The sequence below is a fragment of the Cornus florida genome, unplaced genomic scaffold, assembly GCF_030987335.1.
Source record: "Cornus florida cultivar Cherokee Brave unplaced genomic scaffold, ASM3098733v1 CherokeeBrave_3.0.0_Hap2_Chr10, whole genome shotgun sequence".
Lineage (NCBI taxonomy): Eukaryota > Viridiplantae > Streptophyta > Magnoliopsida > Cornales > Cornaceae > Cornus > Cornus florida.
The window spans coordinates 43,408,154-43,480,242 of record NW_026775580.1 but is presented as its reverse complement, the minus strand read 5'-3'; the positions used below and the strand labels follow the sequence as shown (position 1 = coordinate 43,480,242).

The 72,089-nt window shown below is 37.7% G+C and overlaps 1 protein-coding gene across 4 annotated transcripts; it reads left to right on the top strand.

Moving 5' to 3' along the window:
• Nucleotides 1–36,621: 36,621 nt before the first annotated feature.
• LOC132275987 (uncharacterized) lies at nucleotides 36,622–54,012 on the top strand. 4 transcript variants are annotated; one of them, XM_059777226.1, is made up of 10 exons: nucleotides 36,624–37,522; nucleotides 39,039–40,163; nucleotides 40,338–41,519; nucleotides 41,721–41,762; nucleotides 51,321–51,397; nucleotides 51,956–52,040; nucleotides 52,132–52,215; nucleotides 52,340–52,441; nucleotides 52,548–52,646; nucleotides 52,771–53,411. In XM_059777226.1, the coding sequence occupies exons 1-10, from the start codon at nucleotides 36,761–36,763 to the stop codon at nucleotides 52,801–52,803; spliced, it is 3,591 nt and encodes a 1,196-aa protein (XP_059633209.1). In that variant the 5' UTR covers nucleotides 36,624–36,760; the 3' UTR covers nucleotides 52,804–53,411. The 4 variants fall into 4 exon arrangements, 3 of the variants coding, with proteins under 3 accessions (XP_059633210.1, XP_059633209.1, XP_059633207.1); XM_059777224.1 differs by lacking the exon at nucleotides 52,771–53,411 and adding an exon at nucleotides 53,424–54,012 and having other exon boundaries at nucleotides 36,627–37,522; XR_009470816.1 differs by lacking the exons at nucleotides 52,340–52,441; nucleotides 52,548–52,646; nucleotides 52,771–53,411 and having other exon boundaries at nucleotides 36,622–37,522; nucleotides 51,321–51,408.
• The last annotated feature ends 18,077 nt before the right edge of the window (nucleotides 54,013–72,089 follow it).

Below are 72,089 nucleotides of genomic sequence, written 5' to 3'. Positions count from 1 at the left end.
TAATCAAAAGGGTATGGTTGATGCACCTATGGGTGGTTCTTATCTTGATAAGCATGAAAATGATGTGTGGCAATAGTATGAATGTATGAGTGAAAATTCCATGCATAGATCTTTGTCTTCTAAAAATGGTAGAAATCTAGGTGGAAGGAAGAATGTTAGCTTGTATCAGGTTGACAACTCCAATGATATAGCCGCCGAGATGAAATCCATATCTTATAGGTTTGATCAATTTTTGATCAACCAAACTTCGGTGAATCAAATGTCTTCCTCCTCTAATCATGTTCATCATCGTACATCTAATGAATCATGTATGACTTGTTCTAGTATGTTACATTCTACTTCCAATTGTCCCCATGGACATGTGTACAATGACAACCATGAGCAAGCCAATGCCATTTTGCTAACCAAGGGAATAATCCCTATGGCAATCATTATAATCCAAGTTGGAGGAACCATCCAAATTTCTCTTGGAAAAGCCAAGGGGAAGGCTCAAACCCTCCTTAAGGTGGTTTTCAAGGGAAGCATGTTCCACCTCCAATGCAAAGCCAAGGTTCCCAAGGTTTTAGATCATCATCATTCCAATCACATGGAAACCAATTCTCTAATTCTCATTTCCCAAATCAATCTTATTCTCAAGGAAACTTTAGGATTCCCGCTTTTGAAGAGAAAGTTTTGACCGCTTTAGGCACTCTAGAGGCGAACACTTAATTGCTTCATTGTCACTCTCAATCCATTGTTAAGCTAGAAACCCAAGTAGGGCAAATAACTAGTACTCTAAATGCTAAAGAGAAAGGGAAAATGCCTTTGAATGCCCGACCAAAGCAACAATATGTTGTGGAGACTCATTCCTCATCGGAAGGTCCCATAAAGCATGTCAATGCGGTGACAACCTTGAGAAGTGGGGAGATTGTGGACAACTAAGTAGGTATGTCCAATAAAGAGAGTGAACCGATGCAACCAAAAGTTGACACCCGTCCCATTTCACATTTTATTCCTCCTTTATTGTATATGCATGATCATCATGTTGAGAAAGCATTGAAAAATGATTTGAAAGATGAATCAAAGCATGATTTGAAAAAGGACTTGAAGAATTCTTGTGCTGATGATGTTTCCAAGAAAGATTTTGAAAAAGCTTTTGAGCCAAGAGCTCCATTTCCGGATGCCTTGAAAGGATCCATTTATCTTGATAAACAAGTGAAAGGCTTGTTGCATATGCTAAGTGCAATCGTGTTCCCTACGAAAGTGGCATTATCCATTTATTATTTTCTAGATTCATACTTGTATAGTTGTTCATTTCATTCCTTTACTTTCTAGTTCATTGCTAGGGACTAGCAATATTTAAGTTTGGGGGTGTGATGAGCGCTGAAAAGTGCGTATTTAAACCCCTTAAGCTTAGGCATTCTAGTACCTTTATCTATCTTACTCTACCGTTTTAGATTGATTTCGAATTATTTTCATTTTCAGGCACTTATCCCGAAAATAAGCTAACTCAGCCAAATAAGAGCTTAATTGAAACAATTCCGGGATTAAACAAAGAAATGAGCAAAGTGGAGAAATAATGAAGCAAATAAAGCCAAAGGTGGGAAGCAGCAAAGTTCGATCAATCCAACTTCAAGGTTCGATCGATCGAACACTAATCGATCTCAGTACTTCAAGATAGATCCAAGCCTTGACCCAAAGTAGAAAGTCCAAAGTTTGATCGATCTAACACCACCCTTCGATCGATCGAACACTTTTGTCCTTATTTAAATGATTGATCTTATCCACAGCTATACCACCCTACCAACCACTTTTGTCCTTTTCCCAAAAATATCTTCAAAATATCTCAGATTTGTCTTTTCCCAAAAAAAGCTCAACCAGTTGGATCGATCTAGCCTCAATTCGATGGATCTCAGCAAGTTCGATCGATCCAAGTCCAAGGTTCGATCGATTGAACTTCCTCCAGTGCGAAAAAGTTAAAAAGCCAGCGTGCTCAATCCGTCCTCTATCCAATCATTAGAATATATTCTTTGCACGTCCCCAGCTCATTTTGTGTGTCACTTGACCTACCTATAAAAGGAATATGATGCACTTTTTGAGACATAGACAATTCTAGGGTTTATTCTCTTGGAGAGCAAGCTTAGAGAAGGAGGAGGCTAGAGACACCATTGGAGACTCTTCATCAACCAAGGAACAAATCTTTTCCATGGAGTTAGCCCTTGAGGGTTGGACCAACATCACCATGAGTGGCTAGACATCCTCTTGGGGCTAGAGTTAACCCCAAGCATGCTTTCTATATCTTAATCTTGTATATTATTGGGGGATTAGTGTTGTAATTAATGTTTTGACACTTTTATATATGTAGATCTTGTTTATTCAATGATTTATGTGGTATAATGCTTCCAATTGATCATTTCATTCTATCCATATGGCTATGTATGCTAGAATAGATGTTTATGTGTTTGTCTCTAGTTCTTGTGTTATTGATGCATGCCTATGTGTATTAATGCTATAGATTTAGAGATTGTCAAAACATTGTGCTTAAAAGAATGCTCTTGTGATTTTCTAGATGGTCCATGCTCATTTCTTGATGGATTATGCCTCTCCCTTAGCTTAATTAGTTTAATTTTATGTCATTAGCTTAATTGTAGTGTAATGGTAGCATAGTTGTTAAATGAAAGGACAATCCATGCTAGTTGTTTGATGTTCCATACTTTTGAATGCAAGTAGCATATGTCTCTAACCTTGTGGTGTATTTAGCTTATGAGCTTAATGAAATGATTAATGACTTGCTAGTTATGTTGTGTTTTTCACATGCTATTTAGACAATATATACTTAATTGCTAGATATATTGTGTTTTTCACATGTTGATTAGACAATGTATGCTTAATTGGTCATCCTTACTAATTGAATCAACCAAACACACACACACACACACACAAATATTGCAACACACATTACCCTCATTGGTTACTAGTTAGATGTGTAGAAAAGTATTGTTTGGTGGTGACCTCTAAACCCCAAGATCTTTCTCTCTCTTACTTACTCTTTATTGCATTCAATTATTTAGTTTAATTTGCTCTCTAGTTTAATCAACCAATCAACCATTTGTTTGATCACTCGACTTACTAACCCTAATTGCGATTCCACAACCAAGTACGACTCCAATCCCTTGGGATGATCCCTACTCACCCTAACTATATTTTTAATTAAGGTAGTAGTGGTTTTTATAAATGTAAAACTTAGCCCTCACCTTAATGCACAATCTTTAAGCTTGGTGGTAGTGCGGCCTCCGTCCATCAATATGTTTGTGGAACTTTTCATTAGTTGTAAATATAAAATATCAGTATGCTTATGGTTCAAATTATGGTAAGATAATTGCTGTATGAAGTTTTAAATGAATTATAAGTTATTCATGTAATTTAATAATGATAAGCGCTGAAAAGTGTGCATTTAAACCCCTTAAGCTCGAGTACTCTATGACCTTTATCTATCTTATTTTTCCGTTTTAGACTAATTTCATGTTATTGCCCTTTTCAGGCACTTATCTCCAAAACAAGTTAATATAGCTGAATTAGAGCATAAAAGATGCAATCTAGAACTCAATGGAAGAAAGGAGCAAAGTGGAAGCAAATAGGTGGAAAGCAGCATTCTTCGATCGATCATACCAAGCTCAGATCGATCACACAGTGATCGTTCCAACAAGGCTAAGATGGATCGAGCCTTTTGTCCTTTTCCTCACCAAAATACCTTCTTCGATCAATCCAACAATTCTATGATCTATCGAACACCTTTGATCTTATCCCCACCTACCAATTTTGTCTTTTCCCCAAAATATCCCAGATTTGTCTTATTCCAAAAAGGCGCGCCAAGGTTCGATGAATCTGACCATCCTTCGGATCAATCGAACCTCCTCAAGTGCGAAAAAGATAGAGTTCCTGCCAATTAAAAGGTGTGCTCGTGGTGCAATCATTTGGAGGCCCAAGTGCATAAGGTCTGACCATTGGGTGTGACAATTAAGCTACCTATATAAGGATTTTGAGTCATTTTACACATATACAATCTTAGAGAGAGAGGAACACAAGAGAGGTTGGAAGAGTCTAGAGATTAGAGAGACACACACCATTTGGGAGTCCTTCCACTAATCTAGGGTTTCGATCAAGGAGAAAAAGATCAATTCAACCATGGAGATGGCCCTTGAGGGTTGGATGACAACATCAATGAGTGGCTAAACCATTCTTTTAGGGCTAGAGCTAGCCTAAGCATGCCTCCTAGACTTTGATGTTTTGTAATTAATGGGGATTAGTGTTGTAATTCTTTCCTTGATCTTTGATATATATAAATCTTGTTTCTACCGTGATTTATGTAGTTTAATTCTTCCAATTGATTATTTCATTCTATTCATATGTCTATGTATGCTAAAATAGATGTTCATGTGTTTATCTCTAGGTTTTGTGATATTGATGCATGTCTATGTGTGTCGATACTATGAATCTAGTGATGGTCAAGGCACGGTGCTTTCATAGAATACTTTTGTGATTTGTTTGATGGTTCATGCTCATTCTTGATGGATTGTGCCTCTTCTTTAGTTTACTTAGTTTATGTCCCTAGCTTTGTTGTAGTGTAGTTGCTTTACTTTCTTAGATGGGAGGACAATCCATGCTTGTTGTTTGATGTTCCATACTTATGAATGCAAGTAGTATATTTCTCTAATTTTAATGATGTGTATTGATTATGGACTTAAGGAAGGAATAATGGCTTAATTTGATATGTTGTGCTATTCACTAGTTTATTTAGACAATGTATACTTAATTAGTCATCCATGCTTCGTCCATGCTTGTTGATTCAATCAATGACACACACTAGTATTGCAACACATAATTCCCCTCATTCATTACACATCGAGTGTCTAGGAAGGTGATGTTTAGTGGTGACCTCTAGGTCCCAAAATCCCTCTCTTATTCTCTACGCTTACTTAATTTAGTTATTTCAATTGCTTTACCTTGCATCCACTTAGTTAAAATTGTAGTTTAATTTACCAATCAAACCACCTTTTAATCATTTGACCTACTAATCTGACCTTGTTTCCAAGTAAAAATACGCTTCCAATCCCTTGGGAAGATCCCTACTCACCCTAACTATATTTCATAAATTTAAACTTGGCCACACTACACCTTTTGCTTATTGCCTCGATACACACCATGTTTTAGCACCATTGTCAGGGATTAGGTAATGACGTACTTTGGAAACAATTAGGAATTAGTACTCTTTTAATCGTGTCTTTACTTTATTTTTATTTTGGTTACTTATTGTATTTGTTCTTGATTGGCTAGGTGCATTGAGCCAAGAGAAGTGAAACAAAAGGAGACAAAACAAAGGAGAAAGCCAAGTGAAGCTAAGCAAAAGCATTTAAAAAAAAAAAAAAAAAATTGCAAAGCAAAAGCAAAAAAAAAAAAAAAGGTAAAAGAAAAAGAAAAAGGAAAAGGAAAATAATTTGAAGTTGCTTAAGGACCATTTGTAAGCCTTTTCTAACTCAATCTTTAGTTAAATTGTAAGCCCACCTAGAGGCAATTTTTATTTTATTTGCATTTTGTTGAAAGCATGGGAGCATGGGAACATCATATGTGGAGATTTGTTGATTGATTTGTTGTGGAGGCGAAGTGATTGCTACTTGCTTGTTACTTGTTGCTTGTTTTGTTTGTGCATACATGGTCGTAGGTCATTAAATCCTACTCTTATCCCACTTAATTTGAATCTTGAATCCATTGTTCGTAATTCTAAGGGAAGGGGTAGTTCTAGTCATTCCATTTCATCAATGGACGGCATCAATGAGGACCATGTGGAAGACCTTGGTCACATAGACCAACAAGGCATCCTCCACCTTAATGTGCATCATAACAACATTCAAGTCCCATTAGGCATGCCGAGACCCTTCATTCCACCACAACAACAAGACCAAGTTCCATTAGAAATGCCTCAGCCAATTTTTGCTCCACCTCTCATAGTTCAAGTTAATCATAGTGCTCGTTCAGTACCACCGGTTGTGAACCCCCCCCCCCCCCCCATTGCTTTGCACGATCATTGTGTTCCAAATGAATACAATGCACAGACGTACATTCAATTACCCCTATTTAGAGCTCACCATTATGAAATTAAACCGCAAACTATTCAAATGTTTCCTAATTTCCATGGACTTCCAAGTGAAGAACCTTACAAGCATCTTGATGAGTTTCTTGAAGTGTGTTCAACTGTGAAATACACAGACATGCCAGAAGAAATTTTGAGACTCAAACTCTTTCTTTTTACCCTTAAAGATAAAGCAAAATATTAGTTCAACAATCTAAGGCCTTTTTCAATAACCTCTTGGGCAGAAATGCAACAAGAGTTCTTGAAAAAGTACTATCTAGTATTGAAGACCAATGCTATGAGAACTTCCATTCGTGAATTTTCTCAAGGGGATGGGGAATTGTTTCATGAGGCATAGGAAAGATTTAATAATTTGCTTAGGAAGTGTCCACATTATGACATTCCTAAGTGGCAATTAGTCCAATATGTTTTTGAAAGTTTGCTGGATAACCACAAAGGAATGGTAGATGCATCCATGGAAGGTTCTTATCTTGATTAGCATAAAGATAATGTTTGGCAATTGTATGAAAGTATGAGTGAAAATTTCATGCATCGATCTTTGTCATCAAAAAATGGTAGAATTCTAGATGGAAGGAAGAATGTCAGCTTGTATCAAATTGACAATTCCAATGACATAGCCGCCGAAGTCAAGTCTTTATCTCGAAGGTTTGTTTAATGATCAACCAAAATTTGTTGAATCAAGTGTCTTCCTCCCCTAATCATGTTCATCATCCATCAAATGAATCCTACATGACTTGCTCTAGTGTCTTACATACTACTTCCAATTGTCTACATAAACATGTGCAAAGTGAGAACTATAAACAAGTAAATGTTGCATTTGTAAACCAAGGGAATAATCGCTATGGCACACAAACAAGTAAATGTTGCATTTGTAAACCAAGGGAATAATCCCTATGGCACACATTATAATGTCAGATGGAGGAACCATCCAAACTTCTCTTGGAAAAGCCAAGGGAAAGGCTTAAACCCTCCCCAAGGTGGTTTTCACAACAAGTATGTTCCACCTCTAATGCAAAGCCAAGGTTCCCAAGGTTATAGATCATCTTTTCAATCATCACATGGAAACCAATTTTTAAATTCTCATTTTCCTAATCAATCATCTTACTCTCAAGGAAATTCTAGGAATCCCGTTTTTGAGGAAAAAGTGTTGACCGCTTTGGGAACTTTAGAGGCAAATACTCAATTGCTTCATTCCCATTCTTAATCTATTGCTAAGCTAGAAACCCAAGTTGGGCAAATAGCAAGTACTTTGAGTGCTAAAGAAAAAGGAAGATGCCTTTAAATACCCCACCAAAGCAATAATTTGTTGGGGAGACTAACCCCTCATTGGAAGGTCACACAATTGAACATGTCAATGCAGTGACAACCTTGAGAAGTGGAAAGATTGTTGATAATCAAGTTGATATTCAAAATGAAGTGAGTGAACCGGTGCAACCAAAAGTTGACACCTGTCCTGTTTCATATTTTATTCCTTCTTCATTGTGATAAGCGTTAAATATTGCATATTCAAGCGCCCTTATTTGCATTAGTTAAGTCCATTCGTTGATCATATTATACATATTAGCTTCATTTACATGCTTTTGTCTATTTTCAGGTTGGTTCCCCAAAAAGAGTTAAAAGTGATGCTTTGATGAGTTTGTGAAGAATCAAAGCACGCCATTGCCAAGAACCATCATTTTTACCCAAGCTAGTGTCCCATTAAACTCTTAGTTATCCCTGCAAAAAGCGCTAGCCGCAATCAGCGCGTCAACGAACCGAGCCAAAAGCAGCATGGCAGCAGTGAAGTTCAATGTTGTTCTTAATTTTTTACCCACCACACTTGAGAATTGGACTCCCATTAAAACATGACGTACTTAGATCTTTGAGTTAATTTTCCAAATCATCAAATGGTTCATCTTTTGGAGTTTGGAGTAAAGAGTTATGTCATTTTTACCCCAGGTGTGCAATGCTGAAATTTATAGCCTGGCAACAGTGAAGTTCGACTTTATTCTTCATTTTTGACCTACCACACTTGAGAATTGTGGTGTGTCGTCCTACCATAAGCTTAAAAGTGTGCATTAAGGCAAGGGCCAAGTTTTACTTTTATAAAAGCCACTACTACCTTAACTAAAAATATAGTTAGGGTAAATAGGGATCGTCCCAATGGATTGGAGTCGAATTTGGTTGTGAAATCACAATTAAGGTTAGTAGGTCGAGTGATCAAACAAATAGTTGGTTGGTTGATTAAACTAGAGAGCAAATTAAACTAAATAATTGAATGCAATAAAGAGTAAGTAAGAGAGAGAGATCTTGGGGTTTAGAGGTCACCACCAAACAATACTTTTCTACACCCTTAATAAGTGACTAATGAGGGAAATGTGTGTTGCAATATTGATGTGTGTGTGTGTTTGGTTGATTCAATTAGCAAGGATGACCAATTAAGTATATATTGTCTAAGCAACATGTGAAAAACACAATATATCTAACAATTAAGTATATATTGTCTAAGTAGCAAGTGAAAAGCACAATATATCTAGTAAGTCATTAATCCTTTCATTTAGCTCACAAGCCAAATACACCACAAGGTTAGAGATATATGCTACTTGCATTCAAAAGTATGGAACATCAAACAACAAGCATGGATTTACCTCCTATCTAACAACTATACTACTATTACACTACAATTAAGCTAATGACATGAAATTAAACTAATTAAGCTAAGGGAGAGGCACAATCCATCAAGAAATAAGCATGAACCATCAAGAAAATTACAAGAGCATTCCATTAAGCACTATGTTTTGACAATCTCTAGATCTATAGCATTAATACACGTAGACATGCATCAATAACACAAGAAATAGAGACAAACACATGAATATCTATTCTAACATACATAGACATATGGATAGAATGAAATGATCAATTGGAAGCATTAAACCACATAAATCATTGAATAAACAAGATATATATATATATATATATATAAGTGCTAAAACATGTATTACAACACTAATCCCTCAATAATACACAAAATCAAGATGTAGAAAGCATGTTTGGGCCTAACTCTAGCCCCAAGAGGATGTTTAGTCATTCATGGTAATGTTTCTCCAACCCTCAAAGGCAAACTCCATGGAAGAAATCTACTCCTTGGTTGATGAAAAGCTCCCAAGCTTGTGTCTCTAGCCTTCTCCTCCTTTTTTCCTCCCTAAGAATAGCCTCTATTATGATAGATGGATCCTCTTTAAAAAGTGTATCATATTCTATATATAGGTAGGTCAAGTGACACACAAAATGAGTTGGGGTCGTGCACAAAATATTCCCTAATGATTGGATAAGGACAGCTTTCAATGAGCTGGAAATTTAACTTTTTCGCACTGGAGGAAGTTCGATCGATCGAACATTGGACTTGGATCGATCGAACATAGTTAAGATCTATCGAACTGAAGTTGGATCGATCCTCAATGGCGGCACCTTTTTGGATAAAAATAAAACTAAGATATTTCGAAGATATTTTTGGGAAAAGGACAAAAGTGGTTGGTAGGGTGGTACAACTAGATAAGATCAATCATTTGGATAAGGACAAGGTAGTTCAATCAATCGAAGAATGATGTTGGATCGATCGAACTTTTGAGATCTCTGAAAATGTCATCATAACTCAGATCCATCTTGAAGTGCTGAGATCGATCATGTTGGATTGATCGAACTTTGATCTAAGATCGATCGAAGATGTTGAATTCCACCTTTTGCATCATTTTGCTTCCACTTGGTTCCTTTCTTTGATTCATCCCAAAATTGCTTCATTTCTGCTCTTATTTGGCTGAGTTAGCATATTTTCGGGATAAGTGCCTGAAAATTGAAATAACATGAAATCAATCTAAAACAGTAAAGTAAAATAGATAAAGGTACTAGAATGCCTAAGCTTAAGGGGTTTAAATACACACTTTTCAGCGCTCATCACACCCCCAAACTTAAATATTACTAGTCCCTAGCAATGAACTAGAAAGTAAAGAAATGAAATGAACAACTATACAACTATGAAATAGAAAGCAATAAATGGATAACGCCACTTTCGTAGGGAACACGATTACACTTAGTAGATGCAACAAGCCTTTTAAACCCCTAGGTTACCCCTAGTGGACGAGTGAAGTCTCGTAAGGGTTTCCAGAAATGATACCCACAAACATTAAGCTCATTCTTTCAAAAGGGACACTAATATTGCAAATAAGCATTGGGAGTAAACTACCTCAAGTATGCAATTTTTCAAATATTTCTAAGTAATCTATCAAAATCTCAACATCAAGTAAGCAAGTATGGTCCTCCACACATCAAGAAAATGATCATGCAAATCAAAACAACTCTAGAATCCTTTTTGAGTGGACCGGCATCAAATATGCTGCTATCTTAGCCAACTAAAGAAATGATCACATCCTTACCCTCAAACTAGCACACAAATCTAGTAGCAATCATCAAGACAAAAAGTGGACCGTTTATTAAAGCTTTATTGTTCTAGGTGCGCTTATTCTTTTCACTCATATTTTTTTTTTTTTTTTTTTTAATTAAGGATCAAAGATGGAAGTATGGTGTAATGTGTTGATCTATTAAGTTTTCTAGCGATTCATGAGGTCGAGCAGTAGGTCAATGACTCCCAAACCAGACGGCTTTAGGGCATTAGGTGTTCAAACACCCCTACGGACTTACAAGCTCAAATCAACTATGCTACAAATCAAGACAACCTCTATCTAATCATTTTCCACTTCTCACCTTTTGGGAGAAGTCCTCACTTTTTATTACTTTTGCAACTTCTTTTTCTTTTCTTTTTTTTTTTGGTTATTTATTATTATTATTTTTTTTAAGTTCAATTATTAACCTAGAGTTTGGGCCTTCCACCTTTCGGCGCGAGAAATTCAGTGCTTGATGAGGCTAGAATCCCGGCTACTTAGTGAAAAGGGGTTGTTATCCACCTTTATCAAGAATGAAAGCTTTCAATGCACTACTAGCCCAATTGGGATATAACCAATTCAATAGTCAACAAAGCATGTACCCCACAAATGAATGCTAGTGTGCGCCTGTGCTAGTGTAGAATACAAGAGTGAATCTCAAAACAATCACAAAATCAAGATGTTGTGGACCACAAGTGCAAGCAAAATATCAATCTTTTGAAAAATTTACTTCTAAATGGCATCCGCAAGGCATACAAGGAGTATTGGACTCTCAAGTCAAGCAATTTTTAAATTTTAAACAATATAGTCCTCAAAAGATCAAAATCATCGCTAATATGGACCAATCATAGAAAATCTCTCAAATACACAAGTTATGCTCAAAATTTTGAATTTAAAAGCAAACACTGTAACATACACTATTACCCCCAAACTTAAACGGCACAATGTCCTCAATGTGCAAAGAGAACAAAAGGAAAGAGTATACTGGTGCAATTAAGGCAAAGAATGGCTAGGACTAAAGTATCCAAAGTGGGTGGCATAGCCCCCCCAAACTTAGGATTAACTGTGGTCCTGAAATTTGGCACTTGAATAAACTCATTAGATAACAAAAGGGGATAATCAGTGCATAGTGGACATGTAAGTGTAAATGAAATAAAGCAGTGAGAGAGGTATAAGGGTGGTCCTAAAAATTATGTAGCATTCTCTCTCATTGTAGTCATTAGATGCACATCAAAAGATCAAAGCTGACATATCCGGCTGCGAATAATATACAGTGATGAAAGTAACAGATATGAATCAGAGAGATGGAGTATAGAAAGATAGAAGGAGTGAGAATCTCAGGTAGGTGGGGCAGGACTGGCAGGGCGAGCTCCGCGGATATCATGAGATAAGTCTCAGAGTGCAGTCATGACATCCATGCGGAATGTAGCAAAATCAGCTCGGTGGGCCATAGTATCGACTCGAATGGCAGTAGTATCAGCTCTGATAGCAACCACTGCATCCTCCAAAGCCTGAAGATGCTCTCCAAAGCCGGGGGTCTGACTAGGAGCCTCAGGTACGGATGAATCAGAAGAAAGATCTTGAGTCTGCTCCTCTGCATGAATGGGTGATCCAGCTGGAGAGTGCTACTCTACGTTATCTACAGGTCACTCAAAATTAATATCCATACGCTCGACAGCTGGATCAACTGGTGCGTCGTCCGCTGCTGAGTTTGCTGCTGCTGCTGGGGCCTCAACCTCTAAATCGTCCAAATCTAAGTCCTCTGCCGCCTGAGTTACATCCTCCCGTAATCAGGCAATAATAGTATTATAGCTCTTGTCCCAGTCCTTCTTCAAGAAGTGACAGGAACCTCTCTCAGGGTGCTCCCTGGATGGAAAGGATAGCGCTAATCAAGCAGGATTTGGGTGATAAGGTGGCCAAATGGGAGAGACTTAGCCCTTTTGGGCCTCTCCTTGCTGATATGCTTATCGTAGAGCTTCCTCATCATGCTCCAGATGAGCGCGGGGATAGTTTCCCAGTGGCCTGTGTAGAATGCGTAGAGGGCTGTCAGATAGTCTCTTCGCCGCTGAATTTTATGCCCTGCCATATATATGTTCCGAAAGAGAACGGAATCAAAGAACCATAGGTCATATGGAAGATAAGTGCGGGTGGTGAAAATCTCGCCATCAGTATAGTGACCTATCAAGAAAACTACCATGTCGGCATAAGAAGGCCTATATAGCCTGGGATAAAGCTCATGTAGCTTCAAAGGGCATCGGTGTGGACAATGGCATGATCTGGCTAGTGTGTCCACAGTAATAGAAATCTAGTGGCCATCTATGGTAGTGACCAGCTCTACCGTGGTACGCAGGGACGGTCGGAGGTTCTAGAAGAACACCTGAACTAACAGTAGACTGGCTTAGTAACTGGGGCAAGAATAGCTGTAAGGCCCTTCCGGATAATATCATCATAAGCTGATCGGGTCAGTACTGATCTGGAGAAGAAATCTGTGCATATCTAGGCAATGGCCTATTACGCTCTTGAGCTGGCTGAGGTGGCTAGTGTGGTAGAGGAGATAGAGATGGTGTAAACGCAGGCTAAGCCTGAGAAGGAGATGGAGAATGCTCAGCCTCAGCTGCATGAGAAGGTGACTGAGGTGGAGTAGGCTCTAATGGCTCCTTCTGTGTAGGGTCCTGTGCATGAGAAGGACCGGCCTTGGTATCGGAAGTGTGCCAGCCCCGGCGGTGAGAGTGACCGCGGGCTACAGTCTTGCGCTTAGTCATGGCCTGAAAAATAATTTAAAACTTGCAAGGGGAGTCAGTGCCAGAATAAAGAATTGAAAGCACAAAATAGAAACATGCATGTCAAATAAGATAGACAAAACATATATGACATGAATCTATACAAGTGACAGGAGGTGAACATGCTAAGCAGTATGAGTATGAAATGCATCCAATGTGGAATATCACAGGCATTGGGCATATATAAGATAGCATGACACAAGATAAGATGCATGAAATGTGTGTATAAAATCTGTGAAGTTCGATCGATCACAAAAAATGTGAGATCGATCTTAAAACTTCGATCGATCTGAGAAACTAAAAAACAGAGTTCAATCGATCTCTCAAGATCGATCTGAGAAATAAGTTCGATCGATTAAACTATGAGATGTGAAAATTGAAAAGTTATAGATCTGTGACGTGGATGACACGGGGCCTTCACGACATGGTAGTGGGCCCATCAACATAACAATTCCTCAATCCTAGTCACTGGACTAGGCCCATACTTCCACAAATCGAATCAAAACATAAAACATATACACATATATACAAATCTATATACACATATATATATAACATGCTTCAAGCTTCATCAATGGAGGATTTGAGCATTTAAGCAACCTAGATCTAGAATATAAAACATTTATGCATCAATTCAAAGCTTAGATTTAAAGACAGGGTTCGGATCTTACTCCAAACGAAGAGAGAAGTGGAGATGCGAAGGGGGTGATGGAATCCGAGAGAAGAGAGAAGTCAACGCTCACCGGATCTTGCCGGAGGTTTGCCGGAGATGATGATGAAGACGGGTGGATACACAGTGGCGAAGAAAATGAAGGACAAGGTTGAGAATGAGAGAGGGTGAGATCGATCTAATGAATCGATCTTGAGACCCTCTGGTTCTATTTTTAAAAACTGTTCCCGACCAATTCGATCGATCGAACTGAATTCTCAGATTAATCGAACAGTGATGATCTTTCTTCAAAGTATTTTTGGAATTTTTGAAATTTTTTTGAAAAATTAAAAACTAAAATTAAAATTGAAAAATAGAAAATATTTTTGGATTTTTGAAAAATAAGAATAAAAATAAAATAAAATCTTTTTCAATTTTTGAAATAAATAAAGTAAAATATCTCTTCTTCTTCTTCTTTTTTATTTTTTGTTTAATTTGAAAAATTAAGTAAATAAAAGAAAATCTTTTTGGTATTTTTGGAAAATAAAATAAAATAAAATAAAAATATTTTGGATTTTTGAAAATTAAAAAGTCAAATAAAGTCAAAGATGGTGAGATGAATAACAGAGATCGATCTGAACAAAATGTTCGATCGATCTGACAAAGAGAAAAAATATGCAGGTTTTTGGTTCAAAAATTTGGCTAAGTATTGGAACTCAAGATCGATCGAACCTGAGGTTTGGATCGATCGAAAAAGTTATGATTGATCTGAGAACAAGTTCGAACGATGGGACAGAGAGGTGATTTGGATGCAGGTTAATGCAGGTCAAAATTTTTTCTAAGTGTTGGATGCACGTAGAAGTTCGATCAATTGAACTCTCCTTTGAGATCGATCGAACTTATGCAAAATGCTCAACTCCAACATGAAAGCTCATGCAATCATAATCTCAGTTCCTAGCAATGCATATGGACCAAAAATAAGTATCTAAACTTCGTAAGAAATGAAATTAAAGATAGAAATGAGGGAGGAATAGGGTTTTGACACCCTACGAAATGTCGTGCTAGTCTTTAACATCTCTAGCAAGACGTTGGGCTCTTTTAGCCCGGATCAAAGATCTTGTAATGCATCCCCTCCTTGTTGGGGTGATAAATACTCTGAACTCCACCCAACAAATGGTTCTTTAAAGAACTTGTTGAATTTATCTCAAAAGAAACTTCTGATCCCTTGTCAATGCAATCACAATCTTTGGGCTTCCATACCCTTTCAAAGCAAGAATTTGAAACAACACTTTGAGAATACAAGTGAAGATGATCTCTTTGAAGTTTTGGTCTTACACAAAAGCTCACTTCCTTAACATTGAAGATCATAGCATTTATCTACAACATTAACCTCTCCTTCATATTTGTCAAATGAGCTGGTGTGGGATTGAAGATATTCAACTTCACCTTCATGTGGCCAAATGAGATCTTCATTATCCCCATCCTACAATTGATGTTGGCATTAGCAGTTGCCAAGAAAGGATGGCCAAGGATAACAGGAATTTGGCTTTTAGGATTGGGGACCGGTTCCGTGTCAATGACAACGAAATCAACGGGGAAGAAAAATTTGTCAATCTTTATCAAAACATCCTCAATGATACCCCTAGGCTTCTTAATGGATCGGTCGGCAAGTTTTAAAACTACCAATGTCGGTTTCAATTCACCTAGGCCCAATTTGACATAAACCGAGTATGGAAAAAGGTTAACACTTGCTCCTAAGTCAAGAAGCGCCCGATTAATGATATGATCACCAATGATGCATGATGTGGTAGGTGAACCGGGGTCCTTAAACTTTGGTAAAGTGTTATGTTGCAAAATTGAGCTCACTTGCTCGGTAAAACCACTTTTCTTGGTGCTTAGCTCTTGTTCTTCCGCTTTTGGGTGCACAAGTCTTTCAAGAATTTGGCATAAGCCGGAATTTGCTTGATTGCATCCAAAAGTGGAAGATTGACTTTCACTTGCCTAAACATTTCCATGATTTCATTGGTTTTTGCCTTTTGCTTGTCTTTTGAAATGGATCCTTTTAAGGCATCCGGAAATTGAGCTTTTGGCTCAAAAACTTTTTTAGCATTTTCTTTTGAAAACTCTTCAACACAAGAATTTTTCAAATCACTTTGTTTCAAATCATTTTTCATCAAAACCTTTTCAAATTCATTTTTCGGCAAATCTTTCTTCAAATCATTTTCAAAATCATTCTTCAAATCATATTTTGAAGCTTTCTCATTCACAAGATCATGTATATGCAATGAAGGAGAAATATGATAGGAAACGGGATGGGTGTCAACTCGTGGTTGCACCGGTTCACTCTCTTCATTGAACATTTCAACTTAATTGTCCACAATCATACCACTCCGCAAGGTAGTCACCGCATTAACATGCTCAAAGGTGTAGCCTTCCGATGAGGAATAGGTTTCCACAACACATTGTTGCTAAGGTGGGGCATTCATAGGCATCTTTCCCTTCTCTCTTACATTAAGAGTGCTTGTTATTTGCCTTACTTGGGTTTCTAGCTTCACAATAGATTGAAAGTGGGAATGAAGCAATTGTGTATTTGCCTCAAGAGTGCCCAAAGCATTCAAAACTTTTTCTTCAAATGCGGGACTTCTAGCATTTCCTTGGGAATAAGATTAGTTGGGAAAATGAGAGTTAGCAAATTGATTCCCTTGTGATTAATAAGGTCTATAACCTTGGGATCCTTGGCTTTGAAGTGGAGGTGGAATGTACTTCCCTTGAAAACTGCCTTGGGAAGGGTTTGAGCCCTCTCCTTGGTTTTTCCAAGAAAAGTTCGGATGATTTCTCCAACTTGGATTATAATGAGTACTATAAGGATTGTTCCCTTGGTTCACAAAAGCTGCATTGACTTGTTCATTAGGTTCATTTTGCACTTGTCCGTGAGGATAATGAGAAGTAGAATGAAGAACACTAGAACAAGTCATACATGATTCATTCGATGCACGATGAGAATGGTTAGGGAAAGAAGATACTTGGTTCGCCGAGTTTTGGTTAATCAAAAATTGATCAAACCTTTGAGATAAAGACTTCATTTCGGCGGCTAATTCATTTGAGTGGTCGACTTGATGTAATCTAACACTCTTCCTACCTTGTGAATTTCTACCATTCTTGGATGATAATGTTCTATGTAAAGAATTTTCACTTATGCTCTTATAAAGACGCCACACGTCATCCTCATGCCTATCAATTTAAGAGCCACCCACGGAAGCATCAACCATGCCCTTATAATTGTCCGATAAGCTCTCATAGAAATATTGAACTAATTGCCATTTGGGCATGTCATGATGTGGACACTTCCTAAGCAATTTATTAAAGCGTTCCCATGCCTCATGAAATTCTCCATCCCCATGTGAAAATTCTCGAATTGAGGTTCTCATGGCATTGGTCTTAGAAACCGGATAGTACTTCTTCAAGAACTCTTGTTGCATTTCTGCCCAAGAAGTGATTGAAAAAGGCCTAAGATTGTTAAACCAATATTTTGCCTTGTCCTTTAAGGTGAATGGAAAATTTTTGAGCCTTAAGACCTCTTCCGGCATGTCCATATATTTTACGGTGGAACATCCTTCTAAAAACTCATCCAAATGCTTGTAAGGTTCTTCACTTGGAAGTCCATGATAGTTAGGAAGCATTTGAATGGTTTGTGGCTTTATTTCATAGTGATGTGCTCTAAATGGTGGCAATTGAATGCATGTGGGCGCATTATATTCATTAGGCACATAGTGATCTCTTAAAGCAAGTGGAAGATTAGTAATTTGAGGTGCAACATGGACACCTTGGTTGCCTTGAATGATGGGAGGTGGTGGAGCATAGATTAGCCTTGGCATTCCCAATGGAACTTGGCCTTATTGTTGTTGTGGTTGGTGAATGAATGGCCTAGGCATGTCTAATGGTACTTGAATGTTCTCATGATGCACATTTGGATGGAGGATACCTTGTTGGTCTATGTGACCAAGGTCCTCCACATGGTCTTCATTATGGCCTTCCATTGATGTAATGGATTAGGTAGAACTAGAACTTCTTCTTTCCCTAGGATTTCTAAGTACGGATTCAAGATGCAAATCAAGAGAGACAAGAGTTGGTCTTAGTGATCTACGACCATGCATGCACAATGTAAAACACACAAACACAATGCATGAACAAACACTTCAACTTCACAACAATTCAATGAAACTTCCTCCACAAACACTTAACCCATACTCTTATACTTTAATAACAATGATGCAAAGAACAATTAAGAATGCCTCCATGTAATACCCCTAGTTTTGAAAGGGATATATTCGAAATTTTATTATTTATTTTATTATTTTCAGTATTTATTTTATTATTTTTAGGTGCTTATGTGGCTATGTGTGAAATTTGAATTACACGATGTGTGAATTGACTGGTTGGTTTAATTTAATTATATGTTTAATTTGTATTTAATTGGCTTACTTGTTTATTTATTTTATTTTGATCTCATTGTTGTAAGGAATTGTTTAATTAGGTAATTAAGTTAAATGAGTTTTTTTTTAAAAATACGTTCAGTACTTAGGATTCTTTGAGAAGTCAAGTATGTTGGCCGACCTAGATTTTAAATAGGGTTTTCTATGAGCCGACTAGGATTTAGTGTAGGGTTTGAATTGAACCTAGGTCTTGTGTAAACCTATAAATATAGGTATTAAGTTCTGCCTAGGGTTTTAGAACCCTATTCACGATAGTGGAGGCAGAGAATGAACAGAGGAGGATTACCGTAGTTCGCCGGAGAAACTTAGGAAGACGACGCTGAGGTTTTGAACTGAAAACTCATAGGCAAGTCCTAATCCTAACTCTATCCCATTGACTTGTGTTCTTTGCATGTCTAATGCAACTCCAAGAATGTATAAGAATTAAAAGTAAACTGGATTTCATGTCTCTGTTATTTTCTACTGAAGGTAGTCATGAGTTATACTGCTTGTTTTATATTTTTTCGTGTTCAACTCATAAAATAATTCACATAATGGGATGTATAAGGCATGTGAATTGATACACAAAGAATTAAATTAGGTTGTAACACTGGAAAGTATGAATGTGAATATGGTTGGTAAGTGTAGGTTCATCTGTAACTGTATGTGTTGCTTGTTTCGTATTTGCTTGTTTTATTTCTTTGTTGAATTTTTCTGTTCTAAATAGAGTGGATCTAGGATTAATGGTTTTTACAATATCTGGGACATTGGAACTTAGTTTTATTCAGTAAAATCATTAGAGCTGAGGACTGATCAAACTAGACGTCACCGGAGAAGACGTAGTTGAAGAGAAGAAGCAGAGAGGAGGGGAGGAAGTTGGAGGTGGCTCCAAAATGTTTTGGAGTCAGCTCAAAGTGCCTTAGAGGTAGCTCCAAGTGGTTTGGAGCCAGCTCCATCTTGGTTGGAGGTGGCTCCAACTTGTTTGGAGTAGCTTCTCTTCAATTCTTCAGTTTTCTAGGTTTTTGGGCGACTGTTTGGGCTGTGGTGCTCAGATTTTGGGATTTTTAAGTTATGGTAGGAGCTGTATTGAGGTGTTTTGAGATGATCTAACTCTATATTATAACTTTTAAGAGTTGATTACTGTGTATTAAAACACCATTGTTCAAGGTAATACAGGACATAAGTCGGTATATGAAAATCCTAATACTGTCATTGGAGATGAAGAGTTTAATCGCTTAGAGTCTAATTTAGCAGATTACTATGGATGGTTACACCATGTTAATCATGGAATAGTGGTAGGAACAAGTATGCTTAAACTTTAATTACTGCTAGCTGCGGATTAATTGACGTATAGAATTTAACTTGTTTCAGTTAGTGTTGTTTTGGTATAAAAGTAAGCTTGTGAATTGGTATATTCTGTTGTGTTATCTTGGAGTTAAATTGATATTTATAGGTATGACCTAAATAATCAATTACTGGAACTTAGTTGCTCAGTTATGCTTAATGGGAACCTAGTTGCTAAATATACAGTATTGTGTCTTATAAACTTACTGAATATCTTGGAATAGTTTAAAGTGAGCATGTTAATTCTAATAATGTTATTATTATGCTCATAGTGGATTACAGAATGGATTATACCTATTCTCCGTAATTTAATCTTATTGGAGAATCATGTTACCGGATGGAAAGAACTAAATTGCTTAAATTAATTTAGCGATTGTTTGGACTATAACATGATTATAAAACTTACTCAAATGCATGATAGAGTTGTTGATTTATTAAAACTGATCTATGCATGCTCTGGATGCTGGTTGTTGAACTATTAAATCATTTCTTGCAATTGCATGGTTTAGATCTTGGATTTAGATTGCTGAAACTTTAATCATTTTTCTGCAATGATATGGATATTTGATTTTGGACTGTAAATTACTTGCTTATTATTTATATGTTGTAATTTACATAGATATGGAGGATTGTATGCACCGGTATGGGATGGTGACATACTAGGTATGGTTTAGCTCAAAACGTTAATTCCTACCTTATGGATTTTAATTGGTGAACAACTTTACCTGTTCTATCAATTATATAGATTTTGTGGTTTGTATGTATATGTATGGGACGGTGGCATACTAGGGACAGACTGATTCAAAATACTCAGTCCTACCTATTTTGGAATAAGGGTACGAATTATAAAAAACATAATTCTCCTTATATTTAAGTCTGTGCGGTTGAATAAGCTGAACGACTTATTGGATCTCTTATATAAGTCTGTGCGGCTGAATAAGCTGAACGATTTATTGGATTTCCTATGTATAGATATGAATGGACTTTAAATATATTTTTATGGTACCGCGATATGATCTGCTTAAGTCTTAGAGTCGTCGGTTAGGGAATGTATATGCAGTAGGATGCGTAGCTGGATATGAAAGGTTGAGGTGTACCTTGTTAGGTCTAGGTACTCATGCCCACCTATGGGTGCGTTTTCGCATGTTGCCTTCTATTCAGGTTGAGACCCTTTCTATAGTCCAGTGAGAGTCCTGTAGTGTGAATATACATATGTACGAACTATGAGCTATTATTAAGTTGGTTAGAATGTATGTGCATATCGAGTCTCTACTTGGATTGTAATAGGTTAGAACTTGTTCGTGGGCCTGACCCACCTTTATTTTTCAGGTACTCATCAGTTCCAGACTTAGACTTGATCGTGCTGAGCAGAGACTACTACTCACTCTTCTGATGACGTAGGACTTTTCTTCATGCTTTACTCTGGATGTTCTTTAAGTAGCTTTCATATCTGTTTGGATTATTAGGGGTCCATTAGAGATAGATTCCAGAGTTGTATTAGAATTGAAGAAGTTAGATGTATCAGATTAATTATTTATTTATAAAATTTTATTCTGAGGTTTTTTGTTTTAGATTATTATTCTAGTTCTTTTCAGCAATTTTATTTATTCCTGTTTTCTTAATTGTATTCTGTGTTCATTTATTGCTAATTGGTTTGATATCCTCGAGTAATTGGGCGTGGGCGTGGGCCTGGCCAACCCGTATCTGGAAATCCGGGGGTATCACACTCTACGTAGGCTTACGATTTATCTAAGAATTTAAAAACAAGCCTCTATGCGGGCCAACGATTTAACTAAGGGATTGAGTAAAGAAAGTCTCACAAAGGTCCTTTAGCACTTCAATCCAAATTTACAGCTTAGCTTAGCAATTTTTTTTTTATTTTTAGCATTTTTCCTTGCTTGCTTAGCTCCTTTGCTTGAATGCTTCTTTGCTTGCTTCCTAGCTTAATGCTCCTTTTTAATCAAGAACAAACACAATAAGTAACAAAAATTGAAAACAAAGTAAAGACACGATCAAAAGAGTACTAATTCCTAATTGATTCTACAAATACGACGTTGTCTAATCCCCGGCAACGGCGCCAAAAACTATGGTGTGCCGTCCTACCATAAGCTTAAAAGTGTGCATTAAGGCGAGGGCCAAGTTTTACATTTATAAAAGCCACTACTACCTTCACTAAAAATATAGTTAGGGCAAGTAGGGATCATCCCAAGGGATTGGAGTCGAATTTGGTTATAGAATCACAATTAGGGTTATTAGGTCGAGTGATCAAACAAATAGTTAGTTGGTTGATTAAATTAGAGAGCAAATTAAACTAAATAATTGAATGCAATAAAGAGTAAGTAAGAGAGAGAGATCTTAGGGTTTAGTGGTCACCACCAAACAATACTTTTCTACACCCTTAACAAGTGACTAGTGAGGGAAATGTGTGTTGCAATATTGATGTGTGTGTGTGTTTGGTTGATTCAATTAGTAAGGATGACCAATTAAGTATATATTGTCTAAGCAACATGTGAAAAGCATAATATATCTGATAATTAAGTATATATTGTCTAAGTAGCATGTGAAAAGCACAATATATCTAACAAGTCATTAATCCTTTCATTAAGCTCACAAGCCAAATACACCACAAGGTTAGAGACATATGTTACTTGCATTCAGAAGTATGGAACATCAAACAACAAGTATGGATTGTCCTCCCATCTAACAACTATACTACTATTACACTACAATTAAGCTAATGACATGAAATTAAACTAATTAAGCTAAGGGAAAGGCACATTCCATCAAGAAATGAGCATGAACCATCAATAAAATTACAAGAGCATTCCATTAAGCACTATGTTTTGACAATCTCTATATCTATAGCATTAATACACATAGATATGCATCAATAACATAAGAAATAGAGACAAACACATGAAAATCTATTCTAGCAGACATAGACATTTGGATAGAATGAAATGATCAATTGGAAGCATTAAACCACATAAATCATTGAATAAACAAGATCTATATATATATAAGTGCCAAAACATGTATTACAACACTAATCCCTCAATAATACACAAAATCAAGATGTAGAAAGCATGCTTGGGGCTAACTCTAGCCCCAAGAGGATGTCTAGCCACTCATGGTAATGCTTCTCCAACCCTCAAGGGCAAACTCCATGGAAGAAATCTACTCCTTGGTTGATGAAGAGCTCTCAAGCTTGTGTCTCTAGCCTTTTCCTCCTTTCTTCCTCCCTATGAATAACCTCTATTATGATAGATGGATCCTCCTCAAAAAGTGTATCATGTTCTATATATAGGTAGGTCAAGTGACACACAAAATGAGCTGGGGTCGTGCACAAAATATTCCCCAATGATTGGATAAGGACAGCTTTCAATGAGCTGGAAATTTAACTGTTTCGCACTGGAGGAAGTTCGATCGATCGAACCTTGGACTTGGATCAATCGAACATAGCTGAAATCTATCGAACTGAAGTTGGATCGATCCTCAATGGCGGCGCCTTTTTGGATAAAAAAACAAATCTAAGATATTTCGAAGATATTTTTGGGAAAAGGACAAAAGTGGTTGGTAGGGTGGTACAACTAGATAAGATCAATCATTTGGATAAAGATAAGGTAGTTCGATTGATCGAAGAATGATGCTGGATCGATCGAACTTTTGAGATCTCTGAAAATGTCATCATGGCTGAGATCCATCTTAAAGTGCTGAGATCGATCATGTTGAATCGATCGAAGATGTTGAATTCCACCTTTTGCTTCCTTTTGCTTCCACTTGGCTCCTTTTTTTTATTCATCCCAGAATTGCTTCATTTCTGCTCTTATTTAACTGAGTTAGCTTATTTTCAGGATAAGTGCCTAAAAATGGAAATAACACGAAATCAATCTAAAACGGTAAAGTAAGATAGATAAAGGTACTAGAATGCCTAAGCTTAAGGGGTTTAAATACACACTTTTCAGCGCTCATTAAATTGGACTCCATTAAAACATAACGTACTTATATCTTTGAGTTAGCTTTCCAAATCATCAAACGATTTGTCATTAGGAGTTCGGAGCAGGGAGTTATGGCCTTTTGACCAAAGGTGCACAGAGCTAACAAGCACTCGAGGGCACCTGCCAAGAACCCGTGGGCGCCCACCGTTTTGGGCAGAATCTTCGAGCTACCGTGGGCGCCTGCCGATTTGCAGACAAGAGAGCATGGGCTCCCTCCCCTTCACCTAATGTTATCCCCTTAATTAAGGGATTGCTCTAAAATTGTCTAGAGGCTTTAGGACAAAAAATTTGGAGTGGTTGGAAGGCTAAGGTTGATATATTAGAGGCTTAAAGCATGTAAGAGGAGATATATCTCATTTTGTAAGGTTTCTAAAGAGGGAAATATTGGGAGCTTGAGGGTTATGTGTCTTATGGCCTTGAGGTGCAAAAATGGTGGGGATGATGATCTCTTCTCCTTCCTCCATTGCTCCTATGGGTAACTAACTCCCTTTCTAGGGAGGTGATGAAGCCCTTCTTTGTAAGCATGCCTTAGTTTCATTTAATTTGGGGAATGATTCATGTATATGGTAGTTTCATGATTTAGAGCACTTACACTAGTTGTAATGGATTTTAATGCCTATAAATGATCATGTTGAGTTCATTATCTTGTCTTAGATTTTATCCTCTCATGATTATATAACTTGCATCTTCATAGTGAGAATAGAAATGAAAATTGTGAAATGGGTTTAATGGCATGTTGTATGAGAAACTTGATATTTCGTAGCTTAGGCCTTCCTTTGATGGATTACTCTTGATTTTTGACTTTATGTGTTATTATCATTTGATTGAGGGTTTGATAATCCCTAGCTTAGTGAGCATGTTATGGCTACACCCTAGTTTAGGTAGTTTAAACATGTGGAACTTTGAGGGGTTATACTTAAGTCTTAATCTTACGAACTTCTTGCATGAAGCAATCTAGTATTGCTACATATCATTGCCATACATTGACATTGTTTCCCAAGTTGATTGCAATCTAGCATGTTTATGTGGAAGGTAATGGATTCACTTCCCTAGTCCCCTCTACATTATTTTTATCTCTTCAATTCCTTACAATTATTGTTTTATACAATTGTTAAATTCCTAATTCTAGTGACAAACCAACCAAAACTTTATACACCTTTCATCAAACTAAAAGTGAATTTAAAGACCTTGGTTGCCATAAACTAGCAGTCCCAGTGGTTCGACTTACCCGACCAATAGCCCTATTTTACAATGATTTGTGCTATTGCAAAGGGTTGATTTATTATTGATCATTACGAGGACGCATCACATTGCATGTGCATGATCATTCTGTTGAGAAAGTGTTGAAAAATGATTTGAAAAATTCTTGTGTTGAAAATGTTGTGAATCAAGACCTTGAAAAACTTTTGAGCCAAAGGCTCCATTTCCGAATGCCTTAAAAGGATCCAATTCTCTTGAAAAACAAAAGACCAAAGCAAATGAAATCATTGAAGTGTTTAGGCAAGTGAAGATCAATCTTCCTCTCTTGGATGCAATTAGACAAAGTTTGGCTTATACCAAATTTTTGAAAGATATGTGCACCCAAAAGAAGAAGAACAAAAGCCAATCACCAAAGAAAGTTGTCTTGACCGAGCAAGTAAGCTCCATTTTGCAACATAACACTTTCCCAAAATTTAAGGACCCCAGCTCACCTACTACTTCTTGCATCATTGGTAACCATGTCATTAACCAAGCTCTTCTAGATTTAGGAGCAAGTGTTAACCTTCTTCCATATTCGGTGTATGTTCAATTAGGCTTAGGAGATTTAAAACCGATGTCGGTAGTTTTGCAACTTACCGATTGATCTATTAAAAAGCCCTGGGGTATTATTGAGGATGTCTTAATTAAAATTGATAGGCTCTTCTTCTCAGTTGATTTCGTTGTCATTGACACGGAACCGGTCACAAATCCCAAGAGCCAAATCCCAGTTATCCTTGGCCGTCCCTTCTTGGTAACCGCGAATGCCAACATAAACTATAGGACGGGGATAATGAAAATTTCATTTGGCAATATAAAGGTGAAGTTGAACATATTCGATCCAACCCCGAATTCAATGAATAAACATGAAGATGTGTGTGTTATGGAAAAGTGTCTTGACAATGAATTTGAAAAAGTTGAATCTATGCTTGAAAATGGAATTTCAAAAGGTCTATCTTCAAACTTGATTTCAAAGGATGTTGTTTTAAAAACAAAGGTTGAAAGGGTGCATTGACAAAGGACCAACAATCTCTTTTGAATTAAATCTAATGAGTTCCCTAGGGAATAATTTGTTGGGTGGAACTCAAAATGTCATTCACCCCGTCAAAAAGGGGATGTATAACAAGATTTTTGATCCGGGCTAAAAGAGCCCAACGTCTTGCTAGAGACGTTAAAGACTAATGCATTTCATAGGGTTTGACAATCCTATTTCTCCCCCATTTCTATTTTATCTTTCTTTTCTTGCGTCGTCTAGATATCTTTTGGGATCATACACATTATTTGAGACTTTGATAGGGAATTCTTGCAATTTCATTTCCAAATTAGGCATTTAGTGCCTGTTCGATCAATCTGAGAAAAGTTGGATCGATCGAACACTCATCCCTACATACTCCCATCACTCTATCCCATCATGCCAAACTCTCTGCATATTTCATCACTTTGTGTATCGTGCGAACTCTCTTGATGATCGATTTGAGTATTCTTAGATCAATCTAGCTTCCCTTATGATCGATCTGTGTTCCATACTTCGAAAAAAATTTAGAAAATTTTGAAAAATGCCTCTCTGTGTATCATTCGAAGATCCATGCAGGTTTTTACCTGTTTGATCGATCTTTGCACTACTGTTTGACTTTGACTTTTCCAATTTCAAATTTTAATTTTTGGATTTTTTTTTCTACTAAAAAAAAAAAAAAAAAAAAATCCAAAAATATTTTCATTTTCCAAAAATTCAAAAATTTTCTAAAATATTTTGTCATTTTATGAGCTCGATCGATCTTTGTTCTTTCATGATCGATCTGTGTTTGATCGATCTTCCCAACTGGGTGATCGATCTGGAATGTCGGAAGCCATTTTTTTTAAAGTGACCTAAGGGTCACTTAGATCAATTTGTACATCGATCTGTAGCCCTCTTTCTCTCCCACCGCTGTTCCATTGTCTTTACTACCTCCAGCGAACTTCCGGTGACATTCTTAGAGCTTCAAACTCTATTTCTCAATCCCGATCTCTTCTTTCTCTCTCGGACCACTTCTCTCCTTTGTTTTAGTGAGTTTTTCACTTTTTTTTTTTCATTTTCAATCTTAAATCGAGTGTTTTTCATGATGTCACGTTTAGATCTTAAGCTTTCCATGAGTTGTTGTTGCCATTTTTTAGTTTTCAAGCATATGTATATGTATGTATATATATAGATATATTTTTGTATATATTTTGATTCCGATTCTTATTTCGTGGGTCACGTGCCGATTTAAGTGACCAATCTTGACTTATTGAGGTATAGAGGGGCCCACAAACATATTCGAATGCCCCCGTGAAGTTCACGTCACAGATCTATGACTATTCATGTTTTTTCCACAAGTTCGATCGATCACACTAGTTCTCTAATCGATTAGAGCAAGATCGATCTCAACCATGTCTTGATCGATCCAACTTGGATCGATCTCATCTTTTTTATGATCGATCGACCTTCACTGCTTTGCATATTGATGTCCCTGCACCCTCGTTCGTGTTCATGCTAGTTTATTTTTGCCCAATACCTGTGTTTTCCACATTGGATGCATTCCATACTTATAATGTTTAGCATGTTTCACTTATATGAACATTCAATGCCTACACTTGTCTACACTATCACTTGCATAGATTCAAGTAATTCATTCTGAGTTGTCTATCTTAACTTGACAAACATGTTTCTATCTGTATGTTTTCAATTCTATATCTCATATACTATTTCATGTACTGACTATAATTGCAAGTGTTTATCTGTTTTGTAGACCATGGCTCGAGTTAAGACTACTGCCCGGCGGTAATATGAGCGCAGAGTGAGGCAGCGTGTAGATGAGCCTGAGGAGCCAGTTGCAGCTTAGTCCAAGCGTTCCTCCTCTTCTACATCTGCTTCCTCATCTTCTTCATCCGCTGAGAAGGCTGAGCATACGCCATCTCTTTCACCACCACCAGCACAGCCCGACATGGTCCGAGATAGACCCACCAGGAGATATTCGCGTCTTTCAGTGGCGCATGAGTCTGTTTTCGATGATATATTTTTCTCTCGGTCGATTCTGACCAAGGCAGTCTACGATGAGATTGATCGATGCCACATTTCACCTATCTTGGCCCCGATGGCCAATCTGGTTTACCCGCGGCTCGTCCGGTTGTTCTACTAGAACCTCTGGCCAGCCCCGAGTAACTTGGCGGAGTTGCGGACCAGTGCCCTCATGTTTGCCCTCTCAGCGTTGATTAACCTATTCTCTAGAGTCCATCTAACGCAGACATGGCTACCACTCTGACTGGCCTGCTAGTGCCGGTGAAACTTTTGCCAATAGGACTCGTTTACCCGATAACCTATGGTTCTTCGATTCGGTGTTATTCCGAAATGTATTTATGGCAGGGCATAAGATTTAGAGGCGCTCCGATTATCTAGCAGCCCTTTATGCCTTTTACACCGGGTATTGGTTCTCAGTTCCTGCACTCTATTGGAGTGTCATGATGAAACTCTACATAGATTATATCAACAAGACCAAGACCAAGCCCAAGAGGGGAAAATTCTTCCCCTTCGCTTACTTGATTACACAAATTCTCTAGGACTAGCACTATCCTTTTCACTCGGACAAGTGTCCTGAGATAGGGGCTTGCCATTATGGCAAGAAGGACTAGAATAAGAGCTACAATGCTCTTATCAAAAGTCTAGAGGATGAGGCCGTCTTAGCAGCTAAGGAGGCAGAGTTGGCAGAGATGGAAGAGGCAGCCAAGGCACTAGAGCCAGCAGAGGCAACAGTAGCAGCAGATGATCCAGCAGATGCATCGGCGGCTGCAGATGCACACATGGAGTTAGATTTGGAGCAGCAGCCTCCAAAAGAGTCACCACATCACTCTCCGGTGCAGTCACCCTTATATTCACAGGAGTAGAGTCGGACGTGCATCAGTCTCCTAATCCAGTCATTCCTGATGCTCCAGCTCAGACACCCAGCTTGGGGGAGCGTATCTAGACCTTGGAAGATGCGGTAGTCTCCCTCTGAGCAGATGTAGCCTCTCTCAGCACCAATGTGACTACTCTTCATGCTGACGTCCTGACTGCCCTGCAGAGCATTTCCAGAGACATCGGTAATTCACGCCCTGTTAGACTGACCTTTTCTGCCTGACATTTCTTTCCCTTTATCATTTATATATATCTGTGATCTTTGCCTGCTACTTTGACATCTTGATACTGTTGTTATATTTTTGCGGCCAGTATGTTGGCCCTGATACTGTGATGTACTTGATACTATTTCTATCCTATTCTCCATGCATGATATTTTTTGGTTGTCAGTTTATGTATTGATACGTCTATTTGTATTGACTCCATTATCAGGTACATCCCAATGACTTCAGTGAGAGAGAGTGCTGCCCAAAATTTTTCAGGACCACACTTATTCCTCTCTTTTTCTCTTTATTTCATTTCCTATCCCACTTGCACTAGCATGCCCACTGTGCACCATTATTATCCCTTTTATTATCTGATGAGGTTTTATCTCAGTGCCATCTTTTTAGGATCACAGTTAATCCCAAGTTTGGGGAGGTTGTACCACCCACTTCAGATACTTATGTCCTGGCCATTCCTTGCCATAGCTGCACTGGTATACTCTTTCCTTTTGTTTTCTTTGCACATTGAGGACATTGTGACATTTTAGTTTGGAGGTAATGTGTGTTCTTTGCAATATTTGTTTTCAATTCAACATTGTGAACATGACTTGTGTATTTGGGGGATTTTCTATGATTGGTCCATGGCTAGCTATGATTTTGATCTTTTGAGGACTATATTGCTTAGAATTTTAAAATTGTTTGATTTGAGAGTCCAATACTCCTTGTATGCTTGTGGATGCCATTTAGGAGTAAATTTTTCGAAAAATTGATATCTTGTTTACATTTGTGGTCCACATCATCTTGATCTTGTGATTGTTTTGAGATTCACTCTAGGATTCTACATTAGTACAGGGGCACACTAGCATTCATTTATGGGGTACATACTTTGTTGATTATTGAATTGGTTATATCCCAATTGGGCTAGCAGTGCATTAAAAGCTTTCATTTTGACAAAAGTGGATAACAATCCCTTTTCATTGAGTAGTTGGGATTCTAACCTCATCAAGTATTGAATTTCTCACTCCGAAAGGTGGAGGGCCCAAACTCTAGGTTAATAATTGAATGTTGGAAAAAAAAAAAAAAAAAGTGTGAGGACTTCTCCCAAAAGGTGAGAAGTGGGAAATGATTAGATGGAGGTTGTCTTGATTTGTAGCCTAGTTGATTTGAGCTTGTAAGTCCTTAGGGGTGTTTAAACATCTAATGCCCTAAAGCTATCCGGTTTGGGAGTCATTGACCTAACGCTCGACGTCATGGATCGCTAGAAAGCTTAATAGATCAACACATTGTACCATGCTTCCATATTTGATCCTTAAGATAGTAAAAAAAAAAAAAATGAGTGAAAAGAATAAGCGTACCTAGTTGAATGAAGCTTTAATAAAAAGGTTCACTCTTTGTTTTATTGATCGGGACTAGATTTGTGTGCTAGTTTGAGGGTAAGGATGTGATCATTTCTTTAGTTGGCTTAGATAGCAATATATTTGATGTCGGTTCACTCAAAAAGGATTCTAGAGTTGTTTTGATTTGCATGATCATTTTCTTGATGTGTGGAGGACCATATTTTGCTTGTTTGATATTGAGATTTTGGGAGATTGCTTGGAAATGGTTGAAAAATTGCATACTTAAGGTAGTTTTCTCCCAATGGTTGTTTACAATATTGGTGCCTCTTTTTGTGAGAATGAGCTTAATGTTTGTGGGAATCATTTCTGGAAACCCTCACGTGACTTCACTTGTCCACTAGGGGTAACCTAGGGGTTTAAAAGGCTTGTTGCATACGCTAAATGTAATCATGTTCCCTACGAAAGTGGCGTTATCCATTTATTGCTTTCTAAATTATAATTGTTTAGTTGTTCATTTTATTCCTTTACTTTGTAGTCCATTGCTAGGGACTAGCAATATTTAAGTTTGGGGGTGTGATGAGCGCGAAAAAGTGCGCATTTAAACCCCTTAAGCTCGTGTATTCTAGGAACTTTATCTATTTTATTTTTTTGTTTTTAACTAATTTCATGTTATTGCCCTTTTCAGGTACTTATCCCCAAAATAAGTTTATCTAGTTGAATTAGAGGATAAAAGATGCAATATCCAGCTCAATGGAAGAAAGGAGCAAAGTGGAAGCAAAGAGGTGGAAAGCAGCATTCTTCGATCAATCATACCAAGCTCAGATCGATCACACAGTGATCGTTCTAACAAAGCTAAGATGGATTGAACCTTTTGTCATTTTCCTCACCAAAATACCTTCTTCGATTGATCTAATAATTCTATGATCAATCGAACACCCTTAATCTTATCCCCGCCTACCATTTTTGTCTTTTCCCCAAAATATCCCAAAAATATCTCAGATTTGTCTTATTCCAAAAAGGCGCCACCAAGGTTCAATTAATCTGACCATCCTTGTGATCGATCGAACCTCCTCAAGTGCGAGAAAAATAGAGTTCCAGCCAATTAAAAGGTGTGTTCGTGGTGCAATTATTTGGAGGCCTTAGTGCACGAGGTCTGACCATTGGGTGTGATAATTGAGCTACCTATATAAGGATTTTGAGCCCCATTTTACACATATACAATCTTCGAGAGAAAGGAACACAAGAGAGGTTGGAGGAGTCTAGAGATTAGATAGACACACACCATTTGAGAGTCTTTCCACTCATCTAGGGTTTCCATCAAGGAGAAAAAGATCAATTCAACTATGGAGATGGCCCTTGAGGGTTGGATGACAACATCAATGAGTGGCTAAACCATTCTTTTAGGGCTAGAGCTAGCCCTAAGCATGCCTCCTAGACTTTGATGTTTTGTAATTAATGGGGATTAGTGTTGTAATTCTTGCCTTGACCTTTGATATATATATAAATATTGTTTCTACCGTGATTTATGTCGTTTAATTCTTCCAATTGATCATTTCATTCTATTCATATGTCTATGTATGCTAGAATAGATGTCCATGTGTTTATCTCTAGGTTTTGTGATATTGATGCATGTCTATGTGTGTTGATACTACGAATCTAGTGATGGTCAAGGCATGGTGCTTTCATGGAATACTTTTGTGATTTTTTTGATGGTTCATGCTCATTTCTTGATGGATTGTGCCTCTTCTTTAGTTTACTTAGTTTAATTTTCATGTCCCTAACTTAGTTGTAGTGTAGTTGGTTTACTTTATTAGATGGGAGGACAATCCATGCTTGTTGTTTGATGTTCCATACTTATGAATGCAAGTAATATATTTCTCTAATTTTAATGATGTGTATTGATTGTGGACTTAGGGAAAGAATAATGGCTTAATTTGATATGTTGTGCTATTCATTAGTTTGTTTAGACAATGTATACTTAATTAGTCATACATACTTGTTGATTCAATTAATGACACACACTAGTATTGTAACACATAATCCCCCTCATTCATTACACATTGAGTGTCTAGGAAGGTGATGTTTAGTAGTGACTTCTAGGTCCCAAGATCCATCTCTTATTCTTTACACTTTCTTAATTTAGTTATTTCAATTGCTTTACCTTGCATCCACTTAGTCAAAATTGTAGTTTAATTAACCAATCAAACCACATTTTGATCATTCGACCTACTAATCAGACCTTGTTTCCAAGTAAAAGTACGCTTCCAATCCCTTGGGACGATCCCTACTCTCCCTAACTATATTTTTAGTTAAAAGTGGTAGTGGCATTTCATAAATTTAAACTTGGCCACACTACACCTTTTGCTTGTTGCCTCGACACACACCAAGTAATATGAAATTATATGTTATTTATTGTTATGATATGATATGATTTTAATCAATTGCATATCTGTATTGTATAATCTTAAACATGATATATATATGTTTGGATTATTTGAGGACCATTGTCAGAATGTGGTTCTATGTCATGCTATTGTCAGGATATGGATGACATGCCATTGTTAGAATATGGTTATTATATATTTTTATAGATGTTTTCCAACCCATTGTTAGGATGTGGGTATGGTCAGTTGTGTTAGTGTACCAATGTCAAGATTTGGTTCTATGTCATGCCATTGTCAGGATATGGATGACATACCATTATTAGGATATGACTATTATATATTTTTATATAATTTTCAACCCATTGTTAGGATATGGGTTTGATTATTGTTTTAGTACACCATTGTTACGATATGGTTAGTTATATCTCTAGTGATATTATGTGTACCATGATATGACCTCGAGGTCTCATGATCAATGGTTAAGATGGAGACGTATATTACTAGTTAAGATGGGTGGATTTAGGGATGTGTATGCCATGGTAGAAGGAGGACTCGTGACCACTTTTGTATGCGATTTGCATGAGATACTCACTACACGATTGAGTCTGCCTTGATTCAGTGAGAGTCTTTAGTGTGTATATTTATATACTTATCGATTATGTAGCTATTGCATGAGTTAGCTATAGATGTGTAGTTTTTGAGGTCTCTGTTTGGATTGTCGTATAAAGGACTTATTCAGGTCTTTGTTATATTTTTCAGGTCTTTGTCGGTTCCAGATGTATAGCTTGTTCGTGTGGTTTAGAGATCAATCATCATCACTCTTCCGGTGTCATCGATGTAAGGTTCTATCTTCTGATTAGTTATTTCAGTTTATTAGACATTTGTTTATTTTCAGTTTGAGATTTATTAGGGGTCCATGATATGCGAATTCCCGAGTTGTATATTGGAGATTCATTATTTATTATATGGAAATTTTGTATCAGAAATTGTTATATTTATTAATTTAGTTTTCTTTAAGAGTTATTATTTATTCTATTTTATTCCTTTTTGTATTCTGTCTTCGATTATTGCCTAATTGTTTTGATACCCCCGTGTTTTTCGGGTGTGGGCCTGTCCAACCTACCCGTGGTAATTCGGGTGTATCACATATTCCTTCAGCAAAGGACTATAATGCCACTGCCACCTTGCATATTTGTCCTCTAGTGAGCTTGCCTTTTGATAGCTTGCATATATAGATACACAGGAATATATATTAAGCGTAACCACTAAGCAATGCATAACAAGCCTCATTTTCTCACACTAGGACCACATGACACATGTCACATATTTGATCTTCATTTGTAATGACCAAAATACCCCTGCAAGGGACACTTTCAATATATTGCATCTATGAATACTTGATCAAAGTGTATTTTAGAGCAATGCAATACAATGCAGTATCTCACACAAATGTATAATGATAGAATGCATGTGTGCAAAGTCTTAATTGCCCCTGAATGATTGTAGCCAAATAACACCTTCTGAACCACACCTGTAAGCCCTAATTTGACTGTAATGAGCAATGTCAATACAATATAGCTTCCTTAAGCTATCTCAAGTGATATCTCATGAATGTAAAATGACAATGCTACCCTTATAAGCCTATGTAATGAACTGAGTATACCAAAGCCACTTGAAACTCACATATATGGACCTGCGACAGCTTTTTGATAGAGGTGCACACGGTTCCGGTTCTCACAGTTCCGGTTAGTACCGGAACTGGAACCGTTCACAAGGGTTCCTTAAAAATGGAACCGGAACTGTATAGTATGGAACCATTAACTCTCGACAAGTACGGAGCTTCAGAAGTGTTAGGTTTCGGCATTGGAAAGAGATGAGCTTGAGAGCTTCGTCGTCGATGCTCGCAGATCTGCGATCGCATTTCAGAGCGAGTTTAGTCACCGCATCGAACCTCGAAAACAGAAACGGAACCACCGAGAGTAGATCGGCTTGGGCGTTGAGAGAGAAACGGTGACGACTCTGTCCCTCGATCTGAAACCACCGGTGATAGACAAGAGAGCATCGTTTTCGATAACCGGAGCCAAACGACTGGAATATGGAAGCTAAGCACTCGTCGGGAAGGTTGGAGATGTAGTCGGGGAGATCAGGAGCGTCGATAATGATGTCCTCAAATGACCAACATGCCAGCGTCGGTCAACTCTCTGTAAACACAGAGCTTTAGACGGGTTAGGTTTCGATATCGGAAAGAGATGAGCTTGAGAGCTTCGTCGCCGATGCTCGCAGATCTGTGATCGCATTTCAGAGCGAGTTTAATCACCGCATCGAACCTCGAAAACAAAGACGGAACCACTGAGAGCAGATCTACTTGGGCATTCGTCACTTTGTCAAATCCTAAGATGAGATCATAAGAGATTGAGAATTTAAGAGGAGGCGACTGGAGAGACTGAGAGAGTGAGACATTTAGGGCAAAAAACTAAAAAAATATGGTTTTTTTCAGGTCCAGCGACTTATCTTTACTTCGTTTTTTAGTATAAAATTAAATATATAATACATATATATATATATATATATATATATATATATATATATATATATATGTATATACGGTTTCAGTTCTTACCGGTTCCCACGGGCTGGAACCAGAACCGGAACCGTATGTCCACGGTTCTTAAATTCGAAACCCAAGCCAGAACCGGAATAGTGAGAATCAGAAAAAACGGTTCCGGTTCTTTTGTGCACCCATACTTTTTGACATTAAAAAGGGCAAACCCTAATTTAAAGATGGGGACCAACACTTTTATTTTCTTAAAAATTAAAATAAAAAGCACATATTAATGGTGGTTCTCTCATAGCATATACTTTTAGGGTGGTGTTTGATAGTACTGAAATATAAGAAATTTTAAGATTAAAAAATCAACTTTAACCCAAAAAATATGACTGTCCCATAAAATCATAAAGTCTCATTGCAATGCATACCTAACCTTAGCCATAAACCCACACCTTTAAAGTCCATTGCAACGTAAATTCACTAACCCTAGTATAATAGGTGGGCGCTTGCTTATTTACCAAAAAACTCAAGCTGTTGGGTAGTATTGCATACGAACCCACCAATTTATACCCAATCACTTTCTCATCCGGATTTGATATGGAACAAATGGCCCTTGTTACATTTTTTCGCACCCAAACCGAAACACCCTCGTTGCGGCTCTAGTCACCCTGCCTACTCGGGCTGGCTCACCCGGATGCCTTCGGGGTCGGGCACTTGGCGTGACACCGGATCAAGGATTATGTCTGGTTTTGATACCAATTGTAACGGATGAACGCTTACTCATTTATCCAAAAACTCAAACTGTTGAGTAATACTGCATACCCACCCATTTATACTCAATCATTTTCCCATCTGGATTCGATGTGGGACAAATGACCCTCATTACATCTAGCCACGTGCTCACACCTTTGAAGTCTATTGCAATGTATATCTACCCACTCGAATACGGACATATTAATTTAAAGAGTTAGATGCTCTATCAAATAGAATATTGGGCAATGCCCAAAAAATTATACATGAATTGAGTTATTAAGGGCCTACTTGGTAATTTTAAGACAAAACACAAAATTTTACAAAATCTCTGATTCAATTTTCTAGAAATTGTTTAATAAAACCTCTCTAAAAAACACTCGTTTTCAATCAGCCAGCCCAGCCCAGCCCTCTTAAGAACGCGTTTGGACAAAATTCAATAACTACTATCGCTCTCGCGCAAATTCGCATCTTCTCAAAGCAATTCCCTCGCGATTCTTACAATCTCTCTCTCTCTCTCTCTCTCTCTCTACAAGTAACTTTCTTCTTCCTCCTCTTTCCATCTCTCAAACCGCCAAAAAACAAAAATCACATTTTGTCACAAATTATGCTTCGTCTCTGTAACAGAACACGTCGTTGTATTCGCTTCTCTCTCCTCCGCCGTACCTTCTCATCTCCGCCTTCTTCTTCAGCCTCACCACGACGCCACCCCGAAGTAAATTCCGTCCAATGCCCAAAGGATCTCAACAATCCCCAACGTGTCCCTTCACCGCCAATCCTCCACCACCACCCCACCTCTCTCTCTCTTCTCCCTTCTTCTTCTCTCTCTCGCAGCTCTGCCCTCGCCATCTCCGCAACCCTAATCTCCGCCATCGTCGCCTCTTACGCCCTAATTTCAACGAACCCCAACGACGAATCGAAACCAAGATCGTATCGTATTTATGACGATCTCGATCACGCAATTGAACGGTACAATGAGAGTTTCAAGAAGATAGTCAACCGGATGAAGCAGACCGGAGTCGCGGCCTCTGTGTTGTGGCAGTCGTTGAGGTCGGTGCTTTCTTCGGCGAACCACGGGGTTCGGTCCGGGTTCGAGCTTAGGGTTGCGGCGCTTCTCGCGGACATTGCGGCCGCCAATGCGAGCCGGAGGGCGGCGATAGTAGGTGCTGGTGGCGGTGCGGTGTTGGATTGGCTTCTCGAGACGGTGGCTACCTCGGGGGACAATTGTGGGACACAGGCGGAGGCTGCGAGGGCATTGGCTTACTTGATTGCTGATCCGAATGTGTGTGAAATGATTCTTGGGAGGCCTCACGCTGTTCCCAACCTTCTCAGGTTTATTTTCACTACTCAGCCTCAGAAAACAAAAAAGGTGAGTATTTCTTTCAATTTTCTCGTCTCGTGGTTAATTAAGTTTTAAATAAGTAACAAATTTAGCAATCATGTTGCAATCACTGTTTAAGATATACGTGATTAATTCTTATGTTGTAGTTTAATGTCGTACCCCCAATTGTTGAATTCATTGAATTTAGTGAAATTTTAGTTAGGTTTTGTTGGTTTGAACTGAAAATTGTAAAATGTTGTTGAATTACTGTGAGGCTTGGTTCATTGTGATGAATCTTTTACAATGAAGCTTACAGTGTCAAAACTGAAGGAAAAATAACATCCTTTCACAATGAAGCTCGTTCATGGAATTAGTTTGAGGCAAAGAGAAAGCTAATAAGTACAGAAGGTGTCATGTCCATTTCAAATGTGTTCGGACATTGATACTGTGTAGGCACTGATGACTCATGTCCCACATGTCGTGATTGTGTCCATAATTATAAAATCATTTGTTGTTTTGGACTTGGCTGGCACATCCTAAAGTGTTAAAACAAACTTCTTGGTTAACAATATGAAGTGTAATCTCACTCATGAATGAGTGATGCCAGAACACTTTTACTAATAAGGTGTAAGCAGTCTCATCCTCGTAAAAACAAGGTGAAAACATTCTTGAAGTATCCAACCTTCCTTTTATTTAAGCAAATCTAAGTAAAGCTTGTAAAGAAAACTTCTAATATAGCACAAGAAAATAAATACAATGGAATGATGTAATAGGGGAGTAACATTTGCATTATCGTCCACATTATATGATTTTTAGTGTAAAAATTAGAAAATTAATTAAAATTCTAAAACAAACTTTTCTAAAAAAAATTCTGAAACTAAAATTTATGTATTGTCATGTATACCCTCTACATATATATATATAAATTTTTTTTTTTTTTCTTTTTAAAGATTTGTCGTGTTCTCATATCCGTATCATATTGTATTCTTGCTCCGTGAGCTCTTATTATTATTTTTTTTTTCTTTTTTCCCCTGTTAGCTTCTGTGTCTTTGCTACTTTGAAAAACTATATCTTTACAATAATCAGAGAGAGAGAGAGTGTGTGTAACTCTATAATGGAAATCAATATTTTCTCATGAAGTCATGATATATATATATATTTTCATGGCATGGATTGCAATAAAACAATTGATGCTTAGATGAAGTTTTTGGTCTTTGATTGTGTTTTGGCAATACAATTGTAGTCAATAGAGCTGATTGTCATCTCAGTACACAATTTATATCAATAGCATCAAAACAAAAAACCAAAAGTAATATTCTATCTGTCTAGAACATTATGCATTTAAGATATTTGCAGTCTGTAGCTATATCAAATGGATTGGTGTTTTCTATTTGTTAATGTGGTTTCATTTAGTAACAGAATAGCTCCTTTTTTGTTTCTTCAACGGTCTAATTGGATTATGCTGGCCTTATAAATGGATCCCCTAGAATTTGTGCAAATGATTTTTGTGATGCTTTTGAATTCTTTTTTTTGCCATTGATTTATTGTATTTCTGTGGAAGCAGCAACCAAGACGTAGTTCATTCGATGTTTCTGATTCTTTGAAAGGTAGAAGCATGCTTGTCGCTGCTATCATGGACATCGTCACTGAGAGCTTAGACAAGGTATCATTTAAACCATTACTGCCAGAACATGCTGAAATGAGAGATATCGCAGCAGCCATTCAAGTCATTGAGGAAGGTGGGATGCATTTGGATGAGTCACATGGAGCTGAGGATGATGAAAATGGTGGGAAAGGAATGAGGGGGATTGGAATAAAAATTCTTGGAGGTACAACAGTTGTAGGGCTTTCACGAACTAACGGAATGATGGAATTGGAGTCTTCTGGTGTCAATGACTCAGATTCAGTTAAATATACTCCTAAAAACCTTTTGTTTAACAAAATAAATAATACTCCGCAAGCACCGGATGTTGTTCCTGGACTTTGGGATGATTTGCATTGTCAACATGTTGCAGTACCTTTTGCGACATGGGCATTAGCAAATTGGGCAATGGCATCAGAGGCGAATAGATCTCATATTAATGAACTAGATCAGGATGGTTGTGCTGTCATGACTGCTTTAATGGCACCTGAGAGATCTGTGAAATGGCATGGGAGTTTGGTGGCTCGGTTGCTGTTAGAGGACCACAGTTTACCCTTAAATGATTCTGTTTCTGATTGGAGTTCCAGTCTTCTTTCTACCGTTTCTCAAGCAAGTAAGACAGAAGACATCCCTTTGACTCAGGTGGCTTTGTCTGCATTTTTAGTTTCTATTGAGAGATGCCCTGTGGCAAAGAAGGTCATAATGGAGAAGGGCCTTAATCTGATGAGAGAAACTGCTAAAAGAATGACAAAGCATAAGAATGTGCAAGAAGCATTAGCAAAGGCCTTAGAATCGCTCTCTACCGGGGACATGCATTTATCTTTTGAAGAAAGTCAAAAGTGGTCAGGTATTTTGCTTCATTGGATATTTGGAAAATTCTCCTCTGATGCTATACGATCTTCAGCTATAAAAATCCTTTCACGCATTCTTGAAGACCATGGGCCATCTTCCATACCAATTTCCCAAGGATGGCTGGCTATTTTACTTTCTGATATTCTGAAGACAACATCAACCAAAGGAACTCAACCTAAAAATGACAAAGTGAAGGTCTGGATATACTTTTTCCTCTGTTTTCCTTGTAAAAGTTAATAATGTTGCATACAGATGCTAACCGATTAAAGTAATTGTAGTCTAATGCTATTAACAGTTATGTTGAGAACTATATATACTATCTACTCAGATATCTGTGATGTTATTCATGAAGCTACTTAATATTTGCAGACGAAAGTAGATCAAACAAATATACTTTCTGCTGCACAGACTGCTAATCTGTTGGCGAGTGCTGTAGTTAATCTAGCAGTAAATCAGCTGGGAGCACCCACTGATAGTGCTGATGCATACCCTCTAGCAGATCTTCTTGCTCTTGAACCCTTTGCTGGACCATTCAAAAACCTGAAGAAAGATAATCTGCCTAAAATTGATGCTGCGGATTCTGCATTGGCTACCCTTAAAGGTATCAAAGCACTGACAGAAGTCTGTGCTGAAGATTCTCTATGTCAAAACAAAATAGCTGATTTTGGGGTTCTGTGTTTGCTGAGGCGTTTTTTGTTGCGAGATGATTATGAGCAATTGGCTGCAAACGAAGCATATGATGCATCAAGAGCACTAGAGTCACAAGAGCGGGTCACTAGTGTTCCTGGTAAATCTTCTGTTGTAGATACTAATGATCCGTCTAGCGTCCGAGTTCCACCTACTGGTCACATTAGAAGGCATGCAGCTCGGTTGCTAACTATTCTTTCAGTCCTCCCAAAGGTTCAAAAAATGATTGTAGCAGATGATACATGGTGTAAATGGCTTGAGGATTGTGCTAATGGGAGGATCCAAGGTTGCAATGATGCTAAAATTCAAAGTTATGCCAGAGCAACACTGCTGAATGTGTTTTGCAATGACCAATTTGACCTGAGCTCTGGAAATGATAATATTCATGATACTGACCTTGTGAACCAAAACCGTAGTTGCCCTTATTTTGCTGACATGATATTTTTAATTAATCCCGAACTTTCACATTGGAAGTGTCCTGCAAAAATAAATGCTGACACTGATTTTAGAATGCCAACAAAGAAGCCAAACTCTGTTGATAAATCATCACCTAGTGATGATGATTCTGTTGAGAATGAGGATATATCTGCAACCAGTGATGGAAATGGTAAAAACTTGTGTGCTTGTACGCATAGATCTGAGAGTTGTTCACAGTCTGAAGTTCCTTTACTGGATGTTGTCTTTGTTCATGGCCTGCGTGGTGGGCCTTTTAAGACATGGCGCTTAGCCGAGGACAAGGAATCAACTAAGTCTGGTCTTGTAGAGAAGATTGATGAGGAGGCAGGGAAGCAAGGTACATTCTGGCCTGGAGAATGGCTTTCAGCTGATTTCCCTCGTGCCCGCTTGTTCTCTATAAAGTACAAGGTTTGTCATAGATTTGGTGCTTCTGGTCTTGTTGTAATTCAAAAAGTTCTAGAACATCCAGATTTCCTTTTTATTTTTATTTTTATTTTTATGTAAATTAGTTCCTTGAACACATTGGAGTTCTTTTGCGTTCTACTTGCGCATGTTTTGTAGTTAAAATTTTCATGATGATCTCTTACCTCTGATTGAATGCTGATGCAGAGTAATCTTACACAGTGGTCTGGAGCTAGTTTGCCTCTTCAGGTTTGTAATGTTTTATTGACAAGTAAGAAACATCATAAGGCATGCTATTTGGGTTATTAATGCATGATATGGTATTCTTTTGAGGAGTTAAAATTGCCACTGATTTATTAACCATATGTATAAGAGGTTTTAAATCATAAATATATGCTTACAAAATATATATTGGTATATTTACAAATGCGCACACAAACACACAAGCGTGTGCACACACACACACACACACACAGTGAACCTGAGAGATTTTGATTTTGGATTACTGGGACATGGTTTCTTTGCCAATTCTATAATTGTTCTTTTAGTGCTAGTAAACGTGAATTGGGTAGTTATTGTTAAACACACATGATAAAATATTAGCAAGTAATGATTAGTTGTCCATATATTTTATATGCATGTATACCTATAGATTTTTTTTTCATCCTTTTATTTACATCTATATATATATATAGTTTACTTTAGCTGTCTTGTTTGTAACTAAAACAGTATGCAGTTGTTTTCAAGATTTTATTTTTGTATTTTATTTTGTAGAATAAGGATCATAACCATAGGCAGCTCTGATGTTAGAGTGGCCCAAGCTAAATCTAGTAAAGAAGTGGGGGTTGGATTGGTCTTGAGAGCTATTCAACTACTTCTAACAAAAATTCAATATTAAAACCAACTTTAACAACTTATCAAAAATTAAGTAACAAAAAATAACTTCAATTAAATTTTGTAAAGTGTGTAAAAAAAAAAAAAAAAAAAAAATAGCATGGAGAATATAAAGCATAAAAACATCCACACATGAACACAAGATTTATATATGGAGATCCCCAGCCTGAAAAATTGTAGTACAGGCAGATAAAATCCACTATGTGAAGAAAGGCTTATAACTCTGTTATTGGAATCTAACTCAAGAATTTTAGCTACTTATGATCCAAACTCAAACTAGATGATTCTCCTCGATCTCTACTGCTGACAGTCAGTGAACTCGTTCCTCACGTGGGTTGCTCCTCCTTTAGTGTTTTGATATCCATGATGACTATAACATTTGATCCTTTTAGTGTGAGAATTGCTTGCAGTGTTGAAATATTTTAGAGCTCTCAAATCCAATTGATAAAACACTGAAAACATATTCACCATCTATATGAATGGATGATAAATGAAAGATACAAAACATAGTAATTCAATTGCTAGTATACACTCTAAAATTGTATCACATTGCTTTGAATAATGTTTTACATATGCTTGCATGTGCTTGTCTGACTTTTTCTGTAAACATAGTGTCTTTATATATACTTTGAGGGATGGAAGGATTAGGATTTAGAGGGTTTGAGTTATATTTGGAGCATATCTTCCCGCAGATTTCGGTTGATCGAACTCCTTGTCCTTGTCCAATTGGGTTTTGAGTTTCCAAATAGTTTCAAGCATAATGGATTAGAACATATTTATATGGATTGAAACAATATAATTTGAAAACTCTTTTAACATGTTTAATAAAATAGATGAATGCATATGGAACCCTAATGTTGGTGGGTGCATAGCTTGCAAGTTGTATCTACCTTTTTGCCCATGATTGAAGCTTTGAATTCCCGCTTGGACAGAGGTAACTCAACTAACTAACCTAGCTAACTTTTGATATGATAATCGAGTGCTAAAACAAAACATACCGACTCTATTTTGTACAGAAATAGCCAAGCTAAATTCTGTTGACCTAATATATTTATGTCAATTTGTGAAGAGTGAACCACACTGCTTTAGTATAGAAGAATTACACAGATATATATAAATACAAGAGTAGACCTACGTTAGGCTAAACTAGGTAACTCTCCTTACTCCTAAATTACGAGCTAAATTAGGATCTAAATTACAATCATATCTGTACAACCTATTTACAGAAAGAACAATAAGTCAACTATTCCAACACTCCCCCTCAAGCTGGTGAAAAGATATTTTGCATCCCAAGTTTGTCAACAATCTAATGAAAAATTGTGCTAGATAATCCTTTAGTGAGCACATCAGCAATCTGTTTAGAGGATGGAACGTATGGAGTTCAAACTTGTCCTAAGTCCAATTTTTCCTTGATGAAATTTCTATCCACTTCCACATGTTTGGTCCGGTCGTGATGTACTTTATTATGAGCTATATTTATAGCTGTTTTATTATCACAGTATAACATCATTGGGTCCTTCACTTCTACCCTCAAATCTGAGAGTATCATTTTCAGCCAGATTAGTTCGCATATCCCTTGAGCCATAGCTCTGAATTCTGCCTCTGCACTACAGCGAGCAACCACTGGTTGTTTCTTACTTCTCTGCGTAACTAAATTCCCTCCTAAGAAGGTACAGTAGCCAGTAGTTGACCGCTTATCAACCATGGATCCAGCCCAATCGGCATCGGTATATGCTTCTAATTTCAGCTCCTTATCTTTCCGAAATAAGAGTCCCTTGCCAGACGTCCCTTTCAAGTATCTGATGATTCTATAAACTGCATCGAGGTGTGATCTAAGTGGGGCATGCATAAATTGACCAGTGTTGTTCGCGGCGCAGGTCTAGGGCTTGTTGTCATCCCAAGCGCATTGATGTTTACTAGGCACGCGCCTCGGTTGCGCTTCGTCTTGTTTATCAGGCGCGCCTCATTGATATTTTTTTTAAATGATTATTCTATTTCTTAAGCCAAAAAGGGTATTTTTGGCAACTTAATAAACAAATAAGAAAGCCCAAGTGTACGAGAGAAGGAATTTTTGTTTAAAAGAATAAACAAATAAGAAAGCCCAAGAGTCAAGGTGTCAATTGAACAGAGAAAGAGTGAGAATGTGAGACGAACGGCAAAGCCACGTCAGTTTTCTTCTCTACTTCTCTCTTCTCCTTCACTCCTCTCTTCTCATCTTTGTTTACATCTCGCTCTTCGTTTAGTTCTCTTATCTCTCTGTTTTTTGTTTTCTTTTTTTCTTTTGGGCTCTGTTTTTTTTCTCCTTTTCTTCTTTAGAACTTTCTCTCTCTTCATCTACTTCTTCTGTCACTTCGTTTTTTTTTTTTTTTGGCTCTGTTTTTTCTTTTCTTTTCTTGTTAACAATCTATTTATTTATTTATTTGTTAAAAGATTTATGTCTTTTTGTGCTCTCTTTTGCATTTCAAAAAACAAATTATGTTTTGTCTTTCAAGAAAACAAACTTGCGCACTGTTTTATGGTTCTTGGATGCTTGTATAATTGATGGATTTACTTTTTTATATTTGATATTAATTTTTAGAATATTGATATGACTTATGAGATATGAATGTTTTTATGGTAGTTTAAATTTCCAATTGTACACCACGCGCCTAGGCAAAGGACCTCTAGCGCCTTGGTGCGCCTTGAGCTTTTAATAACACTGAAACTGACTCACTACACTTACTGCATAGGCTATGTCCGGCCTTGTATGTGTCTGGCCTTGGTACATTCCACGATCAACCATTTCTTCTTCCTTTTTCCTCCTAACTTGTGGTTGGGTTCTATCGGAGTGTCATTGGGTTTGCAGCCAAGCATACCTGTTTCTTGAAGAAGATCTTGGGTGATTTTTGTTGAGAAATGAAGATCCCCTGCTTAGATCTAGCAACTTCAATTCCAAGAAAATATCTTAGTTTTCCCAAGTCTTTGATCTCGAATTCTTTTGCTAAATAAATCTTCAATGCCATCATTTCTTCAACGTCATCACCCGTGACAATAATGTCATCTACATATACAATTAAGGCAGTGACTCTTCCAATGGAGGACCTTTTTATGAATATGGTGTGATCACCCTGACTTTGAAAGTACCCCCTTTTAAACATTGACTTAGTGAACTTCCCAAACCAAGCCCGTGGAGACTGCTTAAGGCCATAGAGGGATTTTTTAAAGTTGCGTACCTTATTTTTCCTTGATTTCGGCTCATACCCCGGTGGAATATCCATATAGACTTCTTCTTCTAATTCTCCATGGAGGAAAGCATTCTTCACATCAAACTGATGTAGAGGCCAAACCTTATTTGCTGGCAAAGATAGAAGAACTCTAATTGTATTCTTTTTCGCCACCGGTGCAAACGTCTCGTGGTAGTCTATTCCATAAGTTTGAGCGTACCCTTTGGTCACTAGCCTCGCCTTGTATCTGTCCAAAGTGCCATCATCTTTGCATTTGACTGTAAAAATCCATTTGCAGCCCACTGTCTTTTACCCTTCCGGTAAATCAACAACTTCCCATGTCTGATTTTTTTTTTTTCAGCACTCTCATCTCCTCATTCATGGCCTCCCTCCATGGTTTTGAGGTTAAAGCTTCTTGGATAGATGAGGGAACTTGCTGAGACAGAACTTGAGAAAGAAAGGTTCGGTATTGTGGGGATAAATTCTGCATGGATATAAAGTGACATGGGGTGTCAAATACAAGTTTGAACCCCTTCTCTAAGAGCAATGGGCAGATCGAGGTCATTATTAGAATGAATTTTTGAGCTAGAACCTTCATTTGGATTATTTTCATTACCTGTTTCAAGGCTGACAATTGCAGTTGGTGAGGTAATGATGGACTTTTTCCTCCTGGAGTACACGTTGTAAGTGGGAGTCTTAGGTCTCTTGGCTTCTGCTTCTTCATTTGTGGGGAGACTGGGAGGACTATCTAGAGGTGCAGTTAGCGGTTCACTAGGAAGTGAATTAGGAGTAACACTCAGGTTAGGGCCATTGTCATTCTCTTCGGCACCTTCCGTAACTTCAGCAACTTAGTTATTTTTGTCTACAACAATCTTTCCATCCGTTCCTCCAGCGTCCATAGTTTTTGAATTTTCCAAATTCCACCACCAATCTTCCATTTCCGAACCATTCTCCCCCTGAAGATAGGAATTCCCAAAGTAAGGCTGATTTTTGACAAATGACACACCATAGTGATATATGTTTTCCTTGTAGGGGAATAATAGCACTTGTATCCTTTTTGTGTGGAGGAGTACCCTAAGAATATACACTTGACAGATCTAGGATCCAATTTGCTTCGGAAGTGTTGTTGGACATGTACATATGAGACACAACCGAAGACTGTTGGTGATAAAGAGCCAACTCCTTGGAAATTTGGAAATAAGGCAATGAGCTTTTTGATTGGTGTCTAGAATTCAAGAACTTTTGTTGGCATCCTGTTTATAAGATATGTGGCTGTTAGGATTACTTCCCCCAGTAGTTTGTAGGCATGTTCATTTGGAACAAGAGAGCATGAGCTACTTCCAATAGATGCCTATTTTTCCTTTCAGCCACCCTGTTTTGCTTGGGGGTGTCAACGAATGATGAATGGTGCAAAATACCCTCACGTTCCAAGTAGCTTGTTAATCCTTGGTTGAAGTACTCCTTGCCATTATCGGACCCGAGTGTTTGAATTTTGGCCCCAAACTGAGTGTTGATAAATTTGTGGAAAACAGGGAAAATGGATGAGACTTCAGACTTGGATTTCATTAGGTATACCCAAGTGGTTCGAGTGCAATCATCTATAAAAGTAACGAACCAGCGAGTTCCTGAAATATTGGTGACACGAGAGGGACCCCAAACATCCGAATGAATTAAACTAAATGAAGAGACAAATTGCAATTCTTTTATTGGAAAATTCACTCGATGATGTTTAGCAAGAGTACATGACTCACAATGAAAATTACTAACATCATTATTTTCAAACAAAGTAGGAAACAACTTTTTCAACAGCAGAAATGGTGGATGTCCTAAGCGGTTGTGCCAAAGGAAAGTCTGATCAAAAATTGGTTTTGTGAGCTGAAACCAAGCCTTGAGACCCTTGACTATCACTCCTCCACTCGGTCTCCAAGTAGTAAAGTCCATCTCTCAGCTTACCATGTTTAATCGTCTTCCCCGAACGGTCTTGAAAATAACAACCAGAGGGTGTGAACTTAACAGCACAATTCAAATCCTTCGTGATCTTTCCAATAGATAACAGATTGTAATTCTAGTTTGGGACACGAAGAACCGAATTTAAGGACAAGGTGGGTGAAATTTTCACAGTTTCTTGACCGGCTACAAATGATAATGAGCCATCAGCTACTTTTATTTTCTGTTTTCCTAAGCATGGTAAGTAACTAAAAAAATTAAGTGAATTGCTTGTCATATGGTCTGAAGCACCTGAATCTATGATCCAGGTGTTAGAATAATTGCTGGAGGAAATTAATGCTTTTGTACCTGATTGAACCATGGAACAAGAACCTGAACTTGGAGTTGAGGTTGCGTTTCTGTCCTCAAGTTGGTTTGGCAGTGTCCTAAGCCTTTCGATATCAGTTTTGTTTAACCCCAACATCTCCTGATTTGTTTCCACTATGGTGGTTTGATTGGCCTGCCCCGGTTTTGTTGCATAATTCCCTCCTTTGCTGCCAAGACTTTTCAGGTTTTGAGGTTTCTCATGTAACTTCCAACACATCGCCCTAGTGTGTCTAGACTTGTGGCAGTGGTCGCACCACATTCCACATCTTCTCTGTCTATTGGTTTCTTTCTATCTCCTGCATTATAGCCTGGTTTGGACACCACAAGTGCTGAATTCTCGGTATTAGGATCTCCTCCAGAATTACCACCCATTAGCTCCTTACGACTCTCTTCCCCTCGGATATGATCGAAAGCTTCATCAAGGTCGGGAAACGGATCTTTACCCAACACTTGGCCACACGCCTGATCGAATTCAGGATTTAGGCCCACGAAAAACTGAAATACCCGCTCCTTTTCTAGCATGTTTTTCATCTTCTTCGTATCTGCAGTTGATTCCATCTCAACATTTTGATAGAGATCCAGTTCGTCAACATCCCTTTAAGAGCATTATAATACTCTGTGACAGTTGAAGAGCCTTTCTGAGTTCTGATAATCTGCCGCTTTAGTTCAAAATGTTTGAGAGGCAAAACCTCCCTTGGAGTAGGTTCTTGTGACTGCTTCCAAAATATCCTTGGTAGTGGGTAGGAGTAGATATGTCTTGCTGATCTCTGGTTGCATTGAATGGAGTAGCCAAGACAACCATGGAATTCTCGGCCTCCCAGTTTTCATACGTTGGATCATCTTTTGCTAGAGGCTTTGCAGATCCAGTTACATACTTAATTTTCCCTTTGCTTCTCAGGGAAATATTGGCCGATTGGGACCACTCCATAAAGTTTCTTCCATTTAACTTGGAAGTGGAGATCCGCATGGTTGGGTTTTCAGTGTGAATGGAGGCCTGGTTGTTGGAGGACGACATAATCGGATAGATTGACAATGGACTGTCTGAATTTTTTTTTTCAACAGTCACAAACCCCACGGTCTTTGACGACATAATTGAACAGATTGACAATGGACACTCTGAAAAAAAATATTAAGCAGTCACAAACGGCGCGTTAAAGACCGCAAAGAAGGAAGATGAGAATGGTTATGAAGGCCGTAGAAAAACTGACGACAATGAAGGCTGTGAAAGAACTGACAGCAATTAAGGCCGCCGGAAAAACTCCCGAAGAACCTAAATAGGCTCTGATACCATGTAAATTTGTGAAGAATGATCCACACTGCTTTATTATAGAAGAATTACACAGATATATATAAATAAAATAGTAGACCTACGTTTGGCTAAACTAGGTAACTCTCGTTACTCTCCTAAATTACGAGCTAAAAATTAGGATCTAAATTACAATCATATCTGTACAGCCTATTTACAGAAAGAATAATAAGTCAAATATTCCAACAATTTTTATCTGGGGGATCTCATAGAAATTCTTTATTTATTATTATTATTTTATTGTTACTTTCCATAGTGGCAGTTGTTGAATATTCTGATTTAGTTGAGGAATGTTCAGTCGAATTGATTTGAGCACTACCCGCTTCTGCTAAAGGAATTAGTTTGCTCACACCTCGGGCTATATTTTCTTTTAAATTGGGAGGGTGCATGTCTTTTTACCATCTGAACTCTCAATCTTCACATTATCCTTCCACCTTTAGCAGTTCATCGCAGTTGTGGGCCATCCTTGTGCATATGGTTATGTCAATTAGCTATGTCATGTCTTTTCATTGTTAACTCACTGCCAATTAACTTGCTCTTTCTTCTTTACAACCTAATTCGTTTCTACAATTCAGTTTAACCGTGCTCATATATTAAATATATTTGTCCTTTCCCAACATCGTGTGCTGTGAATCATGGCTGAAGTTATACTTATTACTGCTATTCTTTTTCTATTTAACTGGTATTGTGTGTTTTTAATTTTACTATTCTACAAATGTCAATCTATTTCATCAATCGCCCCCTGCCTGTTTGCAAAACATTTATTATTTATGCATCCCTCTTTACTGATTATTAGGGGTGTAAGTGAGCCAAGACAAACACATTTGAAAGTTTGCAAGCTTGGGTTGACTATTGTGAAGATATGTTTGAGCTTGGTCTGAAGTCTGCTGAAATTTACCATACTGTGTTCAAGCTCAGCTCGTGTACTTAAGTTGCTTGGCCTGATCAAGGTCAGTGCCTACTCTCGGTACTTCGGCAGCAAGAAGTTTCCAAAAAAAAGAGCATTGATTAGAGAGTGAGACGTTGAAATGCTATTTGCTCCAGGTTAAAGAACACATCAGTAAAATCTCTTTCCGTTTTCTTCCCCCAAAACAGTACAAGAGTTCAAATGTAAAAAAAAAAATGTCCCCAGTGGTAATTGAACCTAGTGAGGAAAACATGCTCACTTGCTTACCTCTTGGTCATTAATTTTAGTTAGTCCATTGACTGTTTTCCTAGTTTAACAATGGTCCTGCTTATTTATTTATTTATTTTTATTTTTTATTTTTGTATTAGAGCATCTTCACAATTCTAACCACAAAATTAATCCTTCATCCTGTTCTTTCAAAATATATATTTTAAAGAATAAAATGACCCACTCTCAATATAGTGCTGCCAAATTAATTGTCCTATAAAACATGTAGCATGTCCAATTGATGTCTGTTTTGTTTTTTTCAATCCAGTCCCAGTTAACACAATTTGTGTAGGGTCTCGTGTCAATCCCTGGTAGTGGTCAATTTTAACTGGAAATTATTTCTTTTTACAATTAATCTCCTGGTGAACACAACTTCGCTTCACAAGTTTGCTATGATTTATTATGTTAACATAGGCAATAAGTACCTTTGCTTACCAATGGGCCAGTGGCCTAGCGGTATTAGCCTCTTACTTCCCAAAGGGAGGCCAGGGGTTCAAGTCTTAGAAGAGACGTGTGTGTGAGTACCAACTAGGAAAAAAAAAAAAAAAAAGTTACCTTTGCTTTCTTTTTATACCCATCCCTCTATGGCCCTGTTATAAACTTTTTTCTATTTCAGTTTGATTAGTTGATGTCTGCATTTTGAGTCTATCCTTTTCCATTTATCGTATAATAAGAAGATAAGGATAGGTAGCCTATTGTTTGAGCATGAAGACAAATTGAAGTTCAGATACTGTTGTTTTATTTTGTGATGTTTAATTAACTGCTCTTATCCACAGTTCGTAAGCGAAAAAGATCTTGTTTAGATCTTTTATTTATTTTTTGATTTCTGTAGTTTCTTTGCTTGTTGCATATTTTTTTTTATAAATGCTATTTTCTGCAGACACTGTTTAACACACTTCCATATTGAACTTGTACAGGAAGTCAGCTCCATGCTGTTAGAGAAGCTTGTTGATGCTGGCATCGGTAATCGACCTGTTGTTTTCGTGACCCATAGGTTTGTTTATGGTACTCCTCCCCGCCCCCGCGCGCGTGCGATTTCCTGGGTTATTTGGATGGCATGGCATGATATATAGATTATAACAAGTTATCGATGTGAAAACCACCTCTTTTGTAGAAGGAATAGATTTTGCTGTTCCCAAGTAGTTGGGAAAAGGTTTTGTTTGTTGTTGTTTTCTTTCTAATTTGGGTACGGAGCAGAGATTGTGAAAACGAACAGACAAAGCATGCCATTTTAGCTTTTGAATACTAAAATTTTGACTTCATTGCTTTCAGTTGTTGATTTATTGATTTTATGCACTCAACAATAGATTTTCTTTTTAAAATAAGGATTCCTCTTCGCTCTGTAGATGATGGGTTATTAGGGTTTTGGAACTTACACTCCTCTTCCCCATCCCTTGAATTGCCTTCTCAAACTCAGTTGAGCACTACTTTTGTTTTGCCTTTCCTGAGTCAATTTTTTTCTATTGGGTTGCAGCACTGATATAGAAGTAAATCAGTCTTTTAACATCCACTTGCACGTGGTACTTAGTGTTATTAATGGTTCTGTGTGCAGCATGGGAGGCCTGGTTGTCAAGCAGATGCTAAATCAAGCAAAAGCAGAAAATAAGGATAACCTTGTTAACAACACCATTGGACTTGTATGTTACCTTCATTAAATGGAGTTATTTATGCTACAGATTTTTTGTCTGAATTTTTACGATAAATTTTAGTGTATTGTCGTGGTTTCAGGTGTTCTATAGTTGTCCACATTTCGGCAGCAAGCTTGCAGACATGCCTTGGCGAATGGGCCTTGTGTTTCGCCCTGCCCCCACTGTCAGTATCTGATCTTTGTACTAAGCTGTTGTTTTCCCCCTCCAAACAATACTTGGTTGTACTCCCCAAGTTTCTGTTTTCTTATGACATCATGATGTTAATAGATGGTTATTTCCACTTGTAGATAGGGGAGCTAAGAAGTGGATCTCCAAGACTAGTAGAGCTCAACGACTTCATTCGTCACCTTTACAAGAAGGGGCTGCTTGAGGTGCTCAGTTTCTGTGAGGTAAGAGGTTTGTCGTGTTATTGGTATTACAAATAATCAAGTTTGCGTGTTTGGGTGAATGTGCTTGCTAAATTGCAAGTGAGATTCACTAAAGGCTATTTTGCAGACCAAGGTAACTCCGATTGTTGAAGGTTATGGAGGATGGGCCTTCCGAATGGAAATTGTACCTATTGAATCAGCATACCCTGGATTTGGTGAACTTGTTGTAAGTGCAATACTGTTATTTTAGCGTACCATGAATCTTCTTATCATATCAATTATGTTCTATGATGACTTTAAATTACTTGGATACTTATTGAAATACAATTTCTTCCTGTTATGTGTCACAGCATCAAGTGGCCTATCTCTCTGTACTGTTTTAAATCCTTTCTCCAGGGAATTCTCTGATCTGATAGCCATTCTAATCCATTGTCCTAGTCCTTGATGATTGAATTGTGATGTTAGGAGGATGTGAGATATTTTATTACCATGGGATCATTTAATCAAGATTTCATACACGCGTCTCTCATGGGTGTATTCACCACTATTTTTCTGTCATGGTTGCATGAAATGCCTTATTTTCCAGCTACAAATGGAAGATCTGTAAGGATGTAAAACCATATATTTTCTAGCATCCTATTTATAGAAGGAATAGGTAATTACCTAGTGGCCTAGTTGGTAGAGTGCCCAGCTCCCCGAGCGGATGTGCCCGTGTTTGAGTCCCCCCTCCCCTAGTTTGCCAGGGGATAAAAAAAATTTATAGAAGGAATAGGCTGCAGATATCAATCTTTGGGAACAATTAGGAATCGTGGTAGTGTTATCGAGATGGATTCGCTGGCTCTCTTTTTAGTTGTGGTATTTTAGCTTCAAGTAATTGGTGTTTTGAACAAATAGGAATTTGTAGGCCTTTCATGGTTCTTGCTGAACATGCATCTTACCTTGTTTATTTATTATGTGTGTGTATATTTTAACTTACATTGTCCATTTTTATGTTTGGACACAGGTATTAGAGTCCACAGATCATATAAATTCTTGCAAGCCCCTCAGCCGCACCGATCCTTCCTATAAAGAGACTTTAGATTTCTTGCACAAGCTGAAAGCCCAGTTTAAGTGAAGAGTGAAGAAGACATATTTTGCTTTGAAATATATGCATTTGTTGTACTGTAAATAAGCATCCAAGAATCTGGTGCCGAGCTTCACACAGTAGTTGGATCGGTTTGGGGGCTGTCAATTGTAAATTTTACTCCAATTGAGTGCACAATCCATGTGCGAATCAGCATTCCCCAAGATAGCAACATTTGAGGAAGGAAAATTGCCCTGTACGGTTATCATCTCCAACATTAATTGAGAGATTTCATTTGTAGATACTGTACATCCTTAACATCCTCTCTTCTTTTTTGTGAACATAAAAGTTCATATTGTCCTTCCAAAACTTTCCCCTTTTGATATGATTTTTTGTATCAATAGATAGGCCAACAGCGACAGTCAGGGAAGTTCAATACCTAGCTTGTAGCTAATTAATACAATTGTATTGACTGTTGTACATAATTGTTAACCAAGGATGATAAGTGGATGCCACAGTTTAATCCTCTTATAGCTGTGTTGATAATTATCCTTTTTCCCTCTGCTAAGGTCCTGTTTGGTTGGCGTTTTTGTTTATGTGTTTTTGTTGTGGGCTGGGTACTGGAGCAGTGTTTTCAGCCGCAACGTGTTTGGTAAATAATATGTTGTTTTGTATAGTGCAGAAACGCTTTCTAAATAGTGGCTCAAAGTTTGAAATGCTTTGTACATGGTGCCTCAAAGTTGAAACACTGATTTGGTGTTTTTACATGTTACTAAACGGTGGTAGCAACGGGTAAAGTAGCGATGAACAATATCAAAAAATATATATAATAATAATTTAAGAACTTTGAAATGTCTTTTTTATAGTAAATATATTTTTCAAATTTCAACATTTTTTAACCAAACATGTTTTCATATTTTTGCTTCTAAAAATCTTGTAACAAATAGGCCATATTAAATATGTTTCCAATTTTTATTCAAAATACTATAGCAAATTCGTAAAATGTCTCCGGTACCAAACAGATCCCAAGTAAGTTCAATTGATTGATGCAAATCACATTATGGAGAAGTCCCTTGGTTAAGGTTGAAGGTGTCACATTACTGGAACCCTCGGTTGAGAGTTGAAGGTAGGAGTATGATTGTGATCCATTAGGGTTGTAACCAAGAACAACTATTAGCATGGCCATGTGAGTTGCTGAAATAACTAGACCTAGAAAATAAACTCCCGACTCTGATCAAGGCTTGGTCGAGGCACAAAGTAACCTTAGCTAGTGTTACAAAGGTTATTTATTCCACATCGGATCCAGATGGGAAAGTGATTGGATATAAATGGGTGGGTATGCATTACTACCAAACAGTTTGAACTTTTGGGTAGATGGGCAAGCGCCTACCCGTTACAGTTGGTATTAGAGTCAAACTCACTCCTTGATCCGGTGCTACGCCAAGCCCCCAGCCCGGAAGACATCCAGGTGAGCCACCCCTAGTAGGCAGGGTGGTCCGACCGCAACGAGGACGTTGCGAGTTCGGGTGGGGAAGAATGTTACAAAGGTCATTTGTCCCACATTGGATCCGACGGGAAAAGTGATTGGGTATAAATGGGTGGTATGCAACACTACTTAACAACTTGAGTTTTTAGGTAAATAGGTAAGCGCCCACCCGTTACAGCTAGCATAACTTGTAGTTATAGTTCTATTTTTCCCTTTATAGTAGGGGTGGCAAAATGGGTCATGACCCACCAACCCGTCCATATCCGACCGCTTTAAAATTGATATAGGTGAACCATTTTAAAATATGGGTCAAAATGGGTGACCCATATTCAACCCATTTAACTATAAGAGACCCAGTTTCATCCATTATATAAGAGACCCAGTTTCACATCTTCTATTTGACTCAAATTCACCTATTCTTCCTCTCTAAAATTCTCACACGATCCCAAATTCTCTCTCTGTGACGGCCTTAGTTTTTCAAGCTATTGCGTCCTATGATGACCCGAAGATTGACCTAATAACGAATCCCGAATGCCAAAGCAAAAAACAGAAAACAAGTCTCTAGAAGTGCAACACACCTCTAAGACGTCAAAGCAAGCTTCCATGAGGTCACGGAACTCAATGAGAACGAACGCGGAAGAAAAAGATAAAAAAATAGACCAATTATGCCCCCAAGGGCAAAATGGTCTTTTCACACAGAAACAAAGTCTCGAGAGATGTACGTCATCCTTAAGACACAATCGTGACTTCCCATGAAGCCACAGAAACAAAAGTAAAACAAAGTGGAAGTGACGTTTTAAAAATGGACAAGTTTAGCCCTAGGGGTAAAATAATAATTTCCAGAAAGATTTGGGTGCTACCAAGCAAACCATTGGATAGACGAAAAAATAATAAATTTAGACTCAAAAATCACTTGATTCAGTGTTTGAACAAAGAAGAACGACCAAAAACAAATATGGAGACATCATGGCCAAGGGAGCAAGCCCCCATGCACGTGCTCGGGCAAGCCTGCTGACTGACAGCAGTTGAGTTTGCTGATATTAGATGAATTTTTTTGAAAAACACAAAGAATAAACCTCCCTTAAAGTCAAGTTTTCTAGTTGACCATGTCAAAAGAAAAAATTAAATTGCGATGTGAAAGGCCTAGAATGCCCTTAGACCAGATAGGTGCTTAAAACTTTAAAAATGGAATTTTGCTTCAAGTGTGCATTTGGCCAAAATGAATTTCTGGGCTAAAACGATTGTGCACGCAAACGTAATTAGTGTTTTAAGACGTGCGGGAATGGTCCTTGACCCCCAAATATGCCCGATGCAAAATACGACTTATCAAACCTAAAATTTGCCTAAAATGACTTTTAAAAACAATTTTTAGAAACAAAATTCATAGATGCAAATGAAAAGGCATTTGGCCGTTAGCCACACCTCAAATATATTAAATGAACCTTAATGAGTGTGCCCGTGCACACTTTGCACCATCCGAATTGAAATTGACAACTTAAAACTTCATATTTTCCTATTTTTTAATAATTATGCATAAAACCAAAAGTATTCAAAAGAAGCAATTTAAAAGTAAATGGCCACTGGCCTTATCTCATACATATCAAATACATTTCAAAGAGTGTACCTAAGTACACTTTACATATCATAAGGCATAAATGGTATAATGAACCTAGCTATTCTTTACAGCTTTATAAGTAAAACATAAATTTGCCAACACTTGCATGTGAAAAATAATACATCAGAAGTACTTCAAATTGACAAATCAACCTAGGGATATTGTACATCCCGAAACCTCATCTTCTTTCTTGAAACAAATTGCATTTAGCGGGGTGAGTAACTTACATTACTCGTAGGGAATGAACATGCATAGACCTAACGTTTTACAAGTTTATTAAATTAATATGAAACAACTCATGTGATTCATGCCACCTAACGTCTATGTCCAAGGTGAGACTAAAGGAGCATCCTAAGCTACCTTAAAACATTTCTAGCATAAACCAGAATATTCATGCAATTCAATAAAATTGGAGCATACGACACAACGCAACAAGGTATAGATTATCAAAATTATCAATTTGAAATCTAAAATGCGAAAACAACTAAATGATACTGTTTAACATAATTGAAACTTCTAATATAACGCAACAAGATATGGATTATCAAAATTATCAACTTGAAATCTAAAATATGAAATCAACTAAAGTGGTTCATGCCACCTAGCGTCTATGTTCCAAAGCGAACTAAGGGATCATCTCAACTACTTAAATGGTTGAAATGAAATACAAAATACACAAGTCTCTAATGCAATTTTAGAACTTTATATACTAAAATCACAAGTTACAATTAAGTATTGGTTGCCAACTTGTAATTAAATGAGAAATCAAATAGCGGAATATCTTGGACATCGAATCCTAGAATAGAACCAAGACGTAGTAGTTGATCGGGTTACTAACCCACGGGAACAACCCAAGTGCGTATTAGACGTCAACAGTTACTTCGGGCTACCAACCCTCGGGAACAACACTATAATTGTAGAGGGAACTCTTATCCCCCATACTAGGACCTCGCCTTAGCTATGTCAAATTGTGTGATGTCCCAAGTGTTTCCAAAATAAGTCCAAAACTTATATAAAAGTATAGAAACTACACGAACCATGTCCCCTAGAGTTTCAAGTCTAAAATGACATTTAAAATGTCGAATCTTCAATGTGCGATTCGTTATACATACAAGGCATATAAATGTTGAACTTTAGTGTGTGATTCGTTATACGCTATGACAATATTATCAATATTGAACACTTAATCTCCTAAATATAATACAAGTCCAAAGTTATGATTTAAACATACAATCAATGTCAAATACATGATTAAATCATTAAACAATAAAATAGAAATTAATTAAATAAAATAATTAATTTCTCTAGATTTCAAATCTCATCAAAATATTCCCTAATTAATATATATCAAAGATTATAGCATGGTCATTACATATATCAAGTCAAATAATATTTTAAATGAATAGAACACTTAAATAAAAATTAATTAAACTATTTAATTAATTTCTCTAGATTTTAATCAACTTCAAATGATTCCTATTTAATATATATTAAAGAACAACTCAAGGTCATTACATATATCAAATTAAAAACTTAATTAAATCAATGGAACCATTAAAGAGATTTTAAAATCTCCAGATTTCAAAACTCATCCAAATATTCTCAAATTAATATATGTTAAAGAACATGCCAAGGCCTAATTTAATATCATATCACAAGTTAATTCCATACTAGATACAACTATGTGAATTAAATCTCATACAAAGAAAATAATTAAATAAATATTTCAAAACTTATTCAAATACTCTCAATTTAATATATGGCAAAGAACATGTTAAGACCTAATTTAATAGCATGTCAAAAAACATAATCAAATAAGTGGAACTATTAAATAGAATTTAATCAAAATAAAATAATTAAATCTCTAGTTTTTAAAATAACTCCAAATGCTTCTAATTTAATATATACTAAAGAACATATCATGACCATTACATATATCAAGTTAAAAACTAATTTAAATAAAAGGAACATATAAATAAAAATTAATTAAATTATTTAATTAGTTTCTCTAGATTTTAAAACAAATCTAAATGAATTTAAACTAATACAAGTTATAGATCAAGTCATGGCCTTTAACAATATCATGCTCTAACTTAATTTCATACAAAGTATTACTATCAACAATTTTTATAATTATGTTAAAGACATGCTTTCAAATTGTTCTAAGCTACAAAAACATTAAAATACATAGATTATAAACCTAAATCATCCCCTACCTCATAAGAGGATTGTTCCTCTTGAATCCAAGGGAAGCAATGGAATTTCAAGAATTCCTTCAAGGGTTTTGTAGAGGGAGGTAAGGCAAAACTTTTCTATTCCAAGCAAATGAGAGTGGAAGGAGATCAAAACCAAGGTTTTAAGCCTAGGTTAAGGTTTTCTTCAATTATGGCTAAGGTTTAGGGTTTGAGAGGAAAGAGATGAATAAATGAAAATGAAATAACATAAAGTTTATTTTGTGTAATCCTCCGCTCATTATGTGCTCTTATACCACCCCTCACACACACATTAATGCAAGACCAAATTTGGAGGCTACACTTGTCATTAATCTAAGTGTCTCTTGTAGGCTTAATCTTAAGCCTACACTTATCAACCATTCAAGCCAATAAGTGCACCTATCCTAAGTCAACAAGTAGGTGAATCCTCACCCTCCACATGTCATCATCCAAGGCTCCCAAGTGTCAACCAATGAGATGCCAACAAGTGGACCAATGGAGGTATGACACTACTCACACTTTTCAGAAATTGCAAAAAGGTCTTTCTTGAAAATATCGTCCAAGTTAAATTACAAAATGGTCCCTAAGACAAAAATTAATTACACTAAAACCCCAAAAATCAAGAATGTTTCTAATAAACTATGCATTCATGCCCTTTACGAAAAAGTAAGCAACCAACATACTTTTCTACAAAAGTAAAAATATATATATTTTAGAAATTAAATATCATGAATGCATGCAAAGTCGGAACCAAATCCGAGCACAAAAAGTGAGGTTACACGAAGAAAAACGAAACCGGAAAAAAGACGAAAAAATAAAAATGTCAAAAATTGAAAATGCGAGAATGACGTGGTTCGCACAAGGACGTTGTCAATCCAAAAGAAAGAGTCTTGGAAACTATTCCTGAGCACTCAAAACAACACAAAGTGACAAAAACTCGAACTCAGAAAGGAAAAATCAACAGAAAAAAATTTTCCGTAAAATTTGAGAAGTAGGAAAGAAGGAAAATGACCGGGTCATTACACACACTCTCTCTTAAATTCTCTCTTAAAGATTCTCTCTGCATCATCCTCTTCCTCTCTCTGAAATTCTTTGTAGTACTATAGTATTGAGATTTGCTACATCCACAACACATATACAATGTATTCATGTGTATTATATCTGCTCTACTTTCTTACCAATAATATCCTTTACATTTTTTGGTAATTATTGCGACAATATCTAATGGTCCATTCCCTTCTCCCTCTTTATATGTGCATATACATATGCAAACATATATAGGATGTTGAAATTGAATATCGATGCTTCTTATTATTGACGGTCTAGAGAGGGAGGGGTGTAATGATCTTAAAGGATTCTATGGGAAGGCCTGTTAGAGTTGTATCAATCTTCTTTTTTGGTTTATCTACTGCAAAAATAATAGAGGCATTTGTATTGAGGTAATCATTTTATCTCTCAGGCCAATGGGTTTACAAAGAGGTTGACATTGAGGGGAACTATAAGTCAATTATGCAGTTTCAAGCAGTGGATTGTTCAACCCAAATTCTAATAGAGGATAGTGTTAATCTACTGAAGCAACTTTTAGGTCATGGAATCCTCATGTATGTAATGCTCGAAACTAACCTATGTTTACATTTGTATTTCAAAGTAGGAAGACCTAATTTATTCATTTAATTATTTATTCTATAAAAAGCTTAACAAATGATTTCATATTATATATATATATATATATCTTACCTTCAAGCATGTCTAGTCTTAAAATAAAATAATATAAATTTAAAGAATTTTTAAAATAAATTGGAGGATTTACAATTATCCATACATATTTTTACAAACTTTTATCCATCTAAAATAAAAATAAAAACTATAATAATGAGATTATCCAAAATAATAACATTTTTCCTCCTGTCATGACGGGTTGACCCGACCTATTTGACCCGACCCATAGTTAACCCGTTACAAATGGGTTGAATATGGGTCACAACCCATATTTGACTCGCCCATATTTGACCTTGCCCAAACCCGACCCAATTCATCTGTTTGCCACCCCCACTTTGTAGTTATACAAAGGCATGATAAGTTGATATTTCTTCCTTTCATTCCAGCAAGTTATCTTCCATTTTTGTCCTGAGATTTTTAATTTTTTGATAAGTAATAGCTTTATTCAAAGAAACTATAGAACGCATCCCCCATTCAAGAAGAAACAAGAAACCTACATGTTAACCAAATGAGCCACCACACAAAGAGGAGGTATCAACCATTCCACAAGGGAGGTACTAACAGAATTCCTATTGAACGTATAAAGGGGCAAAGATAACATTCTAAGTTTAACAGTGTTGTAGACTAGGGAAGAAACAAATCAATATCCAAAAAAGAGTTTATTGTCAAGCATACCTTTCTCCCCAAATCATACACATACAATAGGAAAGAGTGACTTTATAAACCTGGTGAAGCCAATTATTCTTTAACAAATAATTAGAGTTAATTCAGTCAAGGATGTCATTAAAATTTGTTTTGCCATGCCAATTAATACCCACTGCTACAACCATAGAGTTCTAAACTTTTAGAGAGTACTGAGAGTTGAAAAACAAGTGATGAGTAGTTTAAGAGCTATTCCTACACAAGATGCATTGGTCTGATTGACCCATACCCCCATTCAAGCAACTTACTCATAGTATTGAGTGTACTTTATCAGTAACCAAAGAATGAAACTGTTGGAAAATCTGCCTGCTTGTATGACAGATTTTGGAAGATCTCCAGCCTATATAGGCTGGCATAAATGTACAGTTGTAAAATTGATTGATTGTCTGATTTTTTTCCATATTAGTTTAGTTTATTTTTTCACGTCATAATTAGGAGATTGTATGTACTATTGTCCTAGGCTATTTTTAAAGTAAGATTTTGTATTTATATGTTGTAATTCTATTTAGAAAAGAGTAAGAAATTATTCTCTCAATTAGAGGTTTGAATGCAAAGCCAGAAAATTTTCTATTCTAATCGTGTTCTTCCTTTCTTCATTTGTCTGTGCTATGCACCTTCATTGCCCAAAGTATATCTTCCAAATTCGTTATATTAATCTTGACCTTCATTGTCAAGACTGACTTCCTTAATTTGGCCTTTATTGCCTTCCATTCTATCCTTCATTATGTTGTTAAGGTGACATTCGTTCATTTCTTCATATTCAAGTCTTCCCTACCTCTTTATCATGTCCCCTATTACAAATCAGCCCACAAACCAATAGTCGGCTCCTAGTGAATTCCAAAATTTATCAGCCTCCTTCAAACTCAATGCAGGGACTTATTTAGAGTGGCCAGAGTTAGTAAAAACCAATATAAAGGGGAAAGGGAAATTGAGTCATCTCATTGGACCGGTGGTGAGTAAGGATGATCCTAAGTTTGTTGTTTGGAATGAAGAAGACTCTTAGATCATGTCGTGGTTATGGAACTTGGTGCAGCCGGGAATAAGCCATGTGTGTATGTTTCTCCCAACAGCTAAGGAAATTTGGGAATCTGTTTGTCAAACCTACTCTAAAGTGAGAGATGCAACACAAATCTTTGATCTCAAGGCAAAGATCCATAACACCAAACAAATTACTCATTCTGTAACCAAGTACTATAATGTTATAAAAGGCCTATGGCTTGAGTTAGATTAATACCTGTTTACACCCTTATTTTCACTCAATGGAAATACACACGTGGAAGGAATTTTGAGTCAAGCCAGGTTCTAACACGTGGAAGAATTTGGGTTAAGCCGGTTTTGTGATAGGTGAGAGTTTTGCTCAAGGAATGGTCTCAGTAAAATTCAGTTAGAAGTGGTTTAGATATATTAAACTACTTTAATTTTATGAAGGCCTGTGAAATAGAGTTTGACTCAAAGAAGCCCATAAAGAAGATTGGCAGTTGAATTAAATTGAAGCCACGTAAGAACGTTTGGTCAAAGGAACATGTTTATTAAACGTGGGGAGATTAGAGTTCCTAAATATATGGAGGTCGGTTTTTCTTCAAATTGCATGTTTGGGGCCACTTCTACCACCATCCGGGAAAATAGGAGTGGTGGCCATTTGCTCAGACAGAAGGAGTCGTGCAAATCAAAGTACGATCACATGATTGTTGGCATGTTTGGAATGTTGGGACTCTAGAAGGATTAAAGCATGATCACATGATGGCACAATTGTAGGGCAACTCCGGACACGATAATAACATGGGAAAAGAATGTGGAAGTTCCAGGTAAATCACACGTTTGCATGTTTGGAACGTTGGAGCTCTAGAAGCATGTCTGCATGTTTGCATGTTTGGGACGTGGAGGTTATAGAAAAATCAAGAACGGCACGTTTGCATGTTTGGGACGTGGAGGTTCTAGAAAAATCAAAAACGACACGATTGCACATTTTGGGACACTTGTCAGGTTTTGGTGGCATAAATGGAACTGCTATTGTTAACTGTTATATTTTCATTCTATAAATAGGACATTATGTATAACGTCGAAGGGGCTCAATGCCAAAAACGCATTTCAATACAATCTTTACTTTACACTGTAATGCAATTTCATTATGTTTAGTCTAAGTCCTGCACTTTACTTTACATTAGATAATCTTACTTTCCAGTCAATTACTTTCTCAAGTAGTTAGTTTCTTCCTAGCCAGTTAACTATCCCGAAGTCTTTTATCAATGGCAAAAAGAACCCTGAGGTGCTCATTCCAGACCTCAATACAATCACCTGGTCCTACAGTCTTCCCTCTGGAATATTGTTTGGATCTCTCTTTGGAACTACTGCAGTTCCTGACACGCCCATCCGGTTCCATCGGAACCGGCGCCAGCTTTTTTTCAAGCCAAACATAGTGGCACGCCCGGTAGGACATTCTGAACGGAGTGTTTCTATGGTGGGAGGAAAAAAACACGCAAATATGTTCAAGATCCTGCTGAAATTGAAGAGGAACTGGCTATTGAACTTCCCGATGAAAGTTCGCGGGCCGTTCTTGAAGAAGGAGAAAAGATGATTGCAAAGTTCATCGAAGCAATGACGAGTGGTCCAAACATGGATGTGACACGATTAATTAGTCATAATCATAACGAGATTATTCGAGCACAAGACAGATTGACCAACAGACTAGAAGCTACGATTGAAAGGCCTCTTGCTGGTCTTCCTCAAAGCATGACTAATCTGACTCAAAGCATGGCTGGTCTTCCTCAAAGCATGACTAATTTGACTCAGTGCATGGCCGGTCTTTCTAAAAACATGGGCAACGTTCCTCAAGTCTTGGCTGCTATTTCCCAAGGCATAACTGGCATTTCTCAAAGCATGGCCAACAGGCCAAGCAATGCAGAAGATTATCAGCAATCGGCTGTTCCAGTGAATAGGCTAAGTACTTTTCTTGAAGGAAGTCCTTCTCACCAACCTATGCTTTCTTTGTCATAGGCACAGACAACGCAAATTCCACCTGCACAAATGACGACCATTCCCGTGACCCAGCAAGTTTAGAATTATGCTCCCATGACTTTACCTCAACAGGTATGTCCTGAAGTTTTTTCTAATAATTTGCATCAATTTGGGTCTCCTCTAGATGAAGCTCAGACGAGTCAATTGGGAATTCAGTCGTATTTTCCACCAAATGTTGGCCAGCAGTATGTTCAACCACCTCCTACCATTCCTCAAAGACCACCTCAGGTTTTTCCTGTAGTAGGTGAGGGGCAGAACATACCAAGGGAGCCTCCTGATTAAGGAGGCAACAGAGGTCACTGGAGGAATAACCCAGACCCAAACACACCTCCAGTGATGTTTGGGGGGCAGCCCGTGGCCAACCAACCACAAGGATGGCCGGAGAATTGCCAACCACCAGTCAGTTGCAGGGAATGGACAGATGCCAACTTGCTGAATTTTTTCAGCAAGAATTTGGTTTGACTAGAAGGGGGTGGGAGACCTGTTTATAGGAAACCCTACCCTGAGTTCGTAGATAATATTGAACATCCTGGGAATTTCTGAATTCCTGAATTTGCCACTTTCAGTGGTGAAGGCAACCAATCCACCGTGGAACACATAAGCCAATTTACGGTTCAATGTGGTGAAGCAGGAGGCAATCAATGGTTGAAAGTCCAGTAGTTTCCTAATACTTTGACCGGGTATGCCTTCAGATGGCATATAAACTTACCTGCAAATTCCATTAATAGTTGGCATCAGTTTGAAGAGATGTTCCATACACATTTCTATAAAACTGAGTGAGAAGTTTCCATGGCTGATCTTTCCAGGCTTAACCATTGCCAGGAGAGTCTGTAGAAGCTTTCTTATCTAGATTCAGAAAGGCAAAGCATAAATGCCATGTAGATCTTCCTGAAATTGAGTATGTCAAAATGGCTATCAATGGTCTAGACTTTGAATTACGCAAGAAATTCGAAGGGATAAAATTCCGCGATCTCTTTGATTTGGCAAGTAGAGTTGCCAAGTATGAAGGTTTACTTCATGAGGAAAAGGATAGGAAAGCTTCCTCAAAGGGAACTTATTATCGTGAACCCAAATTATGAAGTCTTTGCCGCTGACCTTGATAGTGATTTTGAGGTTCATATGGCAGAATTAAACATCAAAAAGCCATATATATGTGAAACACTTGTAAAGTCAAAAGCTGTAGCAACTACTAGTGCCCAAGCCTCTTCCACTTCAAATAAGAAAGGGATACCTGATTCCACCAAAGGATATTCCTTTGACATTACCAAGGCTGAGCAAATATTCGACTTGCTGATGGCTGATAAACAGCTAATCCTAACTCCTGGGCATAAACTCCCAACTCCTAACGATTTACTTGGAAAGAATATTATAAGTATCACAATTCTTGGAGACATTCAACTAATAATTGTGTTATTTTTCGTAATATTGTGCAGAAAGCAATCGAGGAAGGGAAGATGAAGTTTCCAGAGAAAAGTGATGCAATGGGAGTGGATGGGAATCCTTTTCCAACCTTGGTCAGTACCAATGTAATTAGTATCGCCGCTGACCATCCTAGAAAGAAAGTGAACTTGGATAAAGGAAAGGCTAAAGGGAAGGTAGTTGCCAAGCTAGAGTTAATTCCATTGGAAAAAACTGTGGCAGAACTGGAAAGGCAGCTCCGAGAAGCTCAAATTGCCCTCATCCAGTAAGGGTGTTGCCTTCAATGCAAGGTCCATAAATCGGTGGGTAAGAATAAATAGGAGCAGACATCAAGTGAGGAGCGTGGCCAGAAAAGAAAGGTTCATGATAGATTGACTTTCCGACAACCGATAGAATCAGTTATTGTAACCATTCCAACTAAAGAACAACATGTTGACAGAAGGCCTTTCAATAAGAAAAGGCCTGAATATGTAGAAAATTCTAGGTTTCGGCCAAGAAGCCTGGAAGCAAGGGTTTGTGAAAAAAGAAGTATTCTTCCACCAAGAAGAAGAGATTCCAGATTTCATGAAGGAAGGGTGGAAAGGCCTATCAAGAAAAATAAGGAGTTCATTGATGCTTCTCATGGAAAGCCCAGAGTCACTTAAGAGGTTTGGGTAAAGAGAGAAACTAAGACTTTCAATCCAAGGATGGTCAATGACCGGACTTTGTCGCACTACCGTTAAGTTTGAGAGAGTGTGTGCATTTTAAGGCGAGGGCCAAGAGTTTTACATTTATAGAAGCCACTACTACCTTTCACTATAAATATAGCTAGGGCGAGTAGGGATCGTCCCAAGGGATTGTGAGGATCGAATAAGGTCGTGGAATCGCTATTACGGCTAGTAGGTCGAGTGATCAAACAATTGGTTGGTTGGTTGATTTGAGAGCAACTAAATTCAACTAAGTGATAACAAAAGAATGCAATTAAGAGTAAGTAAGAGAGAGAGAGAGATCTTGGGGTTTAGAGATCACCACCAAGCAATGCATTTCTATACCGTTGACAAGCAACTAATGAGGGCAAATAGTGTGTTGCAATATTGAAGTGTGTGTGTGTGTTTGGTTGATTCAACAAGCAAGGATGACTAGTTAAGCATGTATTGTCTAAACATCATGTGAAAGGCACAATATATCTAAGCAATGAAGCATATATTGTCTAAACAACATGTGAAAGGCACAATAGATCAAAACAAGTCATTAATCCTTTCATTAAGCTCACAATCCAAATACAACACAAGGTTAAAAACATATGCTTCTTGTATTCAAAAGCTTGGATCATCAAACAATAAGCATAGATTGTCCTCCCATTTAACACTACACTACAACTACACTACATCTACACTACTAGCATGAAAATAAACTAGGGGAGAGGCACAATCCATCAAGGAATAAGTATGAGCTATCAAGAGAATCACAAGAGCATTCTTTTAAGCACTATGTTTTGACAATCTCCAAATCTATAGCATCAATACACATAGACATGCATCAATAACACAAAATCTAGAGACAAGCACATGAACATCTATTCTAGCATACAAAGACATATGGAAAGAATAAAATGATCAATTGGAAGCATTAAACCACATAAATCATTGAATAAACAAGATTTATATATATCAAAGTGTCAAAACATCAATTACAACACTAATCCCTCAATAATACACAAGATTAAGATATAGAAAACATGCTTGGGGCTTACTCTAGCCCCAAGAGGATGTCTAGCCACTCATGGTGATGTTGCTCCAACCCTCAAGGGCTAACTCCATGGAAGAAATCTGCTTTTTGTTGTTGAAGAACTCCAATGGTGTCTCTAGCCTCCTCCTCTATGCTTGTTCTCCAAGAATTGATATGAAAAATGATATTGGCTCCCTTTTGTAAAAAGTAATCCTTATCCTTATATAGGTAGGTTAAATGACACCCAAAATGAGCTGGGGTCGTGCACACAATATTCCCTAATGATTGGATAAAGGACAACTTTCAATGAGATGAAAATTTAACTTTTCCGCACTGGAGGAAGTTCGATCGATCGAACCTTGGACTTGGATCGATCGAACTTCCTGAGATCCATCGACTTAGGCTGGATCGATCCAACTGGTTGAGCTTTTTGGGAAAAGACAAATCCGAGATATTTTAGGAGATATTTTTGGAAAAAGGACAAAAGTGGTTAGTGGGTGGTACAACTGTGGATAGGATCAATCATTTGAATAAGGAAAAAAGTGTTCGATCGATCGAAGGGTGGTATTGGATCGATCAAACTTTTGGACTTTATGCTTTTGGGCCAAGGCTTGGATCTATCTTGAAGTGTTGAGATCGATCATTGTTCGATTGATCGAACCTTGAAGTTGGATCGATTGAACTTTGCTGCTTCCCACCTTTGGCTTCATTTGCTTTCTTCTTTCTCCACTTTGCTCCTTTCTTTGTTTAATCCCAAAATTGTTTCAATTAAGTTCTTATTTGGCTGAGTTAGCTTATTTTCGGTATAAGTGCCTGAAAATGGAAATAATACGAAACCAATTTAAAATGGTAAAGTAAGATAGATAAAGGTACTAGAATGCCTAAGCTTAAGGGGTTTAAATACGCACTTTTCAGCGCTCATCACACCCCCAAACTTAAATATTGCTAGTCCTTAGCAATGAACTAAAAAGTAAAGGAATGAAATGAATAACTATACAAGTATGAATCTAGAAAGTAATAAATGGATAACGCCACTTTTGTAGGGAACATGATTGCACTTAGCATATGCAACAAGCCTTTTAAACCCTTAGGTTACCCCTAGTGGATGAGTGAAGTCTCGTGAGGGTTTCCAGAAATGGTACCTATAAACATTAAGCTCATTCTTTCAAAAGAGGCACCAATATTGCAAACAGGCATTGGGAGAAAACTACCTCAAGTATACAATTTTTCAAACATTTCCGAGCAATCTCCCAAAATTTCAACATCAAGCAAGCAAGTATGGTCCTCCACACATCAAGAAAATGGTCATGCAAATCAAAACAACTCTAGAATCCTTTTTGAGTGGACCGGCATCAAATATGTTGCTATCTAAGCCAACTAAAGAATTAATCACATCCTTACCCTTAAACCTTTCGGCGCGAGAAGTTCAGTGCTTGATGAGGCTAGAATCCAGACTACTTAGTGAAAAGGGGTTGTTATCCACCTTTATCAAGAATGAAAGCTTTCAATGCACTACTAGCTCAATTGGGATATAACCAATTCAATAATCAACAAAGCATGTACCCCACAAATGAATGCTAGTGTGCGCCGGTGCTAGTGTAGAATCCTAGAATGAATCTCAAAGCAATCATAAAATCAAGATGATGTGAACCACAAGTGCAAGCAAGATATCAATCTTTCGAAAAAGTTATTCCTAAATGGTATTCATAAGGCATACAAGGAGTATTGGACTCTCAAGTCAAGCAATTTTTAAATTTTAAGCAACATAGTCCTCAAAAGATCGAAATCATAGCTAGATATGGACCAATTATAGAAATATCCCTCAAATACACAAGTCATGCTCAAAATTTTGAATTTAAAACTAACACTGCAAAGCACCAATCCCCCAAACTTAAATGGCACAATATCCTTAATGTGCAAAGAGAATAAAGGAAAGAGTATACCTGTGTAACTAAGGCATAGAATGATCGGGACTGAAGTATCCAAAGTGGGTGGCATGGCCCCCCCAAACTTGGGATGAACTGTGGTCCTAAAAATTGGCACTTGGATAAACATATCAGATAACAAAATGGGATAATTAGTGTATAGTGGACATGCAAGTGTAAATGGGATAAACAGATAAAGAAATGAGAGAGGTATAAGGGTGGTCTTGACAATTGGGTAGTACTCTCTCACTGAAGTCACTGTTATGCACCTGATGGATTCAAACATATAGATATGAGAATATAATCATATGACATCCATAGCAAAAATAGATATATATAAAACAGATAAAGTGCAGGTACAACAAAAATATCAAAGCCGACAGACCGGCTGTAAAAATAATAATGTACAGTGACAAAAGTAAAGTATCAATGGGAGAGAGGGATTATAAGATAGAAGGAACTGGGAACTCAGGAGGATGAGGTAGGACGGGCAGGTTGGGCTTCGCGGATATCTCTGGATAGATCTCGGAACATGGTCACGACATCCATGAGGAAGGCAGCAAAATCAGCTCTGTGGGCTGTGAGATCAGCTCGTATGGCAACAACAGCATCCTCAAGCGTCTGCAGATGTACTCCAAAGCCGGGGGTCAGATCTGGAGCCTCAGGTATAAATAAATCAGAAGAAAACTCCTGACTTTGCTCCTGCTCATGAATGGGCGACCTGGCTGGAGAGTACTGCTCTGTATCATCTGCAGGGTGCTCTAAGTCTATATCTATATGCTCAGCAGCTGGATCGACTGGTGTGTCGTCCGCTGCGGGAGCTGCTGCTGCTACCTCTGCCTTTGCCTCTGCCTGTGCTGCTGCCTGTGCCTCCTCCTCCTCTAGCTCCGCTGCAGCCACTACTGCATGGTCCTGCAGGCAAGTAATGATGGCTCATTAGCTCTTGTCGCAGTCCTTCTTCAGAAAGTGACAGGAACCTCTATCGGGGTGCTCATAAGGATGAATAGGGTAGCGCTGGTCTATGACAATCTAGGTGATGAGGTGGCCGAAGGGGAGAGACTTAGCCAGTCCGGGCGTCTCCTTGCTAATGTAGTCGTCATAAAGCTTCCTCATCACGCTCCAGATGAGTGCGGGAATAGACACCCAGTGCCCGGTGTAGAAGGCGTAGAGGGCTGTCAGATAATTGCCCCTCCTCTGAATCTTGTGCCTCGCCATGTATATATTCCGAAAGAGCACGGAATCGATAAACCAAAGGTCATCTGGAAGGAATGTCCGAGTGGCGAAGGTCTCGCCACTGGCATGGTGACCTGTAAGAAAGACCGCCATGTCGGCGTAAGAAGGCCTGTATAGCCTTGGATATGTGTCCTGAAGCTCCGGAGGACATCTGTGTGGACAGCGGCAAGAGCGGGCTAGTGAGTCCACTGTGATGATGATCAGATGGCCATCTCTAGAAGAAACTAGCTCGGCTATGGTACGCGGGGATGGTTAGAGGTTCTGGTAGAACAACCGTACCAGCCGCGGGTAGACCAGCTCTGTGACGGGGGCAAGAATAGCGGCCAGGCCCCTCTGAATGATGTCATGGTAAGTGGATTAGGTGAGCACCGATCTAGAGAAAAAGGCTATGTCAAACACTGACTCATGGTCGACTGTCATGTGCCCATATCTAGGCATGGGCCTATCACGCTCCAGGTGAGCTGGCTGAGCTGCTATAGGTGAATGCTCAGCTCCGGTATGCGGTGGAGATAGTGATGGAGTGAATGCAGGATGAACCGTAGAGGTAGATGGCATATGGTCATCCTTAGCCTCATGAGATGGTGACTGAGGTGGGGTAGCCTGTGCTGGCTCCTCACGTGCATAAGAGGGCTTTGCTGGCTCCTCTGTCCGTGGTCTAATGTGTCAGTGGGGCCCGTGTTGCCTGTTGGCAACGGTCTTCCTCTTAACTATGGCCTGCAAAAAGAAAAAGAAAAAACTTGCAATGGGAGTTAGTACCAGAGTAAGAAATTTTAAGCATAATATAGAAACATGTATATCAAGTAAAATAGACAAAACAAATATGACATGAATCTATGCAAGTGGCAGGATATGAAACATGCTAAATAATGTAAGTATAAAATGCATCTAATGTGGAATATTACAGGCATTGGGCATATATGAGATAACATGAACATAAGATATGATGAATGAAGTGTGTGTGAGATCTGTGAAGTTCGATCGATCATAAAAAGGAGTGAGATCGATCACAAAAGTTGGATCGTTCGAAAATAAGTGAGATCGATCTCACAACTTCGATCGATCGGGGACATGAGTTCGATCGATCTCTCAAGATCGATCTGAGATACAATTCGATCGATCGAACCGTGCGACGATGAAAACTCAAAGGTCACAAATCTGTGACTCTGGAAGCACAGGGCCTACATGAACATGTTCGTGGGCCCATCAACACAACAAATCAATCAATCCTAGCCACTGTTCAAAGCCCATACTCCCAAATCGAATCAAATCATCAAAAATATATACACATATATACACACATATATACACACATATATATATAGACACAAATGCTTAAAGCTTCAACAATGGAGGGTTTTGTCATGTATATAGCATGTATTCAACATATAAAGCATGTATGCACAAGATTGAAGCTTAAATCATGAGGGACATTCTCGGATCTTACCTCAAACGATGAGAGAAGTGGAGATGTGGAAGAGTGAAGATGAATCTGAGAAGTGAGAGAGAGATTGATGCTTAGATGCTCGCCAGAAAGTTCACCAGAGGTGGGAGAGGTGATGGCACAATGGCGAC

Coding starts and splice junctions, on each gene's coding strand:
- LOC132275987 (XM_059777224.1), top strand. CDS start 36,761: ATGCTTCGTCTCTGTAACAGAACACGTCGTTGTATTCGCTTCTCTCTC. Junction 40,164..40,337: donor CTAAAAATGACAAAGTGAAG/GTCTGGATATAC, acceptor TAATATTTGCAG/ACGAAAGTAGATCAAACAAA. Junction 52,647..53,423: donor CTGGATTTGGTGAACTTGTT/GTAAGTGCAATA, acceptor GTTTGGACACAG/GTATTAGAGTCCACAGATCA.